The sequence below is a fragment of the Zea mays genome, chromosome 9, assembly GCF_902167145.1.
Source record: "Zea mays cultivar B73 chromosome 9, Zm-B73-REFERENCE-NAM-5.0, whole genome shotgun sequence".
In the NCBI taxonomy this organism is placed as follows: domain Eukaryota; kingdom Viridiplantae; phylum Streptophyta; class Magnoliopsida; order Poales; family Poaceae; genus Zea; species Zea mays.
The window spans coordinates 133,766,763-133,838,851 of NC_050104.1; the positions used below are offsets into that span (position 1 = coordinate 133,766,763).

The window sequence follows — 72,089 nt, forward strand, 5'->3', positions numbered from 1 at the left end:
TAGCATATAGAGCTCTTGTGGAGTTGTGAACTCATTGGGTTGTGTTGCGAGCTCTTGTTGCGACTTGTGTGCGTGTTGTTGCTCTGATTTGTGAGTCTTGTGTGAGTTGCTCATCCCTCCCTTACTCCGTGATTCTTTGTGAACATCAAAAGTGTAAGGGCGAGAGGCTCCAAGTTGTGGAGATTCCTCGCAAACGGGATAGGAAAAGAAAAGCAAAACACCGTGGTATTCAAGTTGATCATTGGATCACTTGAGAGGAGTTGAGTGCAACTCTCGTCCGTTGGGACGCCACAACGTGGAGTAGGCAAGCGTTGGTCTTGGCCGAACCACGGGATAAACCACTGTGTCATCTCTGTGATTGTTCTCTTGTGGTTATTGTGTTTTGCTAAAGACATCTCTTTAGCCACTTGGCAATTATTGTGCTAACGATTAACCAAGTTTTGTGGCTTAAGTTTTTAAGTTTCATAGGATCACCTATTCACCCCCCCTCTAGGTGCTCTCAATTGGTATCGGAGCCGTTCTCTTCAAGAAGGGACTAATCGCCCGAAGAGATGGATCCTAAGGGAAAGGGGATGGTGATCAACAACAACGAGAAGGAGTCTATCTTCAATGAGCCGAAGGATGACAAGCCTACCGACTCGGGCTCGAGCCACAAGCGCAAGGACGGGAAGAAGAAGAAGACAAGGCGCATCAAGGAGATCGTCTACTACGATAGCGACGAATCTTCCTCTTCCCAAAAGGACGACGATGACTACGAGAAAAAGAAAACGGTCAATTCGAACTTTTCTTTTGATTACTCTCGTATTCCTCAAAGTACAAATGCTCATTTATTATCTATTCCACTTGGTAAACCTCCTCATTTTGATGGAGAGGACTACGGATTTTGGAGTCACAAAATGCGTAGTCACTTGTTCTCTCTCCATCCTAGTATATGGGAGATTGTAGAGAGTGGAATGCACTTTGATAGTTCGGATAGTCCCATGTTCATTAATGAGCAAATTCATAAGAATGCACAAGCTACTACTGTTCTTCTAGCTTCATTGTGCAGGGATGAATATCACAAAGTGAGTGGCTTGGATAACGCCAAGCAGATCTGGGACACCCTCAAGATTTCACATGAGGGGAACGACGTCACCTTGCTCACCAAGATGGAATTAGTGGAGGGCGAGCTTGGACGATTCGCAATGATAAGAGGCGAGGAGCCGACACAAACATACAACCGGCTCAAGACCCTTATCAACAAAATAAGGAGCTACGGAAGCACGCGATGGACGGACCACGACGTCGTCCGATTGATGCTAAGGTCCTTTACCGTTCTTGATCCTCATTTGGTGAATAACATTCGTGAGAATCCCAGGTACACCAAAATGTCACCCGAAGAAGTCCTTGGAAAATTCATAAGCGGGCGAATGATGATCAAGGAAGCGAGGTACGTGGACGACGCTCTAAATGGTCCAATCAATGAGCCTCAACCCGTTGCTCTCAAGGCAACAAGAAGCAAGGAGGCGTTACCCAGCAAGGTAGCACAAATTGAGGCCGCCGGACTTAATGATGAAGAGATGGCCCTCATCATCAAGAGATTCAAGACGTCGCTTAAGGGTCGCAAGGGACAGCCAAGCAAGACCAAAACCAAGGGGAAGCGCTCATGCTTCAAATGCGGTAAGATTGGTCATTTTATTGCTAACTGTCCCGATAATGAAAGTGACCAGGAACACGGGAGCAAGAGGGAAAAGAAGAAAAATTACAAGAAGGCCAAGGGCGAGGCACATCTAGGAAAGGAGTGGGACTCGGATTGCTCCTCCTCCGACTCCGACAATGAAGGACTCGCCGCCACCGCCTTCAACAAGTCATCCCTCTTCCCCAACGAGCGTCACACATGCCTTATGGCAAGGGAGAAGAAGGTATGTAGTCGAAGCTCTACTTATGCTTCTTCAAGTGAGGACGAATCTAGTGATGAGGATGAAATAGATTATTCATGTTTATTTAAGGGCCTAGATAGAACCAAGGTAGATAAAATTAATGAATTAATTGATGCCTTGAATGATAAGAATAGGCTTTTAGACAAACAAGAAGATTTGTTGTATGAAGAACATGACAAATTTGTAGAAGCACAAAAATCTCATGCTTTAGAAGTTAAAAGAAATGAAATGCTTTCTTGTGAATTATCTTCTTGCCATGAGACGATTTCTAGCTTAAGGAGCATTAATGATGATTTGAATGCTAAGATAGAAATAGCTAGTAAATCAACAACTTGTGTAGAAAATGTTGTTACTTGCAATAGATGTAAAGACTTTGATATTGATGCTTGTAGTGAACACATAGCTTCTATTGCAAAGTTAAATGATGAAATGGCTAGTCTTAATGCTCAACTTAAGGCTAGCAAAAGTGATTTTGATAAACTAAAATTTGCTAGGGATGCCTACACGATTGGTAGACACCCCTCAATTAAGGATGGACTTGGCTACAAGAAGGAAGCCAAGAACTTGACAAGCCATAAGGCTCCCATCTCCGCCAAGGAGAAAGGGAAGGCCCCTATGGCTAGTAGTGTGCAAAAGAACCATGCCTTTATGTACCATGATAGGAGACAATCTAGAAATGCTTATAGGAGTTGTAACACATATGATGCTTTTGATTCTCATAACATGCTTGCTTCTAGTTCTTCTTATGTGCATGATAGAAATGTTGGTAGGAGAAATGTTGTTCATAATATGCCTAGGAGAAATGTTGTTAATGTTCCTAGGAAAGTAATGAATGAACCCTCTACAATTTATCATGCTTTAAATGCTTCCTTTGCTATTTGTAGAAAGGATAAGAAAATAGTTGCTAGGAAGTTAGGGGCAAAATGCAAGAGAGACAAAACTTGCATTTGGGTCCCTAAGGATATTTGCACTAACCTTGTAGGACCCAACATGAGATGGGTACCTAAGACCCAAGCCTAAATTTGCCTTGCAGGTTTATGCATCCGGGGGTTCAAGCTGGATTATCGACAGCGGATGCACAAACCATATGACGGGGGAGAAGAAGATGTTCAACTCCTACATCAAGAATAAGGATTCCCAAGATTCAATTATATTCGGTGATGGGAATCAAGGCAAGGTAAAAGGGTTAGGTAAAATTGCAATTTCTAATGAGCACTCTATCTCCAATGTGTTTTTAGTTGAGTCTCTTGGTTACAATTTGCTATCTGTTAGTCAACTATGCAATATGGGATATAATTGTCTATTTACAAATGTAGATGTGTCCGTCTTTAGAAGAAGTGATGGTTCACTAGCATTTAAGGGTGTACTAGACGACAAACTTTATTTAGTTGATTTTGCAAAAGAGGAGGCCGGTCTAGATGCATGCTTAATCGCTAAGACTAGCATGGGCTGGCTGTGGCATCGCCGCTTAGCACATGTGGGGATGAAGAACCTTTACAAGCTTCTAAAGGGAGAACACGTGATAGGTTTGACTAACGTGCAATTCGAAAAAGATAGACCTTGTGCAGCTTGTCAAGCAGGTAAACAAGTGGGAGGAGCACATCACAGCAAGAATGTGATGACCACTTCAAGACCTCTGGAGCTGCTACATATGGACCTCTTCGGACCCATCGCCTATCTAAGCATAGGAGGAAGTAAGTATGGTTTAGTTATTGTTGATGACTTTTCCCGCTTCACTTGGGTGTTCTTTTTGCAGGATAAGTCTGAAACCCAAGGGACCCTCAAGCGCTTCCTCAGGAGAGCTCAAAATGAGTTTGAGCTCAAGGTGAAGAAGATAAGGAGCGACAACGGGTCCGAGTTCAAGAACCTTCAAGTGGAGGAGTTCCTTGAGGAGGAAGGGATCAAGCACGAGTTCTCCGCTCCCTACACACCACAGCAAAATGGTGTGGTAGAGAGGAAGAACAGGACGCTAATCGATATGGCGAGGACGATGCTTGGAGAATTCAAGACCCCCGAGCGTTTTTGGTCGGAAGCCGTGAACACGGCTTGCCACGCCATCAACAGGGTCTACCTTCATCGCCTCCTCAAGAAGACTTCGTATGAGCTACTAACCGGTAACAAACCCAATGTATCTTACTTTCGTGTATTTGGGAGCAGGTGCTACATTCTAGTGAAGAAGGGTAGAAATTCTAAGTTTGCTCCCAAAGCGGTAGAAGGGTTTTTGTTAGGTTATGACTCAAATACAAAGGCGTATAGAGTCTTCAACAAATCATCGGGTTTGGTTGAAGTCTCTAGCGACGTTGTATTTGATGAGACTAATGGCTCTCCAAGAGAGCAAGTTGTTGATTGTGATGATGTAGATGAAGAAGATGTTCCGACGGCCGCTATACGAACCATGGCGATTGGAGAAGTGCGGCCACAGGAACAAGATGAACGAGATCAACCTTCTTCCTCAACAACGGTGCATCCCCCAACTCAAGACGATGAACAGGTTCATCAAAAGGAGGCGTGTGATCAAGGGGGAGCACAAGATGATCACGTGATGGAGGAAGAAGCGCAACCGGCACCTCCAACCCAAGTTCGAGCGATAATTCAAAGGGATCATCCCGTCGATCAAATTCTGGGTGATATTAGCAAGGGAGTAACTACTCGATCTCGATTAGTTAATTTTTGTGAGCATTACTCCTTTGTCTCTTCTATTGAGCCTTTCAGGGTAGAAGAGGCCTTGCTAGATCCGGACTGGGTGTTGGCTATGCAGGAGGAACTCAACAACTTCAAGCGCAATGAAGTTTGGACACTGGTGCCTCGTCCCAAGCAAAATGTTGTGGGAACCAAGTGGGTGTTTCGCAACAAACAGGACGAGCACGGGGTGGTGACGAGGAACAAGGCTCGACTTGTGGCAAAAGGTTATGCCCAAGTCGCAGGTTTGGATTTTGAGGAGACGTTTGCTCCTGTGGCTAGGCTAGAATCAATTCGTATCTTGCTAGCATATGCCGCTCACCATTCTTTCAGGTTGTACCAAATGGATGTGAAGAGCGCTTTCCTCAATGGGCCAATCAAGGAGGAGGTGTACGTAGAGCAACCCCCTGGCTTCAAGGATGAACGGTACCCCGACCACGTGTGTAAGCTCTCTAAGGCGCTCTATGGACTTAAGCAAGCCCCAAGAGCATGGTATGAATGCCTTAGAGACTTTTTAATGGCTAATGCTTTCAAGGTTGGGAAAGCCGATCCAACTCTTTTCACTAAGACTTGCGATGGTGATCTTTTTGTGTGCTAAATTTATGTCGATGACATAATATTTGGTTCTACTAATAAAAAGTCTTGTGAAGAATTTAGCAGGGTGATGACGCAGAAATTCGAGATGTCGATGATGGGCGAGTTGAACTACTTCCTTGGGTTCCAAGTGAAGCAACTCAAGGACGGCACCTTCATCTCTCAAACAAAGTACACACAAGACTTGCTGAAGCGGTTTGGGATGAAGGATGCCAAGCCCGCAAAGACTCTGATGGGGACCGACGGACACACCGACCTCAACAAAGGAGGTAAGTCCGTTGATCAAAAGGCATACCGGTCAATGATAGGGTCATTACTTTACTTATGTGCTAGTAGACCGGATATTATGCTTAGCGTATGCATGTGTGCTAGATTTCAATCCGATCCTAAGGAGTGTCACTTAGTGGCAGTGAAGCGAATTCTTAGATATTTGGTTGCTACACCTTGCTTCGGGATCTGGTATCCAAAGGGGTCTACCTTTGACTTAATTGGATATTCAGATTCCGACTATGCTGGATGTAAGGTCGATCGAAAGAGTACATCGGGGACGTGCCAATTCTTAGGAAGGTCCCTGGTGTCATGGAATTCTAAGAAACAAACCTCCGTTGCCCTATCCACCGCTGAGGCCGAGTATGTTGCCGCAGGACAGTGTTGCGCGCAACTACTTTGGATGAGGCAAACCCTCAGGGACTTTGGCTACAATCTGAGCAAAGTCCCATTCCTATGTGATAATGAGAGTGCTATCCGCATGGCGGAAAATCCTGTTGAACACAGCCGCACAAAGCACATTGACATCCGGCATCACTTTTTGAGAGACCACCAGCAAAAGGGGGATATCGAAGTGTTCCATGTTAGCTCCGAGAACCAGCTAGCCGATATCTTTACCAAGCCTCTAGATGAGAAGACCTTTTGCAGGTTGCGTAGTGAGCTAAATTTCTTAGATTCGCGGAACTTGGATTGATTTATAGCATACATGTGCTTATGCTTTTGATCATGTTCCTTATGTATTTCGTTGCTTAGTAATGGTGATCAAGTTGTACAAACACTCCCTGGACCTCACAAGTCCGTTGCAAAGTGATGCACATGTTTAGGGGGAGATGTGTTACAACTTGACCATTTGAGACTAACCATGTGCTTGAGTTTGCTTGTTTTAGTCTCAAAGGAGGCTTGAAAGGGAAAAGGTGGACTTGGACCATGAAAGACTTCCACTGCACTCCGATGAGAGGGTAACTTATTCCAAGTTCATCTTATGTACTCTTATTGTCTTTGTATTCTTATTGAAGATTTTGGTGAGGCAATGGGGTTCAAGGGCCAAGATTGATCCCGTTTTGGTGCTTGATGCCAAAGGGGGAGAAAATAAAGGCCAAAGCAATAGATGGATCAGCTACCACTTGAGAAATTTTGAAAATAGTAGATTAGAGCTTTTGGTTTGTCAAAACTCTTTTGTTGTCTCTTATGTCAAAAGTTGGCCTCTTGTGGGGAGAAGTGTTGATTATGGGAAAAGGGGGAGTTTTTGAAATCCTTGATCAAATTTCTTTGGAAAACCTCTCTTTATGTCTCTACAAGTGGATTTGACTTAGAGAAAGGAATTTGAGTTTGATTTGCAAAAACAAACCAAGTGGTGGCATAGAGTGATCCATATATGTCAAATTTGATTCAAAACAACTTTGAGTTCTTAGTTGAATTGATTTTATACTTGTTCTACTAGCTTTATATTGTGTTGGCATAAATCACCAAAAAGGGGGAGATTGAAAGGGAAATGTGCCTTTGGGCCATTTCTAAGTATTTTGGTGATTTAGTGTCTAACACAAGTGCTTAAATGTAAAATGGTGGACAAAGAACAAACCAAGGATAAAGGTATGTTTCTCAGACTTAGTACATTGTTTTAGAGACTAATGTATTGTGTCTAAGTACTAGAAACAGGAAAAATCCAATTGGAAATGTCTTGGCTCGAGCAGCCAAGACTCTGCTGAGTCTAGGAGCACCGGACTGTCCGGTGGTGCACCGGACAGTGTCCGGTGCGCCAGGCTGGCTCGAGCGAAGTGGCCGCTCTCGGGAATTCACCGGCGACGTACGACTATAATTCACCGGACTGTCCGGTGAGCCAACGGTCGGCCGCGCGATCTGCGCGGGTCACGTGGCCGAGCCAACGGCTAGAAGGGGGCACCGGACTGTCCGGTGTGCACCGGACATGTCCGGTGCGCCAACGGCTCCAAGTCTGCCAACGGTCGGCTTCGCCATTTAAGGAAAGAAATCTGGCACCGGACAGTGTCCGGTGTGCCAGACGACAGAAGGCAAGAATTGCCTTCCCAGATTGCTCTCAACGGCTCCTAGCTGCCTTGGGGCTATAAAAGGGACCCCTAGGCGCATGGAGGAGCACATCAAGCATACTTACAACATTCCTAAGCACCAAGTCATCGATTCCGCGCATTTGTTTCTTTGTGATAGCATATAGAGCTCTTGTGGAGTTGTGAACTCATTGGGTTGTGTTGCGAGCTCTTGTTGCGACTTGTGTGCGTGTTGTTGCTCTGATTTGTGAGTCTTGTGTGAGTTGCTCATCCCTCCCTTACTCCGTGATTCTTTGTGAACATCAAAAGTGTAAGGGCGAGAGGCTCCAAGTTGTGGAGATTCCTCGCAAACGGGATAGGAAAAGAAAAGCAAAACACCGTGGTATTCAAGTTGATCATTGGATCACTTGAGAGGAGTTGAGTGCAACTCTCGTCCGTTGGGACGCCACAACGTGGAGTAGGCAAGCGTTGGTCTTGGCCGAACCACGGGATAAACCACTGTGTCATCTCTGTGATTGTTCTCTTGTGGTTATTGTGTTTTGCTAAAGACATCTCTTTAGCCACTTGGCAATTATTGTGCTAACGATTAACCAAGTTTTGTGGCTTAAGTTTTCAAGTTTCACAGGATCACCTATTCACCCCCCCTCTAGGTGCTCTCACATTCCTAGATCATGGAATGCGGATGAGCTTCGGCGATATTATGTTTAGCTTGATGTATTTTTTTTCTATTCTTGTGGCACCCTTTTCCTTTCCAAAGGGGGAGAAAGGTTTTTAATGGGGCCACAACATGTAATTTTTCATTTTCTTATTTCAATCCTATAAGAACAATATCCCCCAAAGATGTAAATGTAAAAGCTGAGAATGCACCATCGAGTGCAAAGGAAAAAGAAAAGAAAACAGGGAGAAGCTCAAAAGTCGTTCCTAAGGGATTGCAGAGCTTACAGCGAAAAATAAACGTTGATTCCGTCGAAGTAAAAGGCGAAGAAGCTCCTAAGGGAGGCTTACAACGAAAAATAAACGTTGATCCCGCCGAAGTAAAAGGCGAAGAAGCTCCTAAGGGAGGCTTACAGCGAAAAGTCAGCGCTGATACACCGAAAAGTAAACGGTGAAGCCGAAAAATAAGCGGCAAAAAGATTTGAGTCATTCCTAAGGGAATGAAGGCTATGATTATGGTTTTGAATATATATATTCGGATATTCATTTGCACGATACATTACATCATGACATTTGCATTCATAAACATTCATTTAGACATACATAGGATCATTATCATCATATCATACAGAAAGGCAGATGCTTCGGCTATGAGGATAAAGCTTCGGAGAAAGAAGAAATTTCCATGCTTCGTTGTGTACAAAAAGAAGGGAAGGTGTTTTTCGCCTTCGGCTCAAAAATAAAATTTCGTCCACAGCAAAGCAGATTGTACACGGATAAAGCGGAAAAGATGTATTACAAGGTATGCATAAATTTACATAAGTTTCTTTACAATTATATTACAAAAATTTCTCTAGAATCTTATGCAGAAAAGTCTTTCGGAGCATCTGTTAAGCTTCAGCTCGTCATTCTTCAGCTTCATCATCCTGTACATATTAAAACGGAATGAGAAAGGCGCAGAATTCAAGGAGAAGGTAAAAGTAACAAGTATAAGTTTCTCACTGGTTTAAGGTGGCTCCGAGCTTCGTCACCAGCCATTTTTGCCCGTCGTTTATCCAAATCTGGGTCATAAACCTATTTCCTATGCTTCGGGCTAGGCTGGGGATGTCAACCAAATCTGCCGGTGACAAACTGAAGTTTGGCCTATTTACAATTTTCTCGTGCGTGCAGCCAGCCTTCAGGAAAGCAGTAGTCGTGCCTCGAGAAGCTAACAGGGCGCAGAAATCGGCATGCCCAGCGATAACTTCGTCAAGTGCATCAACTTCGCCCTCAATATATTCAAAGGTGCTTGGCAGGTTTTCAGCTGAAGGTGTAAACTTATCAGAGCTGACTCCAATTGAGTAAAACACATCCTTCAGCCGCTGCACGCATCGGTTGCCAAAGTCTAAGCATTTTTCCTGAAGCTCCTTCAATGATTTCTGCAAATTTGAATTCTTCTCAATTTCGGTCTTGAGACTTGTTTCGAGATTCTTCTTTTCTTGCTCAGATTTTTCTGATTTTATAAGTAATTCGCTGTTCAATTTGTCAATTTCGGCTTGAGCTTCACCAAGTGAACCTTCCACACAGTGGATGACGAAGTCTTTCTTTTCCAAGGCAGCTTCGTGATCTTTAACTTTGTTTTCAAGGTCTTGAATGACGAAGTCCTTTTTCTTCAAAGCAGCTTCATAATTTTGGACTTTGTTTTCTAGATCTTTGATGGTAGCTTCGTTTTTCTTGTCCTCAAGATCTTGTTGCATCCTCAGCACTTTACTTAGCAATATACTCTGCCAAAACAAACTTCGTGAGAAAAGTTGAGAGTTTTTACCTTGAAATTAGCATAGAGCAAGCTACCGGCGATATGCTGTCACTGGTACCTGCAGAGGTCCGCTTCAATCTTCGGCAGGCCAACGCTCTTTGAGAAAGTTCCAACAACCTTGGCCTTGGTTCGATTCCGAAGGCATCTTAGTTTTCCTTCATTGACTCCGCCAAACAGTAGAGACCCTGGTTTGTATCCACAGGATATAGCATATTTCTTTAACTCTTCTTTTTCAGTTTCTGATAATTCTTGTCCAAGTATATCTTGAAAATTAAAGTTTTCTTCTTCCAAAGTGTCTTCAATTTGCTCTTTTCCTTTCTCAATCGCCACGTCCACCGCGACCGCAGCAACTTCTTCTTCAGCCATTTTCAGAAGAATGTTATCAATATCACCAAGTGTGGTTTCTAGATTAGGATCTTCGGTGGTCTCGGTTTCGGCTCCGGTGGCTTCGGCTTCGGTGGTTGCTCCGGTGGCTTCGGCTCCGGTAGTTTCGGCTCTGGTGGCTGTCGTTTCGGCAGTGATAGCGCTTTCAATAAATGGTATTTTTGATGCCGATGTCGGTGGCGGTGTCTGATGAATGACATCGGCCACTTGGATAATTCTCCGTTTTTTCGGCTTAGCGGGACTTTCTGTTGCCGAAGGTTCTTTTTCCTTCTGAAAAAACTTCATCAGTTCTGGCGCCAGCGGACTTAGCTTGATAGGCAAAGGTTCAGTCATTACCTTTAGAATCTCTTCCACTTCAGCAGCAGAAGGTGTTGCAGGAGCTTCCTCCTCTCGGGTTGGCATCTTCGGTTTTGGGGATGCAGCTTTTCTTTTCTTTGGAGCAGCTATCTTCGGCTCAGGGCTCAGTTTCCTTTTCTTAGAAATCTCTTTGTCCTTTTTAGCCAATTTGGTGCCTTCTTTATCAAGGACGCTGGCAATCCTTTTTCTTTTCTGGCCTTCGGCATCTCTGCCCAGTTGCTCATAATCAGGGTAATCAAAATTCAAGGCATCCAGCACCCGATTCAATCTTCGTTTCGGACGAGTGCCTAAGGCCGCGATCATTAACTGATCTTCTTTCTTAGAGTAGTTGCCGAGGATCTCGTTGCACATAACCTCAATTGTGTCCAACCACTCTTGGCAAGGTGCTTTAAAATGTTTCTTAAATTTATAGTGATAAGGCAATCGAACAAGTTCTCCCTTCTTCTTTTCTCTCTCTAGCTTCGGCATTTCCCACTCCCTCAGTGTTGGGAACACTTTAAAAGCCAAAAATTCCTGCACTAAGTCTCTAGTGCCAATATGATCTGAAATCACTCGAAATTCAGCCAAAGCAATCTGACTCGGGCTCCCCATTATCATGTTGCATCGGGGCCTCGTCTCTCCGAAGGTCAGTTCCAGCGGACTCTGGACCAATTTATCTTCATCTTCATCAACTTTAACATAAAACCATTCAGACTTCCATCCGACTGGCCATTGCTTCGGTAGCTTATCACTGGAAACTTCGTAGTCTTGCGATAAGCAAAGTTGTAGCAACCAAAATTCTCGTGCAGACCATCTCCTCTGGCTTTAGTCTGGTAGTGTAATTCATGAACTCGGCAGAAACCTTCACCGAACGGTTCCACTCCCTGGCTACGAAGGGCCCAAATATAAACACTTAACCTAAGGATAGCATTAGGGGTCAGCTGATGAAGGTAAATCCCAAACTTCTTCAGTACAATAGCAATCATCCTGTTTAGGGGGAACCTTAAACCAGCTTTAAGAAAACTTTTGAAGACTACTACCTCATCCTTTCCTGGCTTTGGGATAGTTTCTTCTCCACCAAAACGAATTAATTCCTTCTTGGCCTCACTAAAATAACCCAGCTTCACCATTTTAGGAAGATCAGCTTCAGAAATGGTGGACTTTCCAAAGTCCAGATGACTAGGTTTACTTGGCACCCCGCAGCTGTACCCATCTTCAGAACCAACTTCTTCAACATCAGCTTGTGTTGCTTCGGCAGCAGGTGCGTCCTCTGATGAAACTAGCCCAGAACGCCTCATTGCTTCGGAAATCGGAACAGTTTCAGTGGCTTCGGTCTCATCTCCATCACGCTCAACCCTGACAGTGGAGCGTACTCTGGCCATTTGATTATAAATTTCTTGGAAGTTTTTTGGAAATTAATAACCTTTTTTCCGAATCTTTTCTTGTGACGAAGCAGAATCCAAAGTGGTGCTTTGTTCGAATGCAAAAGTCAAGCTTCGGCTATGGTTAAATTTTTGGCAGCAAAATAGTGTAATAGCAATGAATGCTGTGGTAACTTCACACCTACCCGTCTGTTTATATAGTGCTGCAGGTAAGAAGGTGAATCTTTAAAGTCTTTTACACCGGACAAACAGTCGCTCGCACCCACTGAACGGTGGGCCACAAAACCCGAGAAGGTGAACCTGCATGGTGGGACCGCTTCGCGCTCGGAAGTTGTATCGTTTCCCGGCAACGAGCTCAGGGAAGGTGTTTTTCGGACCTTCGGCTTCCCGAAGCCTAAGAGACTTTTTTCATGGATCAAGCTCGTTACGAAAAACGATCTAGCACCGTGAAGGGGCTACTGTTGGGACCATGCTTCGTCGCCGAAGGCCCTGCAGGAGGAAACACCTTCGGCAAAACCTGTTTATACGTGATACCGAAGTTACCGCTCATGAAGCTTTGGTATTATAGCGTATCCGAAGATGAAGGATCGAACCGACTTAAAGATGGAATGACTTTTTAGTCCATAAGGGTCTGAGTCATAATTGTAATCTTTTGTAAGGGGTATGATTGTAATTTCTTTCAGGCTGCATCCTGTGCCTATAAATAGTGAACAATACTCCTTTACTGTTCACGCAATCCTGTAATTGCAAACGCATTACTCTGGAATTATTGTTTTATGCCAAGGCAAAGGTATAAATGAAATTAAACATCATGTTCTAATATTTCAGTTTATATTATAAATTAAATAAGTAATATTATTTATTTTTGATATTCTTTAACGGTTTATATTTCATATTTCATTTTGCATTGTTTTATTTCTGAACACGAAGGTAGGACCTTCGTGATTTATCATCCATGACCTTTGTCCGAAGCTCATTAAATCCTCAGGGAAATAATGCTTCAGCGGACGGAGGACTTTAACATTTAACATTCTATATTGCCTTGTTCTTAATTCATAGCATTTGAGAACAAGTTCCCAACACTGAGCATAAGAAATTAGAAGATGACATGAAGAAGCTAGACGAGGAGATCTAGCGACAAAAAGATCATGTGCTCAAGATGGCGAAGAAGTGGTACCTCTCGCACTTCAGGGAAGATCGCCTCTAGAAGGTCGTCCAGGAGAGAGAAATAAAGGTCGATTACATACCAGTCATGCAGCAGCAGCTCCCCACGGTATGTGATGCCAAGTGAGCCGATGATATTCAATCTATTAAAATTTCTTTTGATAATTGGATTGAAAGTATCTTGAAGGATATAGAGAAGATGACACATCCATCAGAAAAACTCACACACATAATTTTTTTATCACATGAATTGAGCACCAAAACAACTGCGCTAAACACATTGGCAACAAAGAGATTTTCTTAATCGTAGCCATATTATGGTATGCCGATGGGCTCATATACAGGAGAACAATTACCGCCATCCTTGTTATATGGTAAATCGGCTCTTAGCACGGCCGGACCGTCCACACATGATCTCGGACCGTCTGGCCTTCCGTCAGATTGTTCGGTACCCTACACCGGACTGTCCGAAGTCGCACATATCCCATCACAAGGGTTGCAGGCATTGCCCGACGCGAATGGACAGTCCGAAAATAGTACCAGACCGTCTGGTCTGCTCGCAGACTGTCAGACTTCATAGGTCGGACCGTCCAGAGCACCGGAAGCCACCTGTGATCGGCATAGTACAAAATGCCGGCATAAATATAGCCGGCCACCTGAGCCATAGGATAAATATCACGACGATAAAAGCTCAGGACATTAGTCAAAAGGGTCACGTGTCGCTGAGTTTATTTGGCCTACTAAAGATAAATTTTCTGCTCACTCTCACCTGCACTCAACATAAAAGGGGAAAGTGAAGTTCACATTTAATGTTGTTGTTAAGTGTGATAGAATATTCGATGAGTTACTTAAAAATGGTAACATTAAATTTCACATACAATTCCCCGATACATTAAATTTCACATACATTAAATTTCACATTAAATTTCACATATAATTTCACATACAATTCCCCGGAGAATTGAAAGGGTGTGCATATTGTAAATGACATGGCTCTTTTCTTAATAATACCAATGATTGTAATGTATTCCGTCAACAATAACAATCGGCAATAAATGAAGGTCGGTTGAGATTTGAAGAGACGAAGATCAATAGGCTACCCATCTCTGTCAGCACATTAGAGCCGACGAGCAAAAAAAACTAGGTTTTGGCCATGTGCAGTCGATAAAGGCAAAGGTAAAAATATCATCATTGGTGATCCTCGCATTCCAAATATGTCACACAGAGTGGTTACTCGGAAGACTTCGAACAAAAGAAAGATTAGAGGCGTCGGGGGCAAACACGATAGGACACCCAATCACGGTGTCTTGCGTACGCCAGACGGTCCAGGCACTAAGGCCGGATAGTCCGGGATAGGCGCAGATAGTCCAACTATGATGGTCGGACGACCTACAGATGACTAGAAGCAGCAGCAACCTCAGACCGTCAGACCACAACAATCCAAAATAGGTACTAGGAAACAAAACACTTCCAAGACGTCTGACCGACTCAGCAGAGTCGGCCATACTTTTGATCAGCTTCTTGCTAAGTATATGAAGAAGAAGGTCGTTCCACATAACTGGTCAATAAAACAAACAAAGTCAAAAAGGCGATCTATGTGAAAGCAAAGGCCGATTAAACCGGCCCAAAAGGTGGTGCAACCAAGATTGCCTGGTCATCCTTCTCCCGTGATGGCATGGTGCTTCCTGGTCTATCCATCGCCGATATGTTGTTCTACTCAAGTGTGGGGTGGTACGGCAATGAATTCGTATTACTGGCCCAATCCGTTTGCTTATTTGGGTTGTGGGGCACCACAAGTTTTTGGTGGCTCTAGGAGAAATTGAGAAAGACAAGATCATGGTTGCCAAGGCTTACAACAAGAAGGTCAAGGTTAAATCATTTCAAGTTGGAGATCTAATATGGAAGACCATCTTACCACTAAGAAGCAAGGACTGGAAGTTCGACAAATATTCACCAAGTTGGGAAGGCTCTTACAAAAGCTCACATGTAATAGTTGGTAATGTATATATGCATGTTACAACTTTACAAGGTGAGGACCTACCCAAGGAGCTAATTGGTCGTTTCTTGAAGCAATAATATCATCCTAATATGTGGCAAGATGGTTAGAAAAATCGGTGTTGACATATCGAGTTGATTCCATCCTGCACTAGTGCTTTTGGTTCTCTCAACTCTCCCAAAAGGCATGGGGGATGTATTGATCACCATTTATGGCACTGGGCACGACCGGACGGTCTATCCATAGGCGCGGATGGTCTGCGATAGGATTAGATCAGGCGGTTAAGCACATTTCTCCGCGTGTGTTTATCCATCTAAACTTATGAGAGCTGTTGGAAAACGCTTAGGAACGGGTCTAGACCCACCCTTATATATTTGAAGGGGTACGACCGATTGAACAACCAATCAATCTATTGTCGTTCTTCTAATTTTCGTGTCCTAGGAGTAGCAGTAAGTTAGCCTTAACATCCCTGATTTCACGTCTCTTCGGCTCTATGTCGTCTGAAGGCGTCTTGGGTGTGCTGTCGATCCCAAAACAAAAAAAATCCTAGGATCTCTCCTCCCTGACGGGTCCCTCCTTGAGGGTCAGATCCAGGTGCTGTTGGCGAACATCGCCGTCTCTATGCACACGCTGACTATCATGCCACCAGGCGCAGACCGTGTGGCTTCGATGCGGAGAAGAACCCGCTCCTGCCGCAGGTCGCAGACCGTTTGGTCCTAGGCCGCGGACCGTCCGCGCTATCGCAGAGAGCACCCCTGCCACCAATATATCTCGCAATGATTGGCGTTCCGATCGACGCCAACAACTACATGCTGCAACGTAGAGGTGTTGGTGATGTGGAATTTTCGACACGATGGATGGGGATCTATAAACAGCATTTGTGCTTAGATTTCTATATTCCAATATATGGTGTTTTTTCCGGTTCCTTATTGAACAGCCCGTGTAGCTGTTGTTTGTTGTAATGAATGGTCGAAAAAAACGTAGTGTTGCACATTTCCGCATCACGTTTGCAATGGTGCCATCAGGACCGACGATATGATGTTGGCTCCTGTGTTTAATTTGTGGACGATAAGATCTATATAGCTGCACAACTCGGTTGCATGCTCTATAAATAGAGATCGATCGATCTACGAAGAGTACACTACCGGAATCAGCTTCTTTGCCGTGTGTTCTAAACACACGGCAAAGGCTATTTTACACTCGGCAAAGGCTTTGCCGAGTGTAACACTCGGCAAAGAACGCTCGGCGAACTGTACATCGGCAACAGCTTCTTTGCCGAGTACTTTTTGTCGGGCACTCGGCAAAGTCTTTGCCGAGTGCCATTTGGCACTCGGCAAAGAAAAGTCACCGTCACGGCGCCAAGTAACGGTGACGGATCCTTTGCCGAGTGCCTACGGCGACACTCGGCAAAGACTGGTCCAGTGGACCCCACAGCCAGTCCCTGTGCCGAGAGCCCTAGTGGCACTCGGCAAAGAAGGTTTCTTTGCCGAGTGTCTGGTGGCCTGGCACTCGGCAAAGAACCCTCCAGTGGGCCCCTTTGCCAGTATCTTTGCCGAGTGTCTTGGCAAAAGCACTCGGCAAAGATATCTTTGCCGGTTCCCAGGTTTCCTTCTTTGCCGAGTGCCACTGTCAGCACTCGGCAAAGATGTCTTTACCGGTTCCCAGGTTCCCTTCTTTGCCGAGTGCCATGGTCATAGCACTCGGCAAAGCCACCCTTTGCCGAGTGTTACACTCGGCAAAGTGACCAGGATGTCCCTTTTTTATTTGCTTTTGTTGTTCCATCCAAACAAACAAAAGATATATATCATTCACATCACATTATATATCAAGCACATCACAGAATGAACACATTTATCATCAACACCATATATATCACAAAGTCTCACAAAACAGATCACACTAAAGTCAGGATCATCACAAAACAGATACAAGTCTGCATCATCACTAACATCACCAAGTATCTCATAAGATAAAGTGTAACTAACATCACCAACACTCATAAAGGTAAGTCTGGATCATCACAAAACAAATCATCAACGAGGTGGGCATCTGGACTGGTTCGGCGAAGGGCTGGACGAAGCATGAGGGTTGTTCGACGCCGCCGATTGACCCTGCACAGAGAAGAGATTGTATGTGTGAGAACATATGAATATATATCATGCAGTACTAAAATTTTGATACTCACAGGAGTAGTGAACTCTGTAGGGTCAGCTGCAGGGAACAACGGAGGTGGTGGAGCATGACCCTGTGCGGCGCCAAGGCTCTGCATGTACGCGAACATCTCCGCCATCCTCTTCTCTAGCTCCTCACGTTGCCTCCTCTCATCATCTAGCTGAGTCTGTAATATTTCGCCCTAATGTTACGATAATGCAAAGAGAAGATATATAAAAATCAATGAACGATGAATAGATAAGGAATAACCTGGAGTTGCTGGATACGATGCTGTGAGGTGTCCTGCCGAGGTCGTATGGCTGGGCTCGCGCTCGTGCTCCTTGCTCGCACCTGAGAGAGAGTGGGAGTGGAGGACGAGTCGATTGCCCCGTCGGCAATCCAGTACCGCCCATGCCTCTTGCCTCCTCCGACCCTCATGAGGACATCTCCGTCGATGTCCTCGGTCCTCGGATCGTAATCTGGCCCATGGACCTCCTTGGCCATGGCGGTGTACTCACTGAGTCGGCTGTGGATGGCGGGGTTGGTGTACGCCTCGGGCCCGTCATCCGGGTTGTAGGTGACGTCGGACGTCGCCTTCCCCTTGTGGGCCATGGCATATGCCGAGAACGTGGAGCAAGGCGCGCCACCATGTGCCGCCGACTGCGAGAAAACCAACGAGATGGTTAGAAATCATGTCTAATCGAAAGTTATATACCTAAATAAAAAAGAGCGCGTACCCATGCTTCCGCGTATTTGCCCAGGCTGCGGCTGCCTTGATGGTGGGAGGGACCTTGCATCAGCAAACGCCGTTCCCGGCTAGCGTTGTGCGCCTCATCCCACTCAGCCGAGCACCACCTCTGCACCATCTGCTCCCAGCACTCAGGATGCGCGGCACACCAATGAGGAATCATCTAAAAAAATATAAGTACACAGCATATCAGAAGAAAAAATAAGCATATTTAGTACCAATAATAAAGTTTTGTATTTACCTGCAAGTACTGGTCCGGAGTCAACGACATGGTTCGGGCATCCTTCTTGTTCACCTTCTCCCCAAGGACGGAGCCGTGGTAAGTGACGATGGCCTGGATGCGCGCCTCGTAGTGCATGTCCACGACGAGCTTCTTACAGCATGTCGTAGACACCACATCCGCCCTGGCCTCATATCCAGCATCGCACCTGAAGAAATCCTACATACACAAAGACGATGTATCCATACATTATTTCAAGAATATGCAACAAATGCGACTTATTAAACAATATAGTGCGATGAAGACTTACCCACAGCTCTTGCTTCACCCGCTCCGCCTTGTTGTTGAATTGTCTGCCGTCCCGATCTACTGCATCGGGGGCGACGGCGTAGTGGTCGAAGGTGTATGCTGGGCTCGTCACTCCGGCGTACTCGACAAGTCCAGGGAAGTGTTCCCGGCATAGAAGGCCCAGGATGCCATTGGGGTTGCGGCCGTGACCCCCTGCAGTCTCCAAAACCATCCAAGACCTGTCCAAGTGATTAAGATGAAGTATTAGTTTCTATTATTAATTTGAACATATAATATGAAAAGGCAGCAACAATATCTAAAGTTACCTACCTCTCTCCATCGGGTCGTATCAGCGGACGTCTGTCACGAAGTATGGGTCGCTTAGGGAGGCTCGCGGGACCTCGCAGGTAGATACTCCTCGAACCTGAGGAGCCAGAACCTGAGACGTCCTGCTGAGGAGCCGGAACAATATCTATGATTTCATGTGTAGTTCTCTTAGGTTTCTACACATAGTGTCCCACAACTTTCTCCAAACATTCTAAAATTTTTATCGCAGCCTGTACATATGATATCATGACACGTGAACAAGTTTCAGGATTTTCTGACTTTGTTTGTGTTTTATACAATTTTTAAACATGTGTATGGCAAGTTCACGGCCATGTTTAGTGAGCATGTTGCTCGAAGTTTCCGGTCCGCTCCTGGAATCGGTCGTAACTTATGCTAAGTAACATGAATATCATTTTTGCATGCACGGTTTTCCAAGTTTCGAGTGACCTACAGTTCAAATCTAAATTTTCCGAAGAAATTCAAATAAACGAACTAAATCTACTAACGATTGAAAACTCTGTTAAAATTGTCCACAAATGATACATGTAGGTATACATAGTGTAGGAACACACCACAAAAAGTTTGGTTGCAAAAAATAAAAAAAATAAAAATATACTTTGCCGAGTGTCCAGTTATGACACTCGGCAAAGTATGCTTTGCCGAGTGCCTGCTATGTGACACTCGGTACAGAACATCTTTGCCGAGAGCCAACGGCGGACACTCGGCAAAGACTAACAACCGTCAGCTTTGGGACGGTCGCTGACGGCCGTTTGCCGAGAGCCCCCTTTGCCGAGTGTTTGACACTCGGCAAAGTTGTCTTTGCCGAGTGCCTAACTGTACCGAGAGCGGCACTCGGCAAAGCTTTCTTTGCCGAGTGCCCGACAAAAGGCACTCGGCAAAGAAGCCCACACTCGGCAAAGCCTCGGATTCCGGTAGTGGTAATAACAGGTCGCAGCAAGCAAGCTAGCTAGCTAGCAGCAACAGTTAGTAAGGTAGCTTATAGGAGTAGCAGACATGGATGGTGCCCTCTGCCTCGTGTGAACCAACAAAGCAAGGCCGACGGCACCGCAGTTGCCGCCGCTGCGTGCCACGGCGCCTTTGAACCCAGCGTGTGGGGCGACTTCTTTGTGACCTACACCTCCCCGTCGTTCTCACAGGAGGAGTCTGAGGAGCAGATGGGAGAGAGGGCAAACTTTCTCAAGGGAGAAGTGCGCAAGAAGTTTGAGGCTGCGGCCATGAGCGCCATCGACGCGGCGATGCTGGTGGACGCAGTTGTACACCTCGGCATAGATCACTGTTTCCGTGAGGAGATCGCCACAGCTTTAAGATCTGTCCACGAAGACGAAGAGGGGGAGTTTGGCAGCTGTGACGACCTCCATACTGTCGCTGTTCGGTTCCTCGTACTCAGGCAACATGGCCTCTGGGTGTCCGCAGGTACATACGAGTTAAAATCACCGACCTTTCGTTATCTTGTTAATTGATGTTTTTAATTAGAATTTATTCATGTCACACTTAGGTGTGGTAATGCATTACGATCCAAATATCACTTCAAAAAAGCTAGAACACTTAAATAATGTTAGTTCAAAATGAATAGAACCTTTAAATAATGACCTATTTTCAAATAAAATAAAATAGGGTATTCTTGTTGTATATGCTGTTTATTTACAAGAAATGAATGTGTCACATCACATGCAGATGTGTTCGACAAGTTCCGGGATGATAAGGGTAGTTTCAGCAAGAGTCTACTATGCAGCAACCCGAGGGGGCTCCTGAGTTTGTATAACGCAGCCCACATGGCGGTGACCCCTGAAGAGAAGGTCCTTGATGACGCCATCGCCTTTGCTAGGAGCCACCTTGTTGAGGCCATGATTGGTGAGCTCAGGTCGCCGATGGTGGAGCAGGTGTCTCGCAGCTTTGACATCCCTCTTCCCCGCTTCTCACGGCGACTAGAGAGCATGCACTACATTGCTGAGTACGGGCAGGAGGAGGAGGGACATGATGCTCAGATCCTCGAGCTCGCCAGGCTAGAATTTGAGCTGGTTAGGTCGCTCCATCTCAGAGAGCTTAGAGAAATCTGCAGGTAATAACAAGAAGGACGTAGCCAACGCGCACGAGTGCTGAGTATGGCGCCACAGGAGAGGAGGCCTTTGCGTTCATCGCCAACATGACAGAGAATGCATGGAGGAAGATCAACCAGGCGTGCATGGAGATGGACCCCGCCATGCTGCCGGCGTTCAAGGTTGCCGTGGTCGACCTGTCAAGATCCATAGAGATCATATACCTCGGGGGCAAGAGGGACGCCTACACCTTCGGCAGCAACCTCAAGGACCTCGTTACCTCCCTGTTCCTCAAGCCGTGTGCCTGACAAGATCCACGACCTGCTTTGGCGTTCAAGCTACGATACGTACTGTGTAAAAGTAAAACACTGCTGCCACACCATATATTTTGTGCGAACGACTGTAATAATCTGAATGTGCCATGCGAGGCTATATGCAATAGACATATTTCAGTCACGGATTGATCTATTTATCGATTTTGGAAAATTTATCTGAGCTCTCTAATTAGGAATTGTGGGCGCTGAACAAATCCTAGCCGAATCGCTTCTCTAATTTATGTAAACTTTGATCAGCTGGAACGATTCCGGAGGCAATTCCCCACAAACGAACAAGCCCTTAATAAGGCTGCAGCAACACTGATGTGGCCTTCCAACCTTTGCTCAATCAAGAGGGGACCAGTTAGAAGTTGGTTGCATTTTTTCTGTTAGCAATATTAGTGTGCATGGTGGGCTGGTTTTGTCTAGTGAGCTGCCATCACACAGTACTGCTGCAGTTTTTAGTAACAAACCGGCAATAGATTCAGATTTTGAAAAAAAAAATGCTCGTGACAGTGTGGGGACTGATCCAGATATTTTTCATGATATTGTACAACCAGGCATGAGTGTTGTCTCTAGAATTTCCTCCCTGCTGAGAACAGATGCTTGCAGGTCACATGCTACACATCAAAAGGGGATCAATAATCTCACTGAACCTTTTGTTATTAAATCAAATATTTGTGGTATTATAACGATAGGCTAGCTGATGATACATCATGGAGATTTGGATGTACCTCTGAAGAATGGCCAGGAATTACATGCCTCAACAGCCTCCTCAGCAAGTTTTTCTTCAGGGAAAGGTTCGAATTTTGTTCTGTTTGAAAATCAATCAAGATCACTGTTGGGGCAAAGGCGAACACGCCCCCCTCGCTCGCGGATTTCCACATCGACGTTCCACAGACCGAAGGCCCCGTCAGCAGGCTCTACCAACCAGGTCGCGGGCGTCACCCATGCGAAGGCCCGAGCGCCCCCTTCGCTCCGACGAGCCGAGGCGAAGGCCACCACGGACTTCAGAGACCAGATGACCGAGGCCGCGAAGACCACAAGGCTTTGTCTTCCTCAACGCAAGAAGGGGCCCGTGTGCAATCCGGCCCATGTTGTAAGGCCTCGCTCGCAGGTTGCCGCGTGAGCAGAGCGGGTTGGGGCCACGTCTGTATTAAAGTATGCTGTAATGACACGTTGTAACCCCTGTGAGGAAATATTCCGGAGATAAACTAGGTGACTGAGGGTCTAATTGTCCTTGACAGGGTCGGGCAGTCCCTCAGTTAGCTATAAATACCCCCGCACTGTGCCAATGCAAGGGACGGAAGAAAAAAACACTGTTGCCCTAACGCCTCGTATTTAGAGGCATCAAACCATTCCCTTTTCTTCCTATTGGATTTTGTTGTCCCCTGATACGCAAGTTCCAACATTTGGCGCCCACCGTGGGGTGCGACGAGAAAACATCCCGCGATGGCGCCCAAGTGAGCAAGTTCGAAGGTCGCCGCCTCCATCGACGACACGGCGAAGGCAGCGCTCCTAGCGGAGAAGAAAGGCAAAGCCCTCGCGGACAACACCCTTCAGGAGGCCTTCGAGGATGACGTCGTCAACAGTAAGAGTCAACGCCAAGACAACCCCACGCTTGACGACACTGTGCGCACTTGTAGTTCCAAGGGCGCACCGCGAGCACCCCCACCAGGCTTCGCTCCTCCAGAAGGCGAAGACACCATAGAAGATGGCGAGATCATAGGCATCTCGGTCGAAGACCAACTAAAGCTGCGAGCCCTGCGCATCAAAAACAACCACCTCCAAAAGCAAAAAAGAGACACTCGAAGCCAAGCGCCAACGTGTCACCATGCAAGCCAAAGTGCGGCAAATGATACTGGATGAGGAACAAAAGGCTCGGGAGCTAGAGCAAGAAATCGCACTTATACAAGGCGAAGGCCCTTACAACCTGCAGCGTGGCCCCCTCGCGGCTCCTGTCGCCTTCCAACAAAACATACAAGGCGGAAACCCATTCCACCCGCAGCGTGGCCCCCTCGTCCCCCCAGCAACCGCTTTCCATGGAATCAATTACCTCGACGAGTGAAGTCCGCTCGCTCCGCAGCTCCAAGCGTCACCTTGGCCTGCTAACTTCCGGGCCGGCACTTACCCCAAGTACAACGACAGCACTGACCCGACCCAATACATCATGAGCTACCAAGTCGTCGTTGCATCATCCGAAGGGGACGACACCACCATGGCCAAATCCTTCATCATCGCACTCGAAGGCCCAGCCCTCACCTGGTATACCAGGCTGCCGCCACTTTCAATAGAGTCATGGAAGGGACTTCGCGACAAGTTCCTACTGAATTTCCAAGGATACAGGCCACATACAGATGCATTGGCCGAGCTATCACTCTGCAAGCAGAAGGAAAAGGAGACTCTTCGAGAATACTACAAAAAGTTCCTCACGCTCAAGTCGCAATTGCCATCTGTTGACGACCACATAGCAATCCATTATGCAATCAGCGGTCTTTGAGCCAGCGTCTTGTATATTCATTGTATCAGAGACCCGCCCAAACACCTGCAAGAGCTCTACCAATTGTTCGAAAAATATGCCAGGTCCGAGGAGCTACACCAGCGCAAGATCGAATCTTAGAGAAAACCCAAGGACACTCCGCAGTCCAGCAGAACTTGGGTCAGGCCGACGCAGTCCGATTCCGGTAGGGACAATCGCAATCAGCAACAGGTGCACACTATCGCCAACCAACATCCCACCGGAGACACAGTTCGCCGTCAGGAGTACCCCTCTCAAAACAGCGACAACAACACAAGAGGAAGAGGCCGAGCCCAGCAGTTGCAAAGATTTTACTGCCTGTTTCATGGCGAAGACTACGCACACCTCACCGGGGACTGAAAGAAATCAGAGGAGCGGAAGCCTTTTGATTAAACTCTAGCATTTGTTCTCTGCCGAGCTTGCATGTTAATATAGGCAAAGGAAGCCGGAGATTACAACAATTCTGTTACAAGCGTTATCACCTCAACAAACTATATTCCTATCTTCTAGCCTCAGGAAGAGGTGCGTCAGGAAACAAACCAATATTTACGCAACATACTTAAACAAACTCTATTTTCCAACACACCCCCTCAATCACAACTTAGCTAAGTTGAGATTGTGTTTAAAATTTTCTAATTGTTTTACCGGCAAGGGCTTCGTGAATCCATCGGCGACCTGATCTCCAGATGACACAAAATCAATGTGCAACAGTTTTCTTGCCACCCTTTCTCAAACAAAATGATAATCTATCTCTATATGCTTAGTTCGACCATGAAAGACCGGATTGTTGGATAGATATTTGGCACCTATATTATCACACCATATTTTTGCTTGTTGAGGGCTTTGAACCCCAATTTCCCGTAACAAAGTTTGAATCCACATAATTTCAGCTGTTGCATTAGCTACAGCTTTATATTCTGCTTCCGTGCTTGATCTTGATACTGTAGGTTGTTTCCGTGCACTCCAAGAAATTAAGTTAGTTCCCAAGAACACTGCAAATCCTCCGGTTGACCTTCTATCATCAAGACAACCAGCCCAATCTGCATCTGAGAAAGCACTCACAAGTAAAGAATTGGTTTTAGCAATTTTGATGCCAAGTTTGGTGCATGACTTTATATATCGCAGTATTCTCTTCACAGCAGCCCAATGTTCATCTGTAGGAGCATGTAAAAATTGACATACTTTGTTTACTGCAAAAGAAATATCTGGTCTGGTGAGAGTCAAATACTGAAGTGCTCCTACTATGCTTCTGTACCGTGTTGCATCATTTTGACCAAGTAACGTACCACCAGCCGAATGTAACTTTGCTCCAACAGTCATTGGCGTGCTAACCGATTTACAAGATGCCATGTTAACTCTTTTTAGAAGATCATTGGCATATTTACCTTGAGTAAGAATTATACCATCATTAACTTTATTTACCTCAATTCCAAGAAAGTAACTCAGATCTCCCAAATCCTTAAGAGCAAACTCATCTCCAAGTTTTCTTAGAAGGGTTGTGACAGCCTGTGATGAAGCACTAGCCACAATTATGCCGTCCACATAAACAAGAATGAACATTTTTGCACCATCTTTATCCAGATAAAATAAGGAGTTATCGGATAAAGACATCTTAAATCCAAATTCAAGAAGCTTGTTGCTGAGCCTAGAATACCACGCCCGAGGTGCCTGTTTTAATCCATATATAGCTTTGTCTAGTCTACATACAAAATCAGGGCATGTTTTATCTTCATAACCAGGAGGCTGACGCATGTAAACTTCTTCTTCTAAATATCCATGAAGAAAAGCATTATTCACATCTAATTGTCTCAAGCACCATCCTTTTGACACAGCTAAACACAAAATTGTTCTTATGGTTGCAGGCTTGACTACAGGACTAAATGTTTCTTCATAGTCTACTCCATACTGCTGTTTAAATCCTTTTGCAACAAGTCTAGCTTTGTATCTATCCAAACTGCCATCCGCCTTTCTTTTAATTTTATAGACCCATTTGCAGTCGATAATGTTTCTGCCTTTACATGGAGGTACCAGGTGCCATGTGTTATTTTTAATCAAAGCATTAAATTCAAGATCCATTGCATGCTTCCAATTTTTATTACCAATAGCGTCTTCGAGATTTCTAGGCTCACTGTCAGCAGAGACAAGAAAAGCATAGCGAATAGTACCATCAGTGTAAACTCTGGGTTGTCGAATACCATGCTGAAGTCTTGTCCTCGGTGGATTTTTCTCTATTGCTGGAGCTTGCGGTATGGGAACTATTGCTTGTTCAATTTCTCCCCCTTGTGCCGCAGAAGGTCCAGCTTGATCAGGCGTTGTGCTGGCAATGCTGGGCATATCCTCTGGACGCGTGGGTGAAGAAAATAGCGGTGTGCTGCAGAAGATAATACATTTACAGGAGAGCTGTCAGGCGGTGCACATACATTTACAGGAGAGCTGTCAGGCGGTGCACAGATTGGAGCAGATGGCGTGCTGCATGCTGGTGGCGTACTGCATGTTGGTACACGTATTGGTAGTGGTGGATAATGCTCCCATGCTGCAGAGTTGCCCACGTTGCTTGTAGGGGCACCTTGCATGCTCCTTTTTTCTGCTGGAATCTGCACAGAACAGCTTGTCGCAGTATCTTGATTCTTAGAAAGATTAGTCACGTAATCCATATTCGTACCCCCGAAATGGCTAGGAAGCAAGACTGGCGGTAAAAGTAATATTTCAGATCTTAATTTAGCTCCTGCATTTTTATGTAATTTAGAGAAGGGAAAGATATTCTCATCAAAAACAACATCTCTAGAAATATAGATGTGCCCTGTATTTTCCTCAAGACATTTGAAGCCTTTGTGCATATTGCTATACCCTAAGAAAATACACTCTTTGGATCGAAATTCAAGTTTTCTGAAATTGAAAGGGCGAAGATTAGGCCAACATGCGCAACCAAAAATACGCAAGGAGGAAAATTTTGGTTTAACCAAGAATAGTTTTTCTAGAGATGTGGAGTATTGAAGGACTTTGCTGGGTGTACGATTTATGAGATAAGTGGCAGCAAGAAACGCTTCATCCCAAAATTTTAGTGGCATGGATGCTCGTGCTAAAAGAGATAGCCCAACCTCAACAATGTGCCTATGTTTTCTTTCAGCAGACCCATTTTGTTGATGAGCGTGAGGACACGAGACATGATGAGAGATGCCAATTTTAGTGAAAAAAGGGTTAAGTTTCTCATATTCTCCTCCCCAATCACTTTGAACCGCAATAATTTTTCTATTGAACAAGCGCTCAACTAGATTCTGAAATTCTTGAAATTTTTTAAAAACTTCCGACTTGAATTTCAATAAATAGATCCAAGTAAATTTGCTATAATCATCCACAAAACTGACATAATACTTGTATCTGCCTACAGATTCGGGAGCAGGTCCCCAGACATCAGAAAAAATAAGTTCTAGAGGTTGATTTGACACACTACTAGACTTTGAATATGGAAGCTGGTGGCTTTTTGCTTGTTGGCAAGGACCACAAACATACTCTTTATTGGACTCAACTTGATGTGGAAGATTATAATCTCTAAGGACTCTTTCAACGACTTGAAAAGCTGGATGACCAAGACGGTCGTGCCATCTGACAAGGGATGGCTTATTGACTCCAAGAGCAAGCTTCTTGTGGCAAGAGGATGGCAAAGGGTACAGGCCTCGGTGACAATTTCCTTTAAGGAGAGTGGTCCTCGTGTCCCGATCCTTTACAAGAAAGAACCAAGGATGAATCTCAAAAAATACATTATTATCTAAGGAAAATCGATGAGTAGATATCAGATTCTTTGTTGCATGTGGGACATGAAGGACATTGCGTAATTCAAGATTTCGTGAAGGGGTATGAATAATAGATTTTCCAACGTGACTAATTTTCATACCTGCTCCATTTGCCGTGTGAACTTGTTCCGCGCCATGGTACTTGTCACGAACAACCAATTTGTCAAGTTCTCCTGTTATATGATCAGTAGCTCCCGAGTCCATATACCAGTTTGTGTCGACATTGTATGAGTTTGTGGCAGCTGCAGCAACATGCTTCTGATCTGGAGTGAAATTTTCGTCGAATCTATGCCAGCAACGATCGGCCGTGTGTCCAATTTTGCCACAGACTTGGCATTGTGGGCGATTGGTGACACTACGACCATTAGACCGAGGGTTATTATTGTGGAAGGACCCTCGACCACTTTGTGTCGAGCTGTTGAACGCCCGACCACCACCACGTCCGCGACTGAAGCCGCTACGTGATGGTCCACCACGGCCACGACCACGGCTTGTGGCATTCACCGATGATCCAGAAGAATCATAACTGTGTAGATTAACACGAGTTTCAAAAGCAAAAATCTGGGCAACTAGTTCGCTTACGGTGGTAGGCTCGGTCTTGGCGAGAACTGAGTTCACCACCGAATCATATTCTTCGTCAAGTCCTGCTAGTATGTACTCGACCAATTCTTCTTCTTCTAAAGGACGGCCAGCGACAGCCATCTCATTACCGAGTGCACGCATCTTGGCAATGTACTCGGTGGCCTTCATTGCACCCTTCTTTGTGGTTGCCAGTGCAAGGCGTGTGTTGACAGCACGCGCACGAGTCTGGGATGTGAAGAGCACTTCAATGGTGCTCCATGCTTCTGCTGCGGAACTCTTAGATGCCACTTGCATCCGAATGTCCTTGGACACAGATGCGAGCAAGTAGCTGAGAACCTGCTGATCTGCAGCGATCCAGTCTTCATATTCTGAATTTGCAGTCTTGATGAGATTGCCATCAGCATCCTTGATTTCTACTTCTTCTGCTGGCTTCGTCTTCTTTCCTGTTAAGAACCCTTCAAGGCGCGCGCCACGAATGGTAGCCATAACTTGTGCGCGCCAGATTGGATGATTTCCTTTGTCGAGCTTGTCAACAATAGGATGGAGATTCATGGTGGTGAGGTTTGGGATAGTAGATGATAATGCTCCAGCCATGAGAGCTATAACTGAAGGGCTTGAAGATGGGATCGTGGGATTCCTATTTGGTGATAGCTCCGATACCATGAAAGAAATCAGAGGAGCGGAAGCCTTTTGATTAAACTCTAGCATTTGTTCTCTGCCGAGCTTGCATGTTAATATAGGCAAAGGAAGCCGGAGATTACAACAATTCTGTTACAAGCGTTATCACCTCAACAAACTATATTCCTATCTTCTAGCCTCAGGAAGAGGTGCGTCAGGAAACAAACCAATATTTACGCAACATACTTAAACAAACTCTATTTTCCAACAGGGACTGCGCGGAGACCAAGGCCACCAAGGACAGAATGGCCAGAGCCCAGCTAGCCGACAACCAACGAGTCGTCACGCACACCTATCACCCCAGCAATACCACTAGCAATCATATCACAACGAGCAAATACACCACCAACCCAATCACGTATACCATCACCATCAAGAGGTGCAAGTACTCCCCCCAACCACCACACCATCCAAATCCTCCACATGAACCCCCCACCAACACCCAAGCAAGAAGACTTCGCCGAGCAACCTTGCTCAATTAAGAGGGAACTCTAAGTTGCAGAAACATTTTACTGACCAGGTTGAGAGGCACCCGTTAGAAGTTGGTGGCCTTTTTCTGTTAGCAATATTAATGTGCATGGTGGCCTGTTTTGTCTAGTGAACTGCAATCACACAGTACTGCTGCAATTTTCAGTATCAAACCAGCAATAGATTCAGATTTTGGAAAAAATGCTCGTAACAGTGTGGGGACGACTGATCCAGATATTTTTCATGATATTGTACAACCAGGCATGAGTGTTGTCTCTAGAATTTCCTCCCTGCTGAGAACAGATGCTTGCAGGTCACATGCTACACATCAAAAGGGGATCAATAATCTCACTGAACCTTTTGTTATTGAATCGAATATTTGTGGTATTATATAACGATAGGCTAGCTGATGATACATCATGGAGATTTAGATGTACCTCTGAAGAATGGCCAGGAATTACATGCCTTAACAGCCTCCTCAGCAAGTCTTTCTTCAGGGAAAGGTTCGAATTTTGTTCTGTTTGAAAATCAATCAACCTACATATCTTAGGAGAAGCACGCGTAATATTTTCCTATTTGGCTGATGGGATATCTCCTGCAGATGAGGATATGTCTTTGAAGGCCATGAGGAGAGCTTCTTGGCGTAATCTTGATGGTCACTTGGATAGGCCGAAGGTGGGAACTCAAAAGATGAAACCAAGCTTGGCTCCTCATGCACGGATGCCACAGATAGGTACGTCAATCTCCTCCATTAGCTCACTAGCTAATATCACTTGTGCAAATCAACTAAGAAATCTAGGTTTCCTTTTAGGCCCCAATGAACATTAGTCAATGTATCAATTAATTATTTGAAACACATGGAAGTAGAGAGATCCAATGTGACGACAGGAAAGACAGTGAACAAACCATTAGGCAAGGATATTGATGAGAGTAATTTGGTTAATCACTTAGTTATTAGTGATGTTGAGGTCGATGATAATAACAACAACTTACTCGTCACTTAATAAATGATGTTTTGAAGGTGGATTTTGATGATGCAGAGCTAGACACAGATTTGTGATTTTATGGCTTCTGCAAGAAAGTTAAAAAAACACTCAAAGAAGAGCAAGGAGCGTTTTCCTAATGAAAGGCAATTTTCGGAATGGTAGATGTCTATCTGACTAGGCTAAATATCGCTACATTTCAGAGGTTGTTAAAGATCTCAACTTATATTTCTTTGCGGTAATGAAAACCATAAAGCAAGTGTCGTGGTTTCTGGAACCAGTGGACAATAATATTTGTGTTGGGTAGGTGAGGTAGGGGGTGTAACACCCAAAATCACATTTTGGCGATTTAAAGAATTCTCCAAAGTAATTTAAGATAAAATGTCTTCTAGGAATGAATTCCTCCCTTTATAAAAATATTTCTTTCCCTAAAGTGAATACATAGTATCATTTAAAATTTTGGTAGTATTAAAATTCAGTTATTCAAAGATATACTTAGGTCTTGAAACTGGAATTTGAATTTGAAATTAACTAGAACACATAAAATTTGCAAATATTCATGTGGGTAAATTATTTTTCATGGGTAGTATATAAGCAATACTCAAAGGAATGAAATAATCAAATATAAATAAACTTTGCACCCCATGCTGGAGTTTTTGTATTGTGCATTTAAATCAATTTTGAAAGCCAAAATCCATATTCAAAATGAAATTTGAAAATAGAAATGAAAATAGAAAAGAAAAAGAAAAAGGTGGAAGAGCTATCTGGGCCCAAACCCCTTCACCGCGATCCAGCAACATGCGCGCCAGCCCACTCTCCCTATTTTGCCGCGCGCCCCATTCATCCTTTCTCTCTTCTTTTAGTCCATGGGTCACTTGCGTGTGGGCCCCAAAGGGCGGCCTCACATGTTCACACGCATAGGAACACGAGGGGAATGACGATCCGACCCCACCCTGTCAGCCTGTGGCCACTTCCGCTTGCACCGGTCCAGTCACTAGCACGTGGGACCCATCTCTTGGAGCTTCCTCCCCAACAACCTCATGTGGACGACGACGCAAAATTAGGAGGCGGATTGATCTCTTGCTGCCGATATACTCCTCGCATGGGGATTATAAATCGAACACCGAGCTCCTCCCAGAACCCCCCTTGGCATCTTGTCCAAGCTATTTCCGCTATCGGGAGGGCTTGGCCGCCAGGATCACAACAATGGCGTGTGGAGGGACCGTGGGTCGCCTCACGCTAGGTTTGGTCACACCGTCGTCAAGCTCTCAATGTTTGGCTGGGGACATCCGTCGGTGGTGGCCGAAGGTTATGGTGCCCTCACCGTGCGGATTGCGGTCGGAGCAGCGGGAATTCCTCCCTGGAGTCACACCGCCACCACGAAATCGCGTGCGGTCATGGCCAGTGGTCTTCGTCGTGTCAGCCGTAGGTATGTAACCTCTCTAATGTTCACTAAAGTATCTGCATCGTGCAACATTGGTTGGGGAGGGAAGAAGCACACCGTCGTAGCAGAGGCGCTGCACACCGGTAGAGCTCTACCTTGGGCTCACACGCGCATCGCCACCGCGACTAGCATCGCGCTGGAGGAAGAAGACGCGCTTGGGACCGTCGTCTCTAATGGAGTGGCCAAGATTAGATCCTAGTATAGCCTTTCGTTTCATCGAAGCATAGCCGTAGATCGTAGATCCGAGAGCCCTTACTTGATCAGTAGTATGGGCGGTTTTGGGCCATCGATCTTTGATCCAAGGGCAGGAAGTGGATACCATTTCATAACCTTGTTGATCTAATCTGGACCGCTCAAATCTGATCGTGCGGCTATGATTAAATCACCATACCTCTTCATCCCCATTATATGGTGGCACGTGATCTTAGATCCAACGGTCAGTATTTCACCGTACCCCTTCGGCTTGAACAATTGCATATGAGCCCCTCGGCTTATGCAAAATCAACCCGCCATCCAGGTTATAGTATAGGGGATTTAAAATGGGTCCCTAGAATTCACAAACTAGCCCTTGGAGTCTCGGGAATTTATGCCCGCAGCCCAGAGAGTAAACAAACAGGATGTTGGGGGCCTTCGGCTTCCGAAGGTCCTCAAAAACAGGATTTAACAGTGTTTCTGGAGTATAATGTGTGATCAGGTATCTTCGGACTCGAGTCGATATCACAGTAGGAGAAGCCCAAAGTAATACGAAGGTTGATACAACGCCGAAGATGTGAGCGGGAAAGCTTCGGCGTGGTAGCAGAAAAAGAAACCGACTTAAAGATGAAAAGGCTATTCAGACCTCGGTGGATTACTATAGAATTACTACCAAATGTAAAGGGCATGAATGTAATTTTATATGGGCTGTGTCCCGTGCCTATAAATAGGTGAACAGTACCCCCGTACTGTTCACGCTGACTTGACATTTGCTTTTGCGTCACGCTTGTACTTTCGCCTTTCTTTCAAGCCGAAGGTACATTTGTAATTTGATGTCATTTCTACTTTTATATGATAATAATATAGAAATGAGTTGATAATAATACATAATAATTTACGCTATCTTTTGTGTCCCATATGATTCTTTCTTCATTATTATATGTTGGATTTATGAAGGTATGTCCTTCATAACCTTCGTCCGAAAGTCATTATATCCTAAGGGAAATAATGCTTCGAAGGACGAAGGGCTTTAACGTTTAACATTTCTTGTGTTGCCTTGTTCTTAATTCATAGCATTTGAGAACAAGTCCCCAACATTGGCGCCCACCTCCGGTGAACTCACTTCCACTCTTTGAGTTTTTGATCACCTTCGGCGATCATAAACCTTCGCTATGGCGCCGAAGAAAGCTTCAGCAACTGGGGGTGCAGCTCTGCAACCGCTGGACCCCAATCAGGAGACTGTCTCCCTTCGGGAGGCCCGAAGCCAGAAAAGGAAAGCTGTCAGCCCGACACCGCCAGAGGATGAGATAGACCAAGAAATCAGAGACATGGAGATGCTTCATCAACAGGTGCAGAGGAAGAAGGAAAAGATGGCCAGGCTAGCTGAACTGCAAAGGCAGATAGACGAAGCCTCTGAAGAAGTTCGTCATCTTACTCAGGATGAGCAACACCGAAGGCCTCAGCACCAAGACCTTCATCAGGAGGGTTTCCTCAACGAAGATGACTGGTATGACAATTTCCATCATGGGAATTTTGTTTTTGATGATGCTTCTCCTCTGTCCGCTGAGCTGCAGGCTACACCTTGGCCTCCGTCCTACAAGCCGCCTCAGCTTCCCATATTCGACGGCCACTCAGACCCGAAGCAGTTTTTGATGAGCTACGAAGCAACAGTATCTTCGTATGGTGGCAATGCTGCAGTCATGGCCAAATCTTTTGTTATGGCTGTCAGGAGTGTTGCTCAAACCTGGTATTCCTCCCTTCGACCAGGAACGATCGCTTCATGGCAAAAGCTGAAGGACTTGTTGTTAACCAGCTTCCAAGGGTTTCAGACGAAGCCGGTCATTGCTCAAGCTCTATTCCAGTGCACCCAGGATCACGAAGAATACCTTCAGGCGTATGTCCGGAGGTTCTTGCGTTTGAGGGCACAGGCACCAACAGTGCCCAACGAAATTGTCATTGAGGCCATGATCAAGGGGCTTCGGCCAGGACCTTCAGCTCAGTACTTCGCTAGGAAGCCTCCTCAAACTTTGGAGAAGCTGCTCCAGAAGATGGACGAGTATATTCGGGCCGATAATGATTTTCGTCAAAGAAGGGAGGAGGCTTTCAGGTTTTCTGAAATGACCAGGGGCTTCGGAGGAAGATTCTATCCGAGGCACGTTAGGTCAATTCATAACTCTACTCAAAATGATGATAGGGGGAGCTAGCAGCAAAGGCCACAGTGCTCCTCACAGGCTTCGGGGCAACAGCAAGGCTCCTTCCGACCACCAGCTCCAAGAGGCAGAGGCGCCAGGGGCTTCGGTGGAAGATTTGGAGATCAACCAAGAAGAATTTTTTGCTTGTTCTGTGGTGAGAACAAGGGCCATACCACCAGGATGTGCCATGTTACCATCCAGAAGCAAAAGGAAATAGCCGAAGCTGCAGCACAACAGGCTCAGCCGAAGCAGGTCATGCACACTGCTTCGTATCATTCGCCTTACATCCCAGAATATGTAGGCAACCACCCTGCAGTTTCTGTTGCTTCGGCGAGTCAACCTCAAGCTTCCTGGCAACAGCCTCCGCCTCCACCACCGCTGCAACAAGGCCAACAGCCAGAAGGGAGCCAATATGCTCCGCACCAAAGGGACTTCAGAGAACAGTCCGAAGCTCGCACAGTCAACAGCACTGTGCCAGAGTCGAAGCACATCTATTGACAAATATCCTACCTTGATAGCAGTCTTTTTCATTCAGTTTTATTTTCTGTGTAATAAAGGACATTTTTTAAATTTCATGTAATAGTTTCGTTGTTTGCCACAAGGAAAATATATTTTCTCCACAGGCTTAAGTTGTTGAAGCTTAAAGATTTGCGATAACAAGGAGGACCTTCGAATTATCAAAAAATTCTTCGAAGCAACAAAAAGTCGTTCTAAGGAACGCAGAGTAAGTTTGCTGAAGTCACAAAAAGCCGTTCCAAAGGGAGCGCAGTGTAAGTTTTCTGCTCCAAAGTCGTTCCAAAGGGAATGCAGAGTTTACAGCGAAAAGTCAACGCTGATACCGCCTAAGTAAAAGGCGAAGCGCGAAAAGTCAACGCGAATACCGCTGAAAGTAAAAGGCGAAGAAGCTCCTAAGGGAGGCTTACAGCGAAAAATAAACACTGATTCCGCTGAAGTAAAAGGCGAAGAAGCTCCTAAGGGAGGCTTATAGCAAAAAGTCAACGCTGATTCAAAAAGATTATGTGTTTTATCGCAGGGATGTGCGTGTATCTTCGGAATAAACACCATCTTACATAGCATAACATCATCGCATTATTTCGCATAGCATAAGCATCATACATCATGCTGCATATGGCACAAGAGGGGGACACAATATCGATCTTCAGAAGAATGTTTTGAAAAAGGGGAAAATCATGCTAAGTCGTAAGGAGATACACTATTGATCTTCGGAAGTGTAGCTTCGGAAAATATCTTCACGAAGCTTGGATATTATTCATCAGAACACTACGGATATTGTTGTGATAAATAAAAATTCTTCTTCACGAAGCATGAAAAGAAGGGAAGGTGTTTTTTCGTCAAAGACTCAAAAACGTTACGTATGTAAAATTTCATGCATCGTAAAGAATTGAACAATAAAAACAGGTATATTATATTCAGGGTTACAAGATGTTACACATGTTACATTTCAGAAGTTTTTACAATAGTACTTAATCTTCTCTCAGAACAACTTCCGCAGCCTCGTTCAGGAGCCGATTAACAACTTCATCCATGATAGCTTCAGCCATCTTTTTAATTTCGTCGTCTCCTTTCGGGTGAGGGCCCGAAGACGCTTTAGTAGGATCTGAAGGAGGACAGGATACAACTACATTGCTATTAGAAATTGCGAACGAAGTTTAAAACCAAAAATTACAACACAATAAAAACCATTAGTTAATACCTATTTGCCCTTCGGGCTCTGCGCTCTTCTCAGCAGCCTCAGCTACTTCTCTAGCATCGTGAATGCCCTTTTCGCTTTTTTGGATAATTTCTTGGGCCATTTCTCGACCACCATTATCCCGGACATCGGTGAAAAATTTTCCACCAACCATGCTAGCTTCGGCTGAAGGATCTCTCGCATCTTCGAAGGACAAGGTAGCTTTGGATTGCGCTAAAATCTTTACATGCTCGCAGCCCTTTTTCTCCAAAACGGTGGCAATCCCCCTGGCACCCGAGAAAGCACATATGTCTCCGCGGTTATTTAAAATTTCCTCGAAGGCCTCAGCTTCGTGATTAATCCATTCGATGGGACCTTTGGGGTTGCCTCTTGTAAAGTTTTCTTCGCTCAAGAATGTGCCGACGCTGGCGAAGCTAGCTTTCAACTTCTTAACACACTCCATAGATTTGTTATAGCATCTTTTCTTGGACGAACGAAGCTCTTCAACAGTTCCCTCTAAATGATTTTCCCATTGGTCGCTAAGTTCTCGCTTCGTTTCTTCAAGTATGCGTTCCTCTTTGGCTCTGGCCAGTTGTTTTCGAAGATCTTCAATTTCACGCTTCTGAGCCTCAGCTTGACCTTTAAAAGTAGCTTCGTCTTCTTTTATTCTATTTATCAATGAATGTAATATTTTATCTTTTTCGAGACCTTCGTTCCTCAGTTCAATTACTTCGGAACGAAGGTTGCTCAGGGCTATAGCGCACCCTTCGTCTTCGGCATCTTTTTGGGCCCTGAGGGCATTGCTAAGTATAAGGCCCTGCAAAGAAAAACGTGTGTGCGTCAATAGATTTAAGCAAACAAAAAATTTTGGTCTCAAGAAAAAATACAAAGATCTCATTTTTTGCACCTTTAAGCTATTGTATGCCAGACTGTCGGCCAGTTCGTTTTACGACAGCACCGAGAGCCCGTCTTCTAGTGTTGGGAATCCGAAGCTCTTGCTCATCTCCCGACAGACAGAAATCTCCTTGCTGTCAGGGAGACAATACAAAAAGTCTTCTTCTCCACTGCCGTTGAATATTAACGCCCCCTTTGGATACTTCAGTTTTTGGGCGTAAAGCTGGGCCTCTTGCTTTTCTTTTTCTGATAATTTTTTCTCCGAAGCATGTCGAACAATATAATCAAGGACTTTGGGGGATGCTTCGGGGGCAACAACACTGATTTCTTCAACAACAATTGGCCCCGTCATTTTTTCTTCCTCGGTTTCCAAGGATTTTACCTTCGTGGGCTCTGAGGGCCCAGCTTCAGCTTCAGTTTTCTTGCTCTGGAGCCTTGGTATCAAAAATCTCAGTTTTCGCTTCCGAGGTTTCAACAGTCTTCTTCGGAGTTGTGCTTGAGGACTTAATTGTTTCTAGAACATCTAGCACGTTGACCATTCTTTTTCTTTTTGGAGTCACCGCTGGCCCCTTTTGGATTTTTGTTGTATCAACATTTGCTGAAGGACTTAAAACTTCTGATATTTTTGATCCCTCAGCTGATCCTTTTGCTTCGTCCATTTTTTCTGTCAATGGCGCTTCGACCATCTCTTTGGTTTCTGATAACAAAATCTTTGGTTCTTCCAATTCTGTTCTTGTTGGCGCTTCGGCCATTTCTGCGATTTCTGGCAGCAAGGTTGGCTGTTCAGCCTCGGTGGCCGAAGAGGTCTCTCCGGTGAACTCAGGCACCGAGGCTGGTTCAATATAGCGTGGCCGATGTGTGAGGACCTTTATCCTTTTCTTTTTGGTGCTGGCTCACTAGGAGCAGCTGCAGCTTCTTCTTTCGCAGAGGTCGTGCCTTTTCTTTTCTGCCCTCGAATGGGATAACGATAGTCAGGGTAGACGAACCCGATTGCGTCAAACACTCGGTTCAGTCTTTTCTTTTTCCGGCCTCCGAAGGCTGCTGACAATGCAGTATCTTCGGCCTTCGAGTAAGCCCCAAGTAGTTCATCACTTAAATTTTCAATGCTTTTTAGCCAGTCATCATCTGGCTCAACGAATTTATCTCCGAACTTGAAAGTATACTTCAGCCTGATAAGTCCACCTTCGTCAGCCTCCTTTATGGTCTCTTGCGGCATTTCCCATTTTTCCGCGAGCGGCCATACTCTGAAGGCAATATGCTCTTGGACCAAATCTCTCGTTCCAATAAAAGAACAAATAACTCCGAAGGCTCTCTGGCATTCTTCGGCAGCTTCATTCATCTCAACCTTCGGCCTTCGCAGGCCGAAACTTTGCCAAATAGGGCGCATAATTATACCTTTAATATCTTCCCGTGCTTTCAGGTCATTCTTCACATAAAACCATTCTGTCATCCAGTCGCCGGGCCATCTCTTCCGAAAGGTTGGCACGGGACAGCTTGACCCAGACCGAGAAACGAAACTGTAGCAGCCAAAATTATTGTGATACTGTTCCTTACCCCAGGGTTTTGTCTCGTATGATAATTCGTGTATGTTGCAGAAACTTTTCGCATCAGGTTCTAGACCTTGGCTTCTCACGGCCCACACGAAGATATTCAGCCTTATAATTGCTTCGGGGGTAAGTTGATGAAGATAGACTTCAAACATTTTCAGCACTTCTACGACAAAGCTGCTCAGGGGAAATCGTAGTCCAGCTTTCAAAAAGTTTCGGAACACTACGACTTCATTTTCCTCAGGGGTCGGGCAAGTTTTCTCTCCTTCGTCGACCCTCACAATGGATAAATCCCGAAAGTATCTTCCCCTCATGTTGACAAGATGATTTTCTTTGATACCTGATTTGCCAAAAACTGAATGGCTTGGTCGCCAGGGGCGATCTTCGGAGTCTTCACCACCACTATCCACATCATAACTGTCGCTGTCATCAGTATCTTCAGACAAACCTTCTAAAATCTTTTTGGTGATTTTTTCTGTGTTGGTCTTCGACATTGCTATAAGAAACCCCAGGTTCTTCTCTTCAGAGAGACTCAGCTTCATCTCGGGAGCAGCCTTCTTATCTTCAGACATCTTCGGAAACACTAAAAAACTGTTTTCAACGCCGAAGCTTAAAAACTTAAAAAGCTAAGCAAATCTTGGTGCGCAAGAGCTAAAAATTGAGTGAGCGAGAGCAGATGGCAAGAGAGTGTGCCAAATGAGCTCGCGGTATGCTCTTATTTATACGCCCAGTGCGTTAAAAATTGAAAGACCCCGCCTGTCAGTGAATGTTGCTATTCTAGCAAAGGGAAGGTGTTTTTTCGGACCTTCGGCTTAAAGCCTTCGTCCATGTCGCAATCTAAATTTATTATTTTAACAAATTAATATTGCGAGGGGCTACTGTTGGGGGCCTTCGGCTTCCGAAGGTCCTCAAAAACAGGATTTAACAGTGTTTCTGGAGTATAATGTGTGAACAGGTATCTTCGGACTCGAGTCGATATCACAGTAGGAGAAGCCCAAAGTAATACGAAGGTTGATACAACGCCGAAGATGTGAGCGGGAAAGCTTCGGCGTGGTAGCAGAAAAAGAAACCGACTTAAAGATGAAAAGGCTATTCAGACCTCGGTGGATTACTATAGAATTACTACCAAATGTAAAGGACATGAATGTAATTTTATATGGGATGTGTCCCGTGCCTATAAATAGGTGAACAGTACCCCCGTACTGTTCACGCTGACTTGGCATTTGCTTTTGCGTCACGCTTGTACTTTCGCCTTTCTTTCAAGCCGAAGGTACATTTGTAATTTGATGTCATTTCTACTTTTATATGATAATAATATAGAAATGAGTTGATAATAATACATAATAATTTACGCTATCTTTTGTGTCCCATATGATTCTTTCTTCATTATTATATGTTGGATTTATGAAGGTATGTCCTTCATAACCTTCGTCCGAAAGTCATTATATCCTAAGGGAAATAATGCTTCGAAGGACGAAGGGATTTAACGTTTAACATTTCTTGTGTTGCCTTGTTCTTAATTCATAGCATTTGAGAACAAGTCCCCAACACAGGATAAAATAATATGAGAAATGATTTCTGGTATAAAAATAATTCCAGAAACTTGTTTAATTCATAAATAATTCATTTTAATTCCTTTTTGATCCATTCTAGTTGCATTAATCTTATATTAATATTGTTTATCATCTAGTAACCTTGTATTACCATGAAACCTATGGTTAAAATCTTGTACCTCATTTATTTTATAGTAGACACTTAAATCTTCGGAAAATCATAACTTTATAATCGTAACTTCGATTTTAGTGGTTCTCGAACCTACAATCTCATAGCATCACATAGAATATTTTACGTTGTTTATTCTCATGTTTGGTGTACTATTATTTTTATGTGATCCTTGTCTATTTGTATGTATTGCTACGAATAGCAATGAGGTCACGAGAAACTTGAAGATTAACTTGGAGAAGTACCTGGGAATCTCGAGTCTAAGGCAAATTGTGCCCTTGACCACTTTTCTTTACCTAATAATGTTCCTGTTAATCACTGTAACATGCTTAGGTTAATTTGATGGGACCCAATAGATTTCCCTAGCATTGTTTATCCCACACCTTGCAAACAAAAGAACTATTGGGTAGATTTGCTATTGCTCTACCCGGTTTTGGGAAATTAATGTTATATTATGATCATATTCCAATTTTATGTGGCGGAACTGCCCGAATTATTCCAACTTAAGTGCCTAAGTCCCGCCTTAGAGGCTAGACCACACTTAAATGGGAATAACCCGTCAATCCCTCGGATCTAGTCCGACACGACCACTGACAGGATCAAGTACCACAATCTCATTCGATGGTGAGTCACAGAGCAAATACAATAAAGCATAAAACCATGCATTAAGGAGTATTAAATTATTACATCATCATCGGAGTTTTGCAAAAGTAGTCATCATTATTCGAAGTGCAGCGGAAATAAACTAACGATAAATAAACAGAGAGATGGGGAAGCCTGTCCCATCACTCCTCATGCTCCTCCTCAGCCGAGGCGGGGTCCCACTCGACAGTCCAACCCGGTGGCAAGATGGACGGCCAAGTCACTCCAGTAACCATGTCCTCCAGAGAACCTGTAAAAATTATGCCACAAGCAAGGCTGAGTATACTAATACTCAGCTAGACTTACCCGGTGTGAGGAGTCTACTCCTCTACCTCTAGACATGCAGCTGTTTGGCTGTGGGGTTTGGTTGCCAAAAGCACTAGCTGAGTTTCTAAATCAAGTTTTACTTTGTCATGTTTAAGTGTGACTCTCTTAAGGCTACAAGTGTACTATCTACTCATACATAGTAGCAAACATTTTTAGCAATCAACATCTTATATCAACTCATCATATTTCCACTTGTTACTCAATGCAGTACAATGGATCAAGCAGTCTCATTAGCTGCGAGAAGCAGACGATTCGAATCGAGTTTTTATCCTTGCAAGGTAAACCTAAACACACGACATGCCAGGGCACTCCGTCCCCACACACATCAACCGTCCCCATCAATTCCCCGTCAGCAGAACAGGGCTCACCGCCTTGGCGTACAATGCCTCACTGACCCCGACTGCCGTCGTGCAGTGACCGCACTTGTACCCACCATAACCGGAATGGGAGACCACGTCTCAGGTCGCGTGAGGGGCAAAGTCTACTGCCAGGTTCAATCAGGTACTAGGCTTACCGATTTACCATATTTCTCGGTATGTGTTTAGTACGTTCAAACGCTTGACACAGGTATCCGCACATTAATCCTTATTCCAAATTTTCCATCTCATAGACAACTAATCCCCATGGATTGTTGTCCACAGACTAGTATCATGATGATATGAAAGTGGGTACAACCAATTCCTGATCTCGCGCGAGTGCTAGAAAAATCACTCGTCTTCTACCGAGATCCTAATTAAATAAAGCAACTATTCGACTTAGCATACTAGTATTCACCACAATGGGATTCCTGCGATCATGCAACTAGGGTTTCAAACAACTCCTACACTTAAGTGCACAATCAATCCTACAATCATTAAGTAAATTTAACATAGCATAATTAACAGGTTATGCATAAAACCGGGGCTTGCCTTCCAAAGCAGTGGCAGGCAGGTCCTCTGGTGCAGGCTCTGGTGCTGGATCTGGGGCTACCTCCTGAGCAGCTCCTTGCTCCGGCACGAGGACGTATTCTCCGTCAGCAAGGTTACAGTCTATCGAAATGCAATGAACATGTATGTCATGATTGTGCAGGATTTAATAACATTATGCTAAGAGAAGAAAAACTAAGTTAATGAGTAACTTAGGGTTTCTGGGTCATATGTGGCTTTTAATGGTTTATGCTTATCACTTCTAGGTTTAGGTTTTGCTAGGGATAGGCATAGGGAAATTGGTACTGCCTCTATATATATTTCAGTGGACAAGTTAATAAAGAGTTTTAGGATTACACTAATTCCTATTATTCATTTTTTCCCTTTCTTTATTTTCTACTTATGGTTTCTAGTGTAGGTTTACTCTACGACAGTGGTTTAATATTTTCCAAAAATTCTGTAAAAATTACAGTGGGTTGCCATTTGCTATTCTAGCCTGTTTTAAGAATTTGAGGCTTAAAATATAAAGGCTATGCTTTAGACAAAAATAACAAGAGTTGTGTAAAATGGGCCACTTTACATTACATCTCTTAATTAGGGGTGAGTTCTGCCCTAAGGGTTATTTTTGTTGGCATCTAACAGTAATAATAGGCTTCGGTGCCAAAAATCACAGAAAGCTAAGGGGTGGTTATTTAGTTATGATTTTCTAAAGTTTAATGTCAAAAAGGCACTTTCTACTACATTGTTATTTGAAAAATGCCAAACAGCAGATTTCATATTTTTCCTAAGGTCTTAATAACAAAACATTAACTATCCCAAGGGTGGGGGTGTTTTTATCTTGGGGTTATTTTTGTAGGTTTTTTTCTAAGTTTTCCCTGTTTTATTCAAATAAAAGGTATCCCACTTATTTTATACTCAACCAGGGTATGATAGATTTTTTTAGTGAACTATATTGAATAAGTATCCTAACAAAAATAGGGGTGCCCTCTGGTTCATTATTTAAATCACATTTTCTATTTTTCTTAAACTTAAGCATAATGTCAAATAAAGGGTAAAAACTAACTTAATGGGGTGGACAGAGAGGTTTATCATTTTTAACTAGGTCAGTAGGTGGATATAAACTTCTCCAAATTTTTCTAACCCTAGCCAAATAGTACAACTATTTTTCTTTCTATTATTGAGCTTTTGGCCAAAACTATACTTAAATCAGAACCTTATAGTTTTCTACAGTACATAGGGGTTTTGTATTTTTCTTAAGTAGGCTACATTATTTAGAGTCTGACAAAATTGGTTTGACCAAATTTGGATGAACTAAACAGAAGTTATGAATTTTTAAAGCTTCTGTTCAATTTAAAAAAAGATTTAATAAGAGTTTCCTGGAAAAACAGTTTACACCGAGGCCCCTGGGTTTAAACTAAATCAACTCGCACAAATCTACCCCTGCGCCACTGTTCCCTTGGGTCGCTGACAGTTCAAAAAGCCCCCTGACCTTCTCTTCCTCTCACCCGCAGTCCTTCCCCCAATGTAAACAGTACCCGCAGGAAAGAAAAGGGTGGCGCGGCTTACCAGCGGCGAGATAGGTCCGGCGAAGGGCAGGGTTGGCTCGGGGAGGCTCTGGCGGTCACAGCGAGGTGCGGCTCGACGGCAGGGATGGCCGGAATCGCTCGGTCCACATGCGCAGGCGGGTGTTCTCGTCGGCGGCGAGTGTACCGGCCAAACCGCGGCGATCTAGTTCAATCCAAGGGCACGGTGAGCTTCCTGGGGTGACGTATAGGCTATCTGTGCAGTGAATCGAGAAATGGCTCAGTGATTTACCCGGTCCACGCACTCCGGCGGGGTTATGAACTCCGGCGGGGTTATGAACTCCGGCGACCGTGGACTGGCCTCTCCGGCGAAGCAGGCTTCGATTCCTCGCCCGGGGAGCTTCACCGAGGTATGTTCACTCGTTTCAGAGGGTTGGATGGGGCTGGGGAAAGCTGGACTGGCCGGTCTACGGCGGCAGTGGCTCGGGTGGCCGCGGACACGCCGTGCACGGGCAAACGGCGGTGAACTGAGCTCCGGTGAGGTTTGAGCGTGCGCGGAAGAGTGTAACCGACGCCGGGGTGGGCTTTATAGGCGCGGGCGCGGGACAGGGCGGCGACTGGCCGTTGGCGCGACGCGGGGCACGCGGGGGCGCGCGCGAGCGTGCTCTGGCGAGCTCAGAGCGCGTCGAACACGTGGCTCGTTGCTTCTGCCCGTGTTCTTCCCTCTGCTGAGCGACCAAAACGTACGAATCTTACCCTATCGCCTGTGGGAGATCTCTTCCCTGCACCTAGAGCTACCTAGTTCATGTGAGTTCCAAGAGTAGATGTGGTCAGGTTAGAGAGATATGAGGGTGGGAAGTCGGCTGTGTCAGACAGGTCCAAACCGAGACAAAAATGGTGCCAAGTCATGTCAAACGCCCTAGGGTAGGTGTCACCTCTTTCCAGGGCATTCTAGGGTTAATTTGGCGCCACTTTGTCAATTGGGTCGAAGTGTTTTGAATTTTGGATTAAGGTGAACATGTGAGATCTTTGTTCAAGGGTTAGTTTTTATACTTAGGCAAATTCTGAATTTTTCCCTTGTGCTCAACCTTTGGTGAACTTTTTGGGGCTTTTCTGAAATCTTGTTGGGGGTACTTCCTTACTATTATTTGTAGGTTATGAAGCATACTACAACTTTTATATTTGGCCCAAGCCATGATCATAAGGTTTACATGACCTTTTGATCCTAGCTTCAATTAGGGTTCCTATTGCTCAAGGAGGGTTTGCTTTAGGGTTTTGGGAAATCCCCCCCTAGATGTGTATGACAAGCTAGGGCATGATATCCAAGATGGTTTGCACTTGCTTAGGACCTTGGATTCCAAGTTTGATGTACTTTGCCCAAATAAATCCTCATGTGATAATAGGGTAAAAGGGGTAGCCCTGGGTGGACACCCTGAGTAACACCTGGGGTGTTACATTTTATTGTTGTTTTAATTATTGTTCATGATAAGATCATTATATAATTGGAACATGGAGTGACCACTCGGGAAAACAGTGCTACCACAAGGGTGGTATGGGACGCCCTTGGCTGACTAATTAGGAAAGCTAGTGGAGGACTACCTTACCCGAAAGGGGCAATGATGGTAGAGGAGGTGCGTATAGGGAGGTTCTCGGGTCGATCATGCTACGATGGCTTTTCGAACGAGGGATTCCTACATTGCCCTTCTCAGAAACCGTAGCAGGTTTTCTGAAGCTAGTGGAACTTTGTAAAGCCCTCATAGTGCTACCCTGCCTCGTCTCCTCGACAGAGATGAATGGGAAGTCGCGATCCATTAGCAAATGGGTAACACGACTTGTGGGTAAAGATGTGCAACCTCTGCAGAGTGTAAAACTGGTATATCAGTCGTGCTCACAGTCATGAGCAGCTCGGACCCTCACATGAGTAATTTATGGAACTAAACTTAATTTGTCATATGCATTGCATTGTGAGTGTTATTATTAATTGTGATCTCTTACTTAATTGGGTTGGTATCTACTTACACTTAGTAACTCCTAATAAAATTTTGACCAACTTTAAAAGCAATGTCCAGCTTTAACCATCTCCTTTGGTAAGCCTTACACTTCACATGAGCCCCACTGTAAGTGAGCTCATGCACATTATTCCCCACAACTTGTTGAGCGATGAACATATGTGAGCTCACCCTTGATATACTCACATCTCCCTCAGGTCAAGGACAGGTACCACAAGATAAGGAGCATGATGGATGTCGCGATGAGTTCGTGAGAGGTCTTGGTCATCGTATCCCAATCAACTTTGATTGCTGGATCGTTGTCTTCGTATGATGTAATTATTTAACTAATTTGTATAGAACTCTGTTATATATTAATGATGTGTCATTTGTTTATGTACCATGAGTCATCATATGTGTGAGACTTGATCCCAGCACGCATGTGAGTCACGCCCAGGTTTGGCCCCCTTAATTTGGGTGTGACAGGGGGCTCGAGAGTGGATCTGAGGCGAAGGGATTATATTGGTTCAGGCCAGAGCCCTAGTCTAGTGCAGTGCTGACAATAGTATTGCTTAGAGTGTGTTATAGTTGTGTGCTTGTGCGAAGTTGTGGGGATGTCTTTGGACGGGGGTGTCTTTCCCTTTTATAGCTCAAGGGTAGATGTTACTGAAAGTCGCCTAGAGGGGGGGTGAATAGGCGGAAACTGAAATTTACAACTTTAAACACAACTACAAGCCGGGGTTAGCGTTAGAATAAAGTTGAAGTCCGAAAGAGAGGGTGAAAAACAAATCAAGGCAAATGAAGCGGATGACACGGTGATTTGTTTTACCGAGGTTCGGTTCTTGCAAACCTAGTCCCCGTTGAGGTGGTCACAAAGACCGTGTCTCTTTCAACCCTTTCTCTCTCTCAAACGGTCACTTAGACCGAGTGAGCTTTCTCCTTAATCAACGGGTCACTTAGACCCCGCAAGGACCACCACACACTTGGTGTCTCTTGCTTTGATTACGGGTCACTTGAGAATAAGAATGGGAAAAGAAGAAAGCACGATTGCAAAAGCCAAGCAACAAGAGCGACAAATATCACACGGATCACTCTCTCTCTCTCTCAAGTCGCTAATCACTAATGATCACTTGTCTTAATTGTGGAACTTGGAGAGATTGGAAGCTCTGATTGTGTCTTGGAATGGATTGCTAGCTCTTGTATTGAATGCGAAAGGTTGGAATGCTTGGATAAAGTGAATGGAGGTGGTTGGGGTTGTATTTATAGACCTCAACCACTTCCTAGCCGTTGCTCCTTTTCTGCCGACCGCAGACGGTCCGCGCCCCTTGTCCGGACGGTCCGCCCCTGCACATCAACGGCTGAAATCGCAACGGTCAGCAGTAATGGCTATATCAATGGCTATATAGCATTTAATGCATCGTCAGATGTCAGATAAAGGTAGTCGCGGACGGTCCGGTCGTGCACCCCGGACGATCCGCGAGGACGCTATAATTCATTTTACTGAACCCGTCACCTTCGGGTTTTTCGGTTCTTCACCGACCGGACGATCCGCGCCTGAGGCTGGATGGTCCGCGCTTGGTCTCCGACGGTGCTTGCTTTTCCATCAGATGGTTCGTAGTGTAGACTTGTGTTTTTGCATTGGTTCTATCCGAGGCTCACCCTAGTGTCACAGACGGTCCACCGCAAGGGCCTGGATGGTCCGCGCTTAGTCTGTTTTTCCAAAAAGCTTCTCGTGTCCGGAATAATCTACGGTATTCCGGACAGTCGATTTAGAATAGTTGCAGATGAACTTATGCACCTGTGAAATGATCAACTATGCAAACTGGTTAGTCCCCAAGGTTTGTGATGGTCGTCAAACACCAAAATCGATTATAGGAAATGTTGAGACTATTTCCCTTTCAATCTCCCCCTTTTTGGTGATTGATGCCAACACAAACCAAAGCAAATACAAAGTGTAGAAATGTAACTAGTTTGCATTTTGACAGATGTGCATAAGTTATTTTGAAATGAAAGCATTTCTAAGCATATAAGTTTGATTTGATCTGTTTAACATTTTGGACCACATTTGCACCACTTGTTTTGTTTTTGCCAAACCTTTTGGAAAAATCTTTTCAAAGTCTTTTGCAAATAGTCAAAGGTAAATGAATAAGATTGCAAGAAGCATTTTTTTCAAGATTTGAAATTTCTCCCCCTGTTTCAAATGCTTTTCCTTTGACTTAAACAAAACTCCCCCTGAATGAAATTCTCCTCTTAGTTTTCAAGAGGGTTTTAATAGATACCAATTGGAAATATATTGAGATGCTAGTTTTTGAAAAACTTATACCAATTGAAAATATCATACAAATTTGAAGTATATCAATAACAAGATACCGATTGAAAACATTATTTTGAAAATTTTGAATTATTTAGGTGGTGGTGCGGTCCTTTTGCTTTGGGCTTAATATTTCTCCCCCTTTGGCATTAATCGCCAAAAATGGAGTCTTTTGAGACCCCTCTTTACTTTCTCCCCATTGGTATGAGTAATAAGAGTGAAGATTATACAAAAGTGGAGAGTGGTGCAGAGTGACGACGAAGAGTAGATGATACCGATAGAGTGGAGTGGAAGCCTTGTCTTCGCCGAAGACTCCATTTCCCTTTCAATCTATGACTTAGCATAGGAATACACATGAAAAAACATTAGTCATGGACATAAAAGAGATATGATCAAAGGTATATAGATGAGCTATGTGTGCAAAGTGTCAATCAAAGTTCCGAGAATCAAGAATGTTCAGCTCATTCCTAAGTTTGGTAAAGGTTTTCTCATCTAATGGTTTGGTAAAGATATCAGCTAGTTGTTCTTTGGTGCTAACATAAGCAATCTCGATATCCCCCTTTTGTTGGTGATCCCTCAAAAAGTGATACCGAATGGCTATGTACTTAGTGCGGCTATGTTCAACAGGATTATCCGCCATGCGGATTGCACTCTCATTATCACATAGGAGAGGGACTTTGCTCAATTTGTAGCCATAGTCCCTAAGGGTTTGCCTCATCCAAAGCAATTGCACGCAACAATGGCATGCGGCAATGTACTCGGCTTCGGCAGTAGAAAGAGCTACTGAATTTTGTTTCTTTGAAGCCCAAGACACCAGGGATCTCCCTAGAAACTGACAAGTCCCTGATGTGCTCTTCCTATCAATTTTACACCCTGCCCAATTAGCATCTGAATATCCTATTAAATCAAAAGTGGATCCCTTGGGGTACCAAAGACCAAACTTAGGTGTATAAACTAAATATCTCATGATTCTTTTTACGGCCCTAAGGTGAACTTCTTTAGGATCGGCTTGGAACCTTGCACACATGCATACAGAAAGCACAATATCCGGTCGAGATGCACATAAATAGAGTAAAGATCCTATCATCGATCGGTATAGCTTTTGATCTACGGATTTACCTCCCGTGTCGAGGTCGAGATGTCCATTGGTTCCCATGGGTGTCTTGATGGGCTTGGCATCCTTCATTCCAAACTTGGTAAGTATGTCTTGAATGTACTTAGTTTGGCTGATGAAGGTGCCCTCTTGGAGTTGCTTCACTTGAAATCCTAGAAAATACTTCAACTCCCCCATCATAGACATCTCGAACTTTTGAATCATAATCCTACTAAACTCTTCACATGTAGATTTGTTAGTAGACCCAAATATGATATCATCAACATAAATTTGGCATACAAACAAATCATTTGCAATGGTTTTAGTAAAGAGTGTAGGATCAACTTTTCTGACTTTGAAGCCATTAGTGATAAGGAAATCTCTTAGGCATTCATACCATGCTCTTGGGGCTTGCTTGAGCCCATAAAGCGCCTTAGAGAGTTTGTAAACATGATTAGGGTACTCACTATCTTCAAAGTCGGGAGGTTGCTCAACATAGACCTCTTCATTGATTGGTCCATTGAGGAAGGCACTTTTCACGTCCATTTGGTAAAGCTTAAATCCATGGTAAGTAGCATAGGAAAGTAATATGCGAATTGATTCAAGCCTAGCTACGGCTGCATAGGTTTCACCGAAATCCAAACCTTCGACTTATGAATAGCCCTTGGCCACAAGTCGGGCTTTGTTCCTTGTCACCACACCATGCTCATCTTGCTTGTTGCGGAACACCCACTTGGTTCCTACAACATTTTGGTTAGGACGTGGAACAAGATGCCATACATCATTCCTCATGAAGTTGTTGAGCTCCTCTTGCATTGCCAACAGCCAATCCGAATCTTTTAGTGCATCTTCTACACTGTGTGGCTCAATAGAAGACACAAAAGAGTAATGTTCACAAAAATGAGCGACTCGAGATCGAGTTGTTACCCCCTTATGAATATTGCCGAGGATGGAGTTCACGGGGTGATCTCTTTGAATCGCTTGATGGACTCTTGGGTGTGGCGGTCTTTGACCCTGTATTTCTTGATCATCTTCCTTGTCTTGCTCATAATCATCTCCCCCTTGATCATTGTCCTTCTCTTGAGGTGGCTCATCTTCTTGATCTTCATCTTGAGCTTGATCCTCATCTTGGGTTGGTGGAGATGCTCGCATGGAAGATGACGGTTGATCTTGTGCTTGTGTGGGCTCTTTGGATTCCTTAGGATACACATCCCCAATGGACATGTTCCTTAGTGCAACGCATGAGCCTCTTCATCATCTAGCTCATCAAGATCAACTTGCTCTACTTGAGAGCCATTAGTTTCATCAAACACAATGTCACAAGAAACTTCAACTAGTCTAGTGGATTTGTTGAAGACTCTATATGCCCTTGTGTTTGAGTCATAACCAAGTAAAAAGCCTTCTACAGCCTTAGGAGCAAATTTAGATTTTCTACCTCTTTTAACAAGAATAAAGCATTTGCTACCAAAGACTCTAAAATATGAAACATTGGGCTTTTTATCGGTGAGGAGTTCATATGATGTTTTCTTGAGGATTCGGTGAAGGTAGAGCCGGTTGATGGAGTAGCAGGCGGTGTTAATCGCCTCAGCCCAAAACCGGTCCAGAGTCTTGTACTCATCAAGCATGGTCCTTGCCATGTCCAGTAGAGTTCTATTCTTCCTCTTTACTACACCATTTTGTTGTGGTGTGTAGGGAGAAGAGAACTCATGCTTGATGCCCTCGTCCTCAAGAAAGCCTTCGATTTGAGAGTTCTTGAACTCCGTTCCGTTGTCGCTTTTTATTTTCTTGATCCTTAATCCGAACTCATTTTGAGCCCGTCTCAAGAATCCCTTTAAGGTCTCTTGGGTTTGTGATTTTTCCTGCAAAAAGAACACCCAAGTGAAGCGAGAATAATCATCCACAATTACAAGACAATACTTACTCCCGCGGATGCTTATGTAAGCGATCGGGCCGAATAGATCCATGTGGAGTAGCTCAAGCGGCCTGTCGGTCGTCATGATGTTCTTGTGTAGATGATGTGTACCAACTTGCTTCCCTGCTTGACATTGGCTACAAACCCTGTCTTTCTCAAAATGAACATTTGTTAGTCCCAAAATGTGTTCTCCCTTTAGAAGCTTGTGAAGATTCTTCATCCCAACATGGGCTAGTTGGCGATGCCAGAGCCAACCCATATTAGTCTTAGCAATTAAGCAAGTATCGAGTTCAACTCTATTAAAATCAACTAAGTATAGCTGACCCTCTAATACTCCCTTAAATGCTACTGAATCATCACTTCTTCTAAAGACAGTAACACCTATATCCGTAAAAAGACAGTTGTAACCCATTTTGCATAATTGAGAAATTGAAAGCAAGTTATAATCTAAAGAATCTACAAGAAAAACATTGGAAATGGGATGGTCAGGTGATATAGCAATTTTACCAAGTCCTTTGACCAGACCTTGATTTCCATCCCCGAATGTGATAGCTCTTTGGGGATCTTCATCTTTCTCGTAGGAGGAGAACATCCTTTTCTCCCCAGTCATGTGGTTTGTGCACCTGCTATCGATTATCCAACTTGAGCCCCCAGATGCATAAACCTACAAAACAGTTTTAGGCCTTGTTCTTAGGTACCCAAACGGTCTTGGGTCCTTTAACATTAGAAACAAGCACCTTGGGTACCCAAACACAAGTCTTGGAGCCCTTGTGTTTGCCCCCAACATATTTGGCAACTACTTTGCCTGATTTGTTAGTTAAAACATAAGAAGCATCAAAAGTCTCAAATGGAACCTTGGGTTCATTTGATGCAGTAGGAGTTTTCCTTTTAGGCATTTTAACATGGGTTGATTGCTAGAGCTAGAAGCCTCATTTTTATACATAAAAGCATGATGTGAAACATTATGAGGTTTCCTAGCATGAATTCTCCTAATCTTATGCTCAGGATAACCAGTAGGATATAAAATGTAACCCTCGTTATCCTGAGCCATGGGAGCCTTACCCTTAACAAAATTAGACAATTTCTTGGGGGTATTAAGCTTGACATTGTCTCCCTGTTGGAAGCTAATGCCATCCTTAATGCCAGGGCGTCTCCCATTATAGAGCATGCTTCTAGCAAATTTAAATTTTTCATTTTCAATTTCATGCTCATTAATTTTACTAGTTAGTTGTGCTATGTGATCATTTTGTTGTTTAATTAAAGCTAGGTGATCATGAATAGCATCAACATTAATATCTCTACACCTAGTATAAATAGAAACATGATCAACACTAGATGTAGAAGGTTTGCAAGAATTTAGTTCATCAATCTTAGCATGTAAAATGGCGTTCTCATTTATAAGATTGGAAATAGAATTATTGCAATCATTTAAATCCTTAGCCTTAGCAATTAATTTATCATTCTCAATTTTAAGGCTAGAAAGTGATTCATTCAACTTATCAATCTTAGCAATTAAACTAGCATTATCATTCTTAAGATTGACAATTAAATCATCACAAACATTTCTCTTTTCAACCTTAGCGATCAAATTAGTATTTTCAATTCTAAGGTTGGAGATAGTGTCATGGCAAATGCTAAGCTCACTAGTTAATTTTTCACATTTCTCTATTTCCTAAGCATAAGCATTTTTCACTTTAACATGCTTTTTGTTTTCCTTAATAAGGAATTCTTCTTGGCTATCCAAGAGTTCGTCCTTCTCATGAATGGCACCTATCAATTCATTCAATTTTTCTTTTTGTTGCATGTTTAAGTTGGCAAAAGAACAAGCAAATCATCTTCATCATCACTAGAGCTACTCTCATCACTAGATGTCGTATATTTAGTGGAGGCTCTAGATTTTACCTTCTTTTTGCCATCCTTTGCCATGAGGCACTTGTGACCGACGTTGGGGAAGAGGAGGCCTTTGTTGACGGCGATGTTGGCGGCGTTCTCGTTGGAGGAGGAGTCGGTGGAGCTCTCATCGGAGTCCCATTCCCGACACACGTGGGCATCGCCGCCCTTCTTCTTGTAGTACTTCTTCTTTTCTTTCCTCCTTCCCTTCTTGTCGTCGCCCCTGTCACTATCACTTGATAATGGACATTTAGCAATAAAATGACCGGGCTTACCACACTTGTAGCACACTTTCTTGGAGCAGGGTTTATAATCATTCCCCCTCCTTTGCTTGAGGATTTGGCGGAAGCTCTTGATGATGAGCGCCATTTCCTCGTTGTCGAGCTTGGAGGCCTCGATGGGGAGCCTATTTGATGTAGACTCTTCTTTCTTTTCCTTCGTCGCTTTGAATGCGACGGGTTGCACCTCGGGTGTGGAGGTGTCGCCTTGCTCGACAAGTTTTTTGGAGCCTTTGATCATCAATTCAAAGCTCACAAACTTTCCTATAACCTCCTCGGGAGACATTAGCTTATATCTAGGATCACCACGAATTAATTGAACTTGTGTAGGATTACGAAAAACAAGTGATCTTAGAATAATCTTGACCATTTCATGGTCATCCCATTTGGTGCTACCGAGGTTGCGCACTAGGTTGACCAAGGTCTTGAGCCGGTTGTACATGGCTTGTGGCTCTTCTCCTTGGTTGAGGATGAATCAACCGAGCTCCCCCTCGATTGTCTCCCTCTTGGTGATCTTGGTCACCTCATCCCCTTCGTGCGCGGTCTTTAGCACGTCCCAAATCTCCTTGGCGCTCTTCAATCCTTGCACCTTATTATACTCCTCTCGACATAGAGAGGCGAGGAGTATCACTACAGTAAAAGAGGAAACGTTCGACGGCCACGTTATGTCCGACGGCCCCCTAGGCCACTGTCGGACAAAGGTTATGTCCGACAGCCAAAAGTTGCCGTCGAAAATAATAGCAAACAGCCGACGGCTGTCAGGCTGGTCGTCGGACATAAGCTTATCTCCGACGGCCCGTCTAACAGCCGTCGTACATAAGCTTATGTCTGACGGCCTCCTGGGGCACCGTCGGAAATAAGGAGTTTTAACCGACGCCCCCGAGCCCGCATCGTTTCATTCTACCGCGCGCAACCCATATGCACCCAAGCCGCCGCCGTGACTCCGTCGTCGCCGCCGCCGCCAGGCACCACCGCCCAAGCACAGCCCGTGCCCGACGACCTCCCCTCCCGCCCCGACGCGTAGCCCGAGCACGGCGCCACCGAAGCCACCCTGACGCAGCCTGACGCCACCGGAGCCGCCCCGACGCCACCGGAGCCGCCCCGACGCAGCCCGCGGCCGCCGGAGCCTCTGCCCCCGTCCCCGACGCCACCGGCGCCCTCCCCAACCCCGCTGGAGCTCGCTTCACCGGTTCATCGTCCGGCAAAGTGAGCAATTTTAAAAATTTTAGTATAATTTTGTGTATAAATATATATTGTTTGCTAGTAGCAATGTTTAGTTTTGTTATGTCCATCGGCTTAATTTAATTATGCAATTAAATTAGCTTGTTTTAATTTATTTATTAGTGGCTATATAATTTAAACTTTTAATTTCCGAGGGTAATTATTAAGCCCTCGGAAATAAGGTTGTTTTATTTGATTTAGGGTCCCGTGAAATGATTTTTTGTAGTGCTATTGTATTAGTTTGGTTAATTAGTGGCTATTGTATTAGTGTGGTTAATTAGTAATCATAACTAATTAAGTTAACGTCTCGTATCTAGTATGGAGGAGAATCGTCGATGGATGTATGAAGGTTGGAAGAAAAGAAGTGCTCTATCAAGTGAGTGGGTTGCCAAGACTGATGCTTTTCTCGACCATGCTTTTGCTCGGTCAGAGACTGGAACCGATGTTAGGTGCCCTTGTAGCAAGTGTCGGAACATTAATTTCCTTGACAGGAGGACTATGTCGATACATATTTGCAAGAACGGTTATATGCCAGGCTATGAGGTGTGGGTGCACCATGGTGAGGATCCACCTCCTCGTATTGTATCGGAAGTTCAGTCACATGAAGAGGAGGACTACGATAGGATGGAAGAGATGCTTGACGATGTACGCCATGAGCTTCTAACCGTCGATTCGGAGAACCCCGGTCAACCCACCGAGTTTGAGGATCTAGCTACACCTGAGGTTCAGAAGTTCTTCGAGCTCCTTAAAGCTGCCGAAGAGCCGTTGCATGAGCACACAAAAGTGACTGTCCTTGTATTTGTGACTCGACTTATGGCTATTCAGTCTAAGTTTGCATTCTCAAACAACTGTTACAAGGAGCTTTTGAACTTGATCAGTGATGTACTTCCAGAGAATCACAAGATGCCAAAGGACATGTATCAGTCTAAAAAGTTGTTATCTGGGCTCGGTATGGACTACAAAAAAATCGATGTCTGTGAAAATAATTGTATGCTTTTCTGGAAGGAGACCGCGGGTGAGAAGAAGTGTACTGTATGTGGTGAGTGTAGATTCGTTGAGGTTGAAAACGATGATGGTTTGACCGTGACTACGAAGATTGCACGTAAGCAGCTTCGTTACATGCCTCTTATACCTCGGTTGAAACGTTTGTTCATCTCAAAGAATACAGCCAAACACATGAGGTGGCACAAAGAAGGGGTACGTGAGAATCCAAATGTCATGGTGCACCCAGCTGATACAGATGCATGGAAGGCACTAGATGCTTTTGATTCCAGCTTTGCTGATGAAGTGCGGAATGTTCGCTTCGGTTTGGCAACAGATGGTTTCTCGCCATTCAATCTAACTGCAACGTCCTACTCATGTTGGCCCGTCTTTGCTGTTCCATACAACCTTCCACCAGCTCTTTGCATGAAATATGAATTTATTTTCTTGTGTCTTGTAATACCTGGTCCGGATCATCATGGAACAAAGATCGATGTGATGATGAGACCCCTGATTGAAGAATTGAAAATTTTGTGGGAAGGAGTCGAGGCGTACGATTGTTACAAGAAACAGAAGTTCAACCTGGGAGCCGCGTTTTTATGGTCTATTCATGATTTTATGGCTTATGGTATCTTTGCTGGATGGAGTTGTCATGGGATTTTGACATGTCCGATATGCATTGAAGACACTTTATGCTTTCGACTAAAGTTTGGTGGAAAGATATGTTACTTCGATTGCCATAGATGTTTTTGCCAGAGGATCACCCGTTCAGGTTCGATAGGAACGCTTTTAAAAAGGACACGATTGTGACGAGGGGACCACCCAAGCGTCTAAGTGGTCCAGAGATTCTCGCGAGACTTAATGATTTGAAACTAAACGAACATGGAAATCGTTTTGAAGGTTATGGAACCGAGCATAATTGGACTCACAAATGTGGTCTATGGGAACTCCCTTATATGAAAGCCTTGATTCTAATGCATAACATTGATGTCATGCACCAGGAACAAAATATGGGTGAAAGCATTATCAGCACTTGCATGAATATCACTGACAAAACAAAAGACAACCCTAAGGCAAGGAAAGACTTGGCCTTAATCTGTAGAAGACCAACTATGGAGATAGGAGAGAATCAGAAGAAGCCACGTGCTCCTTTCAGTATTAAACCTAAAAGGAAGAAACAATTGATGAAATGGTTGAAAAACTTAAAGTTCCCAGATGGTTACGCCACAGGCTTTAGAAGGTCTGTGAATTTGAAGACGGGCAAGTTTTCTAGGTTAAAGAGTCATGACTACCACATAATAATGGAAAGACTCCTTCCTGTTATGTTTCGTGGTTTTGTAAAAAATGATGTCTGGAAAGCATTAGCGGAGCTAAGCTACTTTTATAGACATCTTTGTGCCAAAGAAATAAAGAAAGAGATGATGGAGAAGCTTGAGCAACAAATACCGATTTTGGTATGCAAACTTGAAAAAATATTTCCACCAGGTTTCTTCAATCCGATGCAACATCTACTTGTTCACCTACCATACGAAACTAAGGTAGGAGGTCCTGTGCAATATAGATGGATGTATCACATCGAAAGGACACTAAAGAAGCTACGTGCAATGGTTGGTAATAAGAGACGAGTTGAAGGGTGCATCGCTGAAGAATTCAAATACAAAGAGATAGCATCGTTCACGGGCCTATACTTTGCAGAGGAACACAATGTCAATGCCCATATGTTGCAGTATCATGTCGACGAGCCCCCTATTAGTGATATTGAAATTTTTCAATGGATGGGCAAAACTGTAGGACCCAGCACAACATACTGTTTCACCAACGGTGAATGGAAGACTGCTTTACTCTACATGTATAACAACATGGAAGAGATGAGTCAGTTTCTCCTGTAAGTGTAAACTTTATTTTAGTCATTGCCGCTAGAATTTTTGTTGTGATACTAAAAGGTTTGTTTCCTTGTACTAACAGGGAATTTGATTCTCAAAATTGCATCTCTGGCTGTGAACGTGACCAGATTCGTCGAGAGGGAAAAGATGGGGGACTTAATTTCTTGTGTTGGTTTCGAGATTATGTAGATAAAAATGACAATATACACCCGGACCTTCAACAATTATCCCTAGGAGCAGTAACTGGCAGACGTTATGGTCGGTATGATGTCAATGGTTTTAGATTCCGTTCCACAAGGTTCGAAGATGATCATCCTCTAGCAGCCACGACAAACTCCGGAGTTGTAACTAGAGCTGTCGATGATGAAGGGAAGGTGACTAATTATTATGGAGTCATTAATGATATAATCGAGTACAAGTTTTTTGGAGATAAACAACTCAAAGTGGTGTTCTTCGATTGTGATTGGTTTTCTCCAAATACAACGCGAGAAAATCAATATGGCATGGTGGAAGTCAAACACAACGATAGATTAAAAGGCCACGACATTATAATCCTTGCCCACCAATGCGAGCAGGTGTATTATATGACATATCCATCTAAGAAAAACGGTTTGGTTGATTGGAGGGTAGTGTACAAAGTTAATCCTCGTGAACGACTATATGCTCCTGGTGATGCTGGTTATGTTGAAAGTCAAATCGAGCAGGAAGTGGGGGCTGCTGAGATTTTCCAAGACGAAGAACTTACAAGCACGTTTAATGTACAAACTGAAATGTTGGAAGAATCTTTATTAGGCGATCAAAATGATGTAGAGGTTCCTCAAAAAAGAAAACGAGTGACAAGAAAGAAGAAAGCTACTTGGCGTCCATTAAATCGACGAAAGCAACTAGATCCTGATTTTGATTACGATTACGATTGACGAGTATGGATCATGATTTTATTGCATATTTTATGATTTTATTGCATATTTTATTATTTTATTGTCGATTTATGTACTAACTTGTTTTTGTTAAAATAGGATGTCAAAGAAAATGAAGTCTTTTGCTCGTAGTTTGCTTGGGACGAGGAGTAGCTCGAGGGGTGAGGATTCAGTTTTTCAGGGCACAGGTTCTACCATGAGCAGACGGAGAGCGCTGGCAGAACATTTGCCTCCACAAGATGTAAGTTAGTTGTTAAATTACATTATTTAAGTTACTTAATATTGTATGATGTAAGTTATTTGTTTCATAGGATGCTGAAATTGAGGAACCAGTGGTAGAGGATCATGCAAGAGATGATGTTGAAGATGATGGTGGAGGTAATGTGGGAGATGATGCTGGAGACGACGCTGGTGGGGATTCTGGGGCTGGGGATTCTGGGGCTGGTGGAGATTCCACAGCTGGGTCTAGAACTTCTCGAGTTAAGAGAACGAGGAAGCTGCATTTTGTTGGACCACCTCCAGAGCTTCCACCCGAATCTCGGGTTTTGATAAAGCCTAGTGGAAAGTGAGTGGCATATCTTTGCTTAAATGTTATTGAAAGTTATGTTTTAATTTCTACATTGTTTTCTGTTTGCAGGACTTGGATCGACGACTCGTTCACAGGCACAGGACACTACAGGCAGGTGAACATGGTCCTTGGTAATCTTGTTCGTCTGCACTGGCCTGGTCTTGTGACTTTGCCTACTGGCGAGTCTGTCCCCGCCACCACTTGGGAGCATTATAGCTATGGTGTCTGTAGAACGTTTGGCAACACACAGGCACTAGTTTGGGATGCATTCTGGGTATGAATTGTTTATACTATTTTAGTTATTCCATATATGTTGCTTTTATGATAACACTATTTTTTTGCAGAAACGGTACAAGTTGCCGGACGATGGATCATATGATATGAACGCTCGTTACGTGTTTGAGTATAACACGAACGATGTCGTTGCAGATGCAATGTACTATGCACGAATTCAGGCTATAAAGGCATGGTACAGAGCAAATGCTGATGATCGATCGATGCCAAATACCAAGGCCGAGTGGTCATCAATTTACTTGATGGAGGAGCAATACCTAGAGGTAAACAGGTTGTTGCCTCTCATATCGCACGAAGCCATGTATTTGCTTGCTTTATTTAAAAAAATTCATGTAGGTGTCGGTGTCGTGGATGGCCACCCGATCAGACGGTTATCGGGCATTGTGCAGATGGTGGGCTTCCCCTGAGTTTCGTGCCATTTCCGAAAGGAACAGGGGAAACCGTGGGACTGAGTCGTTCCACAACTACGACGGTGATGGTCATGTGCGCTTGGCTAAGCGAATGGTAAGTCACAGTTTGTTGTAACTTTGAATCACATAGAAATGTGTCATTATAACTTTTATGTACAAGAAGTCAAATCCGGCCGTACGCCCACGGATGTGGAGGTGTATATGCAAGGGCATAGGGGTTCTGATCCTCAGAATCCTGATGTGTTATGCACTCAGACGGCCACCGACCGTCTAGTGAGTTTTTGATACTCTATTATGTGTTTGATATTGTTTGCAAGGGCATAGGGGTTATGCACTTATATTTGATATTGTTTGCCTCCAGGCTTCGTATGGGCAGGAGATGGTTCAACGCCATGGGGAGGAGTACGATTGGAGGAGCCAGCCAATCGACCCTCAGGCAGCATATGCTAGCGCAGGAGGACAAGCCCATGGACGGTGAGATTATTTGATTTGGTTTTCAAAATTGTCATCATATGCTTGTGATTCAACTGAGCCATGAGTTACTATACTAAGTGCATGGTTCACTCTTATAGGTTGAGTATTTTTGATTCTACGATTGATTCCAGAGAGCTGAGACACCGTGGACGACAATCCACATCGTCGTCTTCACAGTCGTCCCGTTCACGATCATCCGCCCATGAGATAGAGCTTGCAGTGTTGCGTCAACAGGCAGAGTACCATCAATCAGTCTTGAGGGAACAATTGGAGTACTAGAGGCAACAATCTGAATACCAGAGACAAGCAGCCGAGTACCAGAAGAAGAAGGACAAGTATTATGCAAGCCTCCAGGCCCAAAATCAAGCTCTTCTCTCGGTAAGTTGAAGTAACATTTTGTAGCTTATTTTGCAAAACACTTGATGTGTATATTATTTGCTCAACAATGACTTGTATATAATTTGTAGCAACTAGCCCAACAAGTGGGCGTCCCGATGCCGACATATGGGATGCCGCCTCCGGACTTTGCACTACCAATGCCAATGTTGGCGCCTCCACCTCCGCCTCCGTCACAATTCCCTATGGTATGTACACATATGCGTGTGTGACATGTTCATAGATGTCTTATGTTTTTAATTAAACAACTGAGTGGTTACTATTTCATGTGCTTGTGTTATAGGGATTTCAGACACCACCCGCTTCAGTTGCCGCACCTGGAGATGGGTCTGGTCAAGACGATACAACACATTTGTGGGTGAACAACCTTTTCAACACGCAGAGTCCAGCCGGAGGAGGTGGCTACTCGAACCATCCAGGCGATGGATATGATTGATGTGTCGTGATGTTAATTTATGAAACACTTTGCAACACTTGTTTGTGAGACACAATGTCAGTTTGCAACAACCGTCGGACCTATATGTTGATGTTAAATTTGTGAATGTTAATATTTATGTGAGAATGATTGTGATTGTGAATACTTATTTGAATGTGTATATTTGTGATTGTGAATGTGAATGTGTATATGTGCATGAAATCTGTTTTTGTTTTGTAAATGTCAGATTTTTTTAAAAATAGAATTTTGTGTAAATTCTGTAATTTATTATGTCCGACGGCCTAGTGGTAGCCGTCGGACATAAGGCCTGGTTATGTCCGACGGCGTTATATACCGTCGGACATAAGTCCTGGTTATGTCCGACGGCCTAGTGCCGGGCCGTCGGACATAAGCCTGTGGGGCCCACAGGCTGACCGGTAAAACGGTTGGTGTTTATTATTTCCGATGGGCAGAGGCGGCCGTCGGAGATAGCTTATGTCCGACGGCGGCCGTCGGACATTACGCTATTTCCGACGAATTACCTCCGACGGCTTAAAACCGTCGGAGATAGGTTAATGCCGTCGGACATTACCTATTTCCGACGGTTTGAACCTTATGTCCGACGGTTTTGGCCGTCGGACGTTGTTCCGTTTACTGTAGTGTATAGTAGTCGCTTGGGAGTTAAAATGTCGGATTTGGGCTACCTCGTCCGAGTCGTAGCCTTCATCCCCCACGGATGGTACCTGCGCTCCAAACTCAACAATGTCCCAAATGCTAGCGTGGAGTGAGGTTAGAAGATGTCTCATTTTATCAATCCACATACAATAATCTTCACCGTAAAAAACCGGTGGTTTGCCTAATGGGACGGAAAGTAAAGGAGTGTGTTTGGAAATGCGGGGATAGCGTAAGGGGATCTTACTAAACTTCTTGAGCTCATGGCGCTTAGAAGTGACGGACGGAGTGTCGGAGCCGGAGGTGGATGGCGACAAAGAATCGGTCTCGTAGTAGACCACCTTCTTCATCTTCTTTTTCTTGTCGTCGCTCCGATGTGTCTTGGCATGTGAAGGGGATCCCTTCATCTTTTTGCCGGTCTCCCCCGATGGAGCCTTCCCGTGGCTTGTTGACTTGTCACCGCCGGTAACGATATCCTTCTTGGCGTGTTCTCCCGACATCACTTCGAGTGGTTAAACTCTAATGAAGCACCGGGATCCGATACCAATTGAAAGTCACCTAGAGGGGGTGAATAGGCGGAAACTGAAATTTACAACATTAAAAACAACTACAAGCCAGGGTTAGCGTTAGAATAAAATTGAAGGCTGAAAGAGAGGGTGAAAATAAATCAAGGCAAATGAAGCGGATGACACGGTGATTTGTTTTACCGAGGTTCGGTTCTTGCAAACCTAGTCCCCGTTGAGGTGGTCACAAAGACCAGGTCTCTTTCAACCCTTTCCCTCTCTCAAACGGTCACTTAGACCGAGTGAGCTTTCTCCTTAATCAACGGGTCACTTAGACCCCGCAAGGACCACCACACACTTGGTGTCTCTTGCTTTGATTACAAGTCACTTGAAAATAAGAATGGGAAAAGAAGAAAGCATGATTGCAAAAGCCAAGCAACAAGAGTGACAAATATCACACAGATCACTCTCTCTCTCTCTCTCAAGTCGCTAATCACTAATGATCACTTGTCTCAATTGTGGAACTTGGAGAGATTGGAAGCTTTGATTGTGTCTTGGAATGAATTGCTAGCTCTTGTATTGAATGTGAAAGGTTGGAATGCTTGGATGAAGTGAATGGAGGTGGTTGGGGTTGTATTTATAGCCCTCAACCACTTCTGCTCCTTTTATGCTGACCGCGGACGGTCCGCGCCCCTAGTCCGGACGGTCCGCCCCCCCTGGTCCAGATGGTCCACCCCTGCACATCAACGACTGAAATAACAACGGTCAGCAGTAACGGCTATATCAACTGCTATATAGCATTTAATCGTCATCAGATGTTAGATAAAGGTAGTCGCGGATGGTCCGGTCGTGCACCCCGGACGGTCCGGTCGTGCACCCCGGACGGTCCGCGAGGACGCTATAATTCATTTTACCGAACCTGTCACCTTCGGGGTTTTCGGTTCTTCACCGACCGGACGGTCCGCGCCTGAGGCCGGACGGTCTGCGCTTGGTCTCGGACGGTGCTTGCTTTTCCATCGAATGGTCCGTAGTGTAGACTTGTGTTTTTGCATTAGTTCTGTCCGAGGCTCACCCTAGTGTCACGGACGGTCCGCCGCAAGGGCTCGGACGGTCCGCGCTTAGTCTGTTTTTCCAAAAAGCTTCTCCTGTCCGGAATAATCTACGGTATTTTGGATAGTCGATTTAGAATAGTTGTAGATGAACTTATGCACCTGTGAAATGATTGAAAGGGAAATGTGCCCTTGGGCCATTTCTATTATATTTTGGTGATTAAGTGTCCAACACATACTAAGTGAGTTGAGTATGTGCCAAATGAAAAGAGAAGTGCAAATCATGTAACAAGGTACGTTTCTAGACTTAGTACATTGTTTTGAGTACTAACATGTTTTGTCTAAGTGCTAGAAACAGAGAAAAGAGAAGAAGAAAAGGACTTGGCTCTAAGCAGCCAACACTCAGCTCAGTCTGGCACACCGGACTGTCCGGTGGTGCACCTGACAGTGTCCGGTGCGCCAGGCTGGCTTCCGGCAAACTGGCCGCTCTCGGGAGAATTTGGCGGCGTACGGCTATAATTCACCGGACTGTCCGGTGGTGCGCCGGACTGTCCGGTGAGCCAACGGCCGCCAGCGCAACGGTCGGCCGCGCAATCCACGGGCGACGCGTGGCCCGCGCCAACGGTCGGCAGGGGGACCAGACTGTCCAGTGTGCACCGGACAGTGTCCGGTGCGCCAACTGCCACGGGGCTACAACGGTCATCTGCGCCAAATTAGGAAGGAGATCCGAACCGGACATGCTACAGCGACTGTCCGGTGGTGCACCGGACTGTCTGGTGCGCCACCCGACAGAAGGAAACTTTGGCCTTCCTTGTTGGCCTCCAACGGCTCCTAGCTGCCTTGGGGCTATAAAAGGGACCCCTAGGCGCATGGAGGAGCTACCCAAGCATTCACTAAGCAATCTAATACTCCTACACTCCGTCGTCGCGCACTTGATCGATCGTGTTAGTGATTTGAGCTCCGTTCTAGTTGTGAACTCTTTGCGTTTCATTTTGAGCTCAAGTCTTGGCTTGTGTGCATGCGTGTGCTGCGGATTTGTGTGTGTTGCTCCCCAACCTTACTCTGTGCTTTCTTTGTGATCAATCTTGTAAGGGCAAGAAGCTCCAACTTGTGGAGATTCCTCACAAACGGGAAAAGATATAAGGAAGAATACCGTGGTATTCAAGTTGATCATTGGATCACTTGAAAGGGGTTGAGTGCAACCCTCGTCCATTGGGATGCCACAACGTGGAGGTAGGCAAGTGTTATACTTGGCCAAACCACGGGATAAACCACTGTGTCTCTTGTGTTGCCTTTCTTTGTGATTGTTGTGATTCGCAAGAGCTCGCTCTATAGCCACTTGGTTCTATTGCACTAACATTGTTATAACCAAGTTTTGTGGCTATTAGTTGTTGATTTTTATAGGATCACCTATTCACCCCCCCTCTAGGTGCTCTCAATTGGTATCAGAGCCGTTCTCTTCACGTAAGGGACTAATCGCCCAAAGAGATGGATCCTAAGGGAAAGGGGATGGTGGTCAACGATAAGGAGAAGGAGTCCATCTTCAACGAGCCAAGTGACGACAAGCCCACTGACTCTGGCTCGAGTCACAAGAAGAAGGACGGGAAGAAGAAGATGCGCATCAAGAAGATCGTCTACTACGACAGCGATGAATCTTCCTCTTCACCAAGAGACGACGACGAGAAAAAGAAACCGGTTAATTCAAATTTTTCATTTGATTATTCTCGTATTCCTTTCAATTCCAATGCTCATTTTCTTTCAATTCCACTTGGTAAACCTCCACACTTTGATGGAGAGGACTACTCTTTTTGGAGTCACAAAATGCGTAGTCATCTATTCTCTCTCCATCCTAGTATTTGGGATATAGTTGAAAATGGAATGCAATTTGATAGTACGGATAACCCTGTGTTTATTAACGAGCAAATTCATAAAAATGCACAAGCTACCACTGTTTTGCTAGCATCTTTGTGCAGGGATGAGTACAACAAGGTGAGCGGCTATGACTACGCCAAGCAAATCTGGGACACCCTCAAAATATCACATGAGGGAAACGACGCCACCATGATCACCAAAATGGAGTTGGTGGAAGGCGAGCTGGGAAGGTTCGCTATGATCAGGGGAGAAGAGCCAACACAGACGTACAACAGGCTCAAGACCCTAGTCAACAAGATTAGGAGCTATGGGAGCATGAGATGGACGGACCACGACGTCGTCCGACTTATGCTCAGGTCTTTCACTGTTATTGACCCTCATCTTGTGAACCTCATCCGTGAAAATCCCAGGTACACAAAGATGACACCCGAGGAGATACTCAGAAAATTTGTGAGCGGGCGCATGATGGTCAAGGAGGCAAGGTATGTTGATGATGCATTAAACGGCCCCATGCCCATCTACGAGCTGCATCCCATTGCGCTCAAGGCAACAAGCATCAAGGAGGCGCTACCAAGCAAGGTAGCACAAGTAGAGGCTGTCGGGCTCAACGAGAGTGAAATGGTGCTTATCATCAAGCGCTTCAATATCGCATTAAAAGGACGCAATGAGTACCCCAACAAGAATAAAGCAAGAGGAAAGCGCTCCTGCTTCAAATGTGGTAAGACAGGTCATTTTATTGCTCAATGTCCAGATAATGAAAATGACTAGGGGGAAGAAAGACATGGGAAGAAGGAGAAGAAGAAAAGCTATAGGAAGGCGAGGCGCATCTTGGCAAGGAATGGGACTCGGACTGCTCGTCATCCGACTCCGATGATGAAGGACTGGCAGCCTCGGCCTTCAACAAATCTTCTCTCTTCCCCAACGAACGCCACACTTGCCTCATGGCAAAGGAGAAAAAGGAAAGCGTTCGAGAAACCCCTAAGTATACTACTTCAAGCGGTGATTCTAGTGATGATGAAGTAGATTATTCTAGCTTATTCAAAGGTTTAGATAGAGCAAAGGTAGAAAAGATCAATGAATTGATTGATGCTTTAAATGAAAAGGATAGACTGCTAGAGAGGCAAGAGGACATTTTGTATGAGGAACATGACAAATTTGTTAGTGTTCAAAAGTCTCTTGCCTTAGAGATTACAAGGAATGAATTACTATCTTCTGAGTTATCTAGTTGCAATGAATCTATCTCTAGTTTAAAGACTTTGAATGATGATTTAAGTGCTAAGCTAGAGGTAGCTAATAAATCAAGTTCATGTGTAGAACATGTTGTAATTTGCAATAGATGCAAGGATTTTGATATCAATGCTTGTGATGAACATCTTGCTTCTATTGCTAAATTAAATGATGAGGTGGCAAGTCTTAATGCTCAACTTAAGACTTGCAAGGTTGATTTTGATAAGCTAAAATTTGCTAGGGATGCCTACACTATTGGTAGACACCCCTCAATTAAGGATGGACTTGGCTTTCGAAAGGAAGCCAAGAACTTAACAAGCCAAAGGGCTCCCATTTCCAACAAAGAGAAAGGGAAGGCCCCTATGGCTAGTAGCGTTCAAAAGAATCATGCTTTCATGTATAAGAGGAAAATTGCTAGTCATAATAGGAGATATGATTATGATGCTTATGATTCACATGCTATGTTCGCTTCTAGTTCCAATTTTAATGGTAGGCCTAGGAGAAATTTCGTGTCTCATGCTCCTAGAAAAATGTGTAATAAACCTACTACTGTCTTTCATGCTTGCAACACTATGTTTGTACTTTCATGTAAAAATGAAAAAGTGGTTGCTAAAAAATTGGGACCCAAATGCAAAGGAGACAAGGCTTGCATTTGGGTACCAAAAGCTATTGTAACTAACCTTGTAGGACCCAACAAGAGTTGGGTACCTAAAACCCAAGCGTAAAATGTCTTGCAGGTTTATGCATCTGGGGGCTCAAGCTGGATTATCGACAGCGGATGCACAAACCACATGACGGGGGAGAAGAAGATGTTCACCTACTACGTCAAGAACAAGGATTCCCAGGATACGATTATCTTTGGAGATGGGAACCAAGGCAAGGTCAAAGGCTTGGGCAAGATTGCCATCTCAAATGAGCACTCTATTTCTAATGTATTTTTAGTAGAGTCGCTAGGCTATAATCTTTGAAATGATTGAAAGGGAAATGTGCCCTTGAGCCATTTCTATTATATTTTGGTGATTAAGTGTCCAACACATACTAAGTGAGTTGAGTATGTACCAAATGAAAAGAGAAGTGCAAATCATGTAACAAGGTACGTTTCTAGACTTAGTACATTGTTTTGAGTACTAACATGTTTTGTCTAAGTGCTAGAAACAGAGAAAAGAGAAGAAGAAAAGGACTTGCTCTAAGCAGCCAACACTCAGCTCAGTCTGGCACACCGGACTGTCCGGTGGTGCACCGGGCAGTGTCTGGTGCGCTAGGCTGGCTTCCGGCGAACTGGCCGCTCTCGGGAGAATTTGGCGGCGTATGGCTATAATTCACCGGACTGTCCGATGGTGCACCGGACTGTCCGGTGAGCCAACGGCCGCCAGCGCAACGGTCGGTCGCGCAATCCGCGGGCGACGCGTGGCCCGCGCCAACGGTCGGTAGGGGGCACCAGACTGTCCGGTGTGCACCGGACAGTGTTCGGTGCGCCAACTGCCACGGGGCTACAACGGTCATCTGTGCCAAATTAGGAAGGAGATCCGCACCGGACATGCTACCGTTACTGTCCGGTGGTGCACCGGACTGTCCAGTGTGCCACCCGACAGAAGGAAACTTTGGCCTTCCTTGTTGGCCTCCAACGGCTCCTAGCTGCCTTGGGGCTATAAAAGGGACCCCTAGGCGCATGGAGGAGCTACCCAAGCATTCACTAAGCAATCTAATACTCCTACACTCCGTCTCTGCGCACTTGATCGATCGTGTTAGTGATTTGAGCTCCGTTCTAGTTGTGAACTCTTTGTGTTTCATTTTAAGCTGAAGTCTTGGCTTGTGTGCGTGTGTGTGCTGTGGATTTGTGTGTGTTGCTCCCCAACCTTACTCCGTGCTTTCTTTGTGATCAATCTTGTAAGGGCGAGAGGCTCCAACTTGTGGAGATTCCTCGCAAACGGGAAAAGATATAAGGAAGAATATCGTGGTATTCAAGTTGATCATTGGATCACATGAAAGGGGTTGAGTGCAACCCTTGTCCATTGGGACGCCACAATGTGGAGGTAGGCAAGTGTTATACTTGGCCGAACCACGGGATAAACCACTGTCTCTTGTGTTGCCTTTCTTTTATGATTGTTTTGATTCGCAAGAGCTCGCTCTATAGCCACTTGGTTTTATTGCACTAACATCGTTATAACCAAGTTCTGTGGCTATTAGTTGTTGATTTTTACATGATCACCTATTCACCCCCCTCTAGGTGCTCTCAATGATCAACTAGGCAAACTGGTTAGTCCCCAAGGTTTGTGAAGCGTCCCGATCCTTTGGGACTCAAATGTGATGCAATTACTAGTCCCAGGAGGCTAGTAACCACATTCCTTACTTCAAATAGTTACAGAGTCTGAGTAATGTTATTACAATACCAGGGGTACAAGCTCGAGAGTGAGCCAAAATTTATAAAATGTAGTGGAAGATAAACTAGCCCAGGCCACAGGCAGAACTGGGTGAAGACACAGCCCCTTCAATTAAGCATAGCAGAAAAGAAGTCTTCAGCTGCTGAAAAACATAAATAAATCTGGGTGAATACACTAGGTATTCCGCAAGCCCACCTGGCTCCCGTAAAGAGAAAGAGACCTATATCGTACATGCTTTATATGGTGGAGTTGAAGTCACTCTTCATTTTTCTCAGAGAAAGGCAGTACTTGTTGTTAGGGTTTTCCCGAAACAATAGAAATGACACTTGCTTAACCACCACTGAGCTTCCCGCTCCCGTGGCACCATTTTCTTTCCAGAGACACACACACACATATTTCCCTGTTCCCGGTTGTTGTAGAAACACTAATTGTCATACCACACCAGACTCGTCCATACCAGTGGACACGGACTATTCGAATAGGTTTAAACTCTGCGCAGAGGGGTACACTTTACCCACTAGTCCAGCTCTGCGATCTCATGGCCAATGAGATCCGAATCTGAAACTCTTTCCTTCCTTGCATGTCCTAACCTTAACGGTTATACCGAAAGGAGTCAGGCCACCGCCATGTCCAAACCGGACAAATCATTCCCCCTCCTTATCCTCCCGGTGCTCCCTAGCCTTCATAACCCTGGGGTTGGACCGTACGAGTTCAGATCGAGTGGCTGCCCACACAGCCTCGAGTGGTTGTACTTTTTATGAGTACAGGTAGTGAAGGATGACAAACCGGTCCTTATACGAGAGGACAATCCTTCTGCTCACGCCTAAACCAGCTGAGCCATCACCTTAGGCCCTCCCCTAAACCAGGGAGTCCCTGATCATCCTACTCACCAGGTGATGAGGGTGAATACCCTTCATCGCACACTTTTTGGAAACATGTTACTCACACCCTTTTACTTACCCGATATCTTGTAATCAAAGGTATTAGTTAATGCGGGCTCTCTCATGCTCACCATGCAAATTGATTCCATCCCATATTCCAGGCTTAGGTAGTGGTAGAGATAAATAGGTAAATTATGCATCAAGGAAAGGATGGACTTGCCTTCGTCGAAGCTTTCCTGGCACAAAAGGTTTATCTCGGAGGGGTCAGGTTCCTGTCCTTCTTCCGGAGCTACAAATTCCGGAGGATCGGATCCCTCTTCCGCTAACAAACACAGATAATAACAGTACATCAATCATGGTGACTTTAGTGGGGTGTGCTATTTCTTATATCTTATTATTTTTGTGCCCTATAATTTATTTGAACTAGTTTTGGTACATAAAATATTAGCATATAATTCTATATGTGAAAAATGGGAAAAGAAATGAGAAAAGAAAAAGGAAAAGAGTTTCCTGCCATGCTGGGCCGGGGGGGATTTCGGCCCACCCGGGCGCGAGCGCGAGGGCGCGGCGGCGGCCCAGCTGGCCCAGCAGCGAGGGGGAACGACGGGGGACGGCGCTGTGGCGCGGGGCCCACAGCCAGCGAGGGGGGGGGGTTTAACGGCACGAACGGCAACGGAGGGAGGGGGGAGGTCGACCGGAGTTCGACCGACGGTGGGATCCCACGGCGGTTCTCCACCGTTGGTCCAGTTCTGAGGCGGGGAGGCGGTGGCGAGGCACGGGCGGGGCAGGGGATCACCGGGGTGGGGTCAATTTGACCGACGGGGGCCTAGGGCGGCCGGTCCGCGGCGAGGTGGCGGGTGTTCACGGCGGTGAGGTCGCCGGTGAGGCAGTCGGGTGCAATTGGGGGTGGGGAGGGGTGCCTCGTGACCATGAGCATGTGGTGGAGCTCAAGCACTAGGTTAATTCGACCGAAATTCACTTGGGAGGGGAGAACGGGGCTCACCAGAGCGACGGGGAAGTGCGGCGGCGCTAGCTCGATTGGCTCGGGGAGAAGCGGAGGAGATGGCCGGAGCTTGTGTGGAGGGAACGGGGCCTCGGGCGGCTCCTTTTATAGGCGCCCGGGAGAGGGAGAGGGATGGAGGGGACGGCGAGCACCGACGAGCTCGCCATGATGGCGGGAATGGAGCAAACGGCGATTGGGACGGCTCGGGCAGGCGAGGGGTGAGGGGACGGCTCGGGTACAGTGGCGGGGTGGTCGCTGAGGCCGGTGCGAGCCTTAATGGCGAGGCGACGGGGCGTGAGGCGGTCGGCGGCGAACGCGCCGGTGAGGCATGGGCGGGACGATGATGCTGACATGCGGGTCCGGGCTGCCAGTGGGAGAGCAGCGTGAGAGGGAGAGAGTGGAGTCGCTAACCGGTGGGGCCGGTTTGTCAGAGGTGGCGCGGGCGCGCGAAGCTGGGCCGCCTGGGCCGGGTAGAAGAGGGGGGAGCGCGGGCCCGCCTGTCAGAATTGGCCCAGCCGAGGGGGGAGGGTTTTTTCTTTTTCTTTTTCTGTTTTCTATTCCTTTTTTCATTTTCTATTTTTGTTTCTTTTTGTTTCCTTTTCCTTCGAATCAACAATTTTCTAAATGATCTTGAGTGATGAATATAGTCTATGTGAGGTGCTCCTATCATTTCAAGTGTATGCACATGATGAGATGACCTAAGGGTGGAGTTTAGGGAGAAAATAAAATAAGAGGGGGGGTTTTGGAGATTAGGGTTCCAAACCTTGGGTTGGGATTTTTGGGATGTTACAAACCTACCCCACTTAAAGGAAATCTTGCCCTCGAGATTTAGACTGGATTTGAGAAAAGATAAGGGTATTCCCTCCTCAAGGAGTCCTCACTCTCCCAGATAGCTTCCTCTTCTCCTTCTCTGCTCCACTGAACTTTACAGAGTTTCACTTCTGAGGTGCGGGTCTTTCGGACTACTGAATTAAGAATCTTTACTAGCTTCTCACGGTACTGAAGATCTTTCTGAATCTGCACTGCCTCTTCTTCGATGTGACTTTCCGATGCTTGCAGGCATTTGCGGAGCTAGGATACGTGAAACACATTGTGGATGTCAGACATGGACTCTGGTAGTTCAAGACGGTATGCTGCGGGTCCCACTCTGCCAATGATGGGATAGGGACCGACGAATCGCGGTGCTAGCTTTCCTTTTACTTGGAACCTCCTGACACCATGCATCGGGGAGACTTTGAGGTAGACGAAGTCTCCTTCCTCAAATCTGAGTTCTCTCCGCCTATTATCCGCATAACTCTTCTGCCGACTCTGAGCTTCAAGTAATCTCCTGCGGATCAGGGCAACTTTCTCTTCCGCCTCTTTGAGAAAGGCTGGTCCTTCTAGTGCTTTTTCCCCTACGTTGGACCACATGAGAGGGGTCTGGCATTTTCGTCCATACAACGCTTCGAACGGTGACATCTTGATGCTGGCCTGATAGCTGTTGTTGTATGAGAACTTCGCGTAGGGTAGACTGAATTCCCAACTTCTATCGAATGCTAGCACACATGCTCTTAATAGATCTTCGAGGACTTTGTTAACTCTTTCTGTCTGCCCGTCTGTCTGAGGGTGATAAGCAGTGCTGAAATCTAGCTTGGTGCCCATAGCTTTCTGAAGGCTTGTCCAGAATTTGGAGGTGAACTGGGTTCCCCTATCTGACACTATCTTTCTTGGGATGCCATGGAGTCTGACTATCTCTTTAAGATAAATTCGGGCAAGGGTGGCTCCTCCAAAGGTAGTTTTCACTGGAATGAAATGGGCTACCTTGGTGAGGCGATCTATTATTACCCAGATAGAGTCATTCCCTTTTTGTGTCTGGGGTAGTCCGGTTACAAAATCCATGCCTATTTCTTTCCACTTCCATTCAGGTACTGGGAGGGATTGCAATAGGCCTGCAGGTTTTTGGTGCTCGGCCTTCGTTCGTTGGCAGGTGTCACACCGGGCCACATACTGTGCTATCTCTTTCTTCATCCCTCTCCACCAGTATCTGGTTTTGAGGTCTAGGTACATCTTGGTAGTTCCTGGGTGGATGGAGTAGGC

At 45.0% G+C, this 72,089-nt stretch overlaps 2 protein-coding genes across 2 annotated transcripts; both read left to right on the forward strand.

The window, feature by feature from the left end:
• The first annotated feature begins 13,283 nt into the window (after nt 1–13,283).
• LOC103640304 (inactive beta selinene synthase) lies at nt 13,284–21,441 on the forward strand. Its single transcript, XM_020544744.2, is given in 5 exon segments — nt 13,284–13,318; nt 19,938–20,359; nt 20,621–21,009; nt 21,011–21,042; nt 21,044–21,441. Coding segments are annotated over 5 exon segments (1,125 nt in total). The 3' UTR covers nt 21,291–21,441.
• A 9,952-nt stretch (nt 21,442–31,393) lies between these two features.
• On the forward strand, nt 31,394–32,723 carry LOC100381491 (uncharacterized). The gene has a single exon (NM_001174326.1). The coding sequence runs from the start codon at nt 31,588–31,590 to the stop codon at nt 31,957–31,959; it is 372 nt and encodes a 123-aa protein (NP_001167797.1). The 5' UTR covers nt 31,394–31,587; the 3' UTR covers nt 31,960–32,723.
• The last annotated feature ends 39,366 nt before the right edge of the window (nt 32,724–72,089 follow it).

Bases quoted from the DNA above. Each gene is read 5' to 3' on its own strand.
- LOC100381491 (NM_001174326.1), top strand. From the start codon at position 31,588: ATGTTTGGCTGGGGACATCCGTCGGTGGTGGCCGAAGGTTATGGTGCC.